This window comes from Oryx dammah, unplaced genomic scaffold (assembly GCF_014754425.2).
Source record: "Oryx dammah isolate SB20612 unplaced genomic scaffold, SCBI_Odam_1.1 HiC_scaffold_5, whole genome shotgun sequence".
NCBI classification, from domain to species: domain Eukaryota; kingdom Metazoa; phylum Chordata; class Mammalia; order Artiodactyla; family Bovidae; genus Oryx; species Oryx dammah.
Genome location: NW_024070189.1, coordinates 59375031 through 59447119, shown reverse-complemented (window position 1 = coordinate 59447119; position 72089 = coordinate 59375031). Strand labels below are relative to the sequence as shown.

At 39.4% G+C, this 72089-nt stretch overlaps 1 protein-coding gene and 1 non-coding gene across 22 annotated transcripts; both read left to right on the top strand.

Annotated features, from left to right (window-relative positions):
* Positions 1 to 30442: 30442 nt before the first annotated feature.
* On the top strand, positions 30443 to 69558 carry MATR3 (matrin 3). 21 transcript variants are annotated; one of them, XM_040239928.1, is made up of 18 exons: positions 30747 to 30835; positions 32043 to 32081; positions 33519 to 33604; positions 34350 to 34430; positions 52868 to 53957; positions 58753 to 58814; positions 59913 to 59954; positions 60282 to 60394; positions 60613 to 60665; positions 61104 to 61229; positions 61752 to 61877; positions 62061 to 62228; positions 62997 to 63128; positions 63758 to 63801; positions 63895 to 64270; positions 65845 to 66067; positions 66527 to 66648; positions 67723 to 68828. In XM_040239928.1, the coding sequence occupies exons 5-18, from the start codon at positions 53046 to 53048 to the stop codon at positions 67771 to 67773; spliced, it is 2550 nt and encodes an 849-aa protein (XP_040095862.1). In that variant the 5' UTR covers positions 30747 to 30835; positions 32043 to 32081; positions 33519 to 33604; positions 34350 to 34430; positions 52868 to 53045; the 3' UTR covers positions 67774 to 68828. The 21 variants fall into 21 exon arrangements, with proteins under 21 accessions (XP_040095869.1, XP_040095862.1, XP_040095859.1 ...); XM_040239925.1 differs by having other exon boundaries at positions 65701 to 66067; XM_040239935.1 differs by lacking the exons at positions 30747 to 30835; positions 52868 to 53957 and adding an exon at positions 30443 to 30557 and having other exon boundaries at positions 65701 to 66067.
* Positions 34082 to 34281, top strand: LOC120864926. Its single transcript, XR_005721271.1, has one exon. It is a non-coding gene; the product is annotated as a small nucleolar RNA SNORA74 (small nucleolar RNA).
* Positions 69559 to 72089: the final 2531 nt, after the last annotated feature.

Below are 72089 nucleotides of genomic sequence, written 5' to 3'. Positions count from 1 at the left end.
AAAACCATGAGCATGTTAGTGCCCAGAAAGCCAAGTGAAGAAAGTGTTCCAAAAGAACTGTGTCATGAACTAAATCAAATGTTAGTGAGACGTAGACTATATGACAACTGAAAATTAATAAGTAGATTTGGCAAGTGGCTTTAAGTTGCTTCTTATCCAAGAGAGAAACTAAGAAAAGTGAGGAAGAAAAGGGAGCACCTGTTACTCTGGGAAAAAAAATCCTTAGCCAAGATATGTGGGGGTGAGGTGGGGATAATTAGAAAGATTAAACCTACTCGATTGTCAACATCAAGTGCTTGCATTTCAGACCACCAGCCCAAATGGAGTATTTACTAAATCTTCAAGCTAGAAGGATCATCACTAAACACAAAAATCTCTCCTTGTCTTCCAGGGAACTACACCTAAACTTGCAAACAGAAGGGCTTGCTGGCTGAGGGACCACCCTAGGATTCTAGTCCTTTGTTCATGAAGTATTTATGGAGCCCCTATTATGTGCCAGGTAGTCTATAGGCTCTATGGAAACAGCAAAGAACAAAACAAACCAAACTCCTTGCCCTCAGGAGCTGACAGTCTCCTCCCTGTACTTTCCTATAGTCTCACCCTCTTTATTGGGCTTCCATGCTAGCTCAGCTGGTAAAGAATCTGCCTGCAATGCAGGAGACTCCAGTTTGATCCCTGGGTCAGGAAGATGTCCTAGAGGAGGGCATGGCTACCCACTCCAGTTGTTCTTGCCTGGAGAATCCCAATGGACGGAGGAGCCTGGCAGGCTACAGTCCATGGGGTCCCAAAGAGTTGGACACAACTGAGCAACTAAGCAAGTACCCTCTTAATTACAAGCCCAGAGAACCTGAGGCTATAGGGCAGAACTAGGCAGATCTAGCCATCACCCCATGAGCCCTGGTAAGACACAAAACTCTCCTTTTCAGAACTAAGTACAATGATCAGCCCCTTTGGTGGAGGGTGAATTTTCCCCAGGGGTACACCCAAGCTGGGAGCAAAGGCCCCACATCTGAAGTGCCATTAATTTGGGTGTCACTGCAATTTTCACGTTGGCTCCAGACAACAAAAATCACAACTGAGGATGGGATTTTAAATCATGACTTTCCAGAGTTTCATTAGGTAATTGATGCTGATCTCATTGCTTAATGGGGACCTATAAAATGCTTGCTATTTATATTACAATGGGCAGAGAAAAGTCCCAACTAACCAGATAATTGACTGATGATATGAGGGACTAGGGAGAAGGAGTGGGAAGAGGCATGGAAATGTGAAGTTTCCCTGCATCTGGCTTTTAGTGTCTTATTGGTGATGATTGTTTGACTGGATTCAGAGGAGACTGTGTGCCCTAGTCTTTACAAAGCCCAAAGCTGCTCTTCCCAGGAGCCATGGACTAAGATAAGGATTGTCATTTAATAGGATTTTCTACAGCAGGCTAAATCGCTTGCTAAATGAGCAATTTCAATCATCCTTTCCCATCCACTAGGAGGGAATTAAACTCACTTCTCGTCCACCTCTCACATCCTCATTCCCTCACCAGCAATTAGCAAGAAAGAAAGATGGTCTGGTTGGAGAATAGAAGGTACAGATTGTAGCAAGATGTTTGAGTTCACCAAATCAGGAAGCTGTAAGAGAGTTGCAGCCCCATTCCCCACCCCTGCACTCCCCAGACCACCATTGGAAATTCAGGCACACCCTCCATATGCTGGTCTCCCTAGAACAGAGACCCCAGGGAAGGCAAACTTCAAAACTCAGCAAGAAAGGGCTGTAACACTTACTTCTGCAAAAAGAGGGGTAGGATGAGATTAATTTATTTCCATTATTGAGACTTGGGCCTTTTCAACAAGAAGTTTTGATTAAATCCCACCAATCAAGACATATAAGGCATTCTCATAACTTCCAGGTATTTGGAAGAGAGGTTAGAGAAAAGGAATGAATGATCTTGGGAAGCAAGAAGCCATAACATCTTCCATCTATGCACTGAAATCAGATAAGTGGAACATGCATCTGGTAAGGAAGAATTCAGTATTCCCAAATTCTGCCTCTTAGGACCTCACCACATCTGGATTCATTTCTACTTGCTCCATGTGGATGACCATTTTCTCTCTTTCCTTCTCTCTCTCTTCTCTTCCTCTCTCCCTCCTCTTGTAGGTCTTTTTTGTCTCCTTTTGCATTGGGATTGATAGATGGCATGATGTCCTGGTTAAGAATGAGAGTTTTCTCCACAAATTGATCTTTGGATTCAACACAACGCTTACCAAAATCCCAGCTGATTTCTCTGCAGAAACTGACAAGCTGATCCTAAAAATCAAATGGAAATTCAAGGGACCCAGAAGAAAGAACAAAGTTGGAGTATAATAATCAAGACAGTGTGGCACTGGGATAAGAATAGACATATAGATCAATGGAATAAACTGGAGACCTCAGTATAAGCCCTCGCAATTATAATCAGTTGATTCTCAAAAAAGATGTCAAGACAATTCAAATTCAAGAATAATCTCTTAACAAATGAAGCTGGATATCCACCTGTGAAAAAATGAACTTTGACCCCTTTCTCATACTATATAAAAGTCGACCCAAAACAGGTAATAAATAGACTTAAATGTAAGAGCTAAAACTATAAAACTCCCCAAAGAAAATGTAAAAGTAAATCTTCATGACTTTGGGTTAAGCAAAGCCTTCTTAGGTGTGACAATAAAAGCACAGGCAATGGAAAACAAAAAACTAAGTGGATTTCACCAAGCTTAAAACTTTTCTGTGCTTCAAAGGATCCATCAAGAAACTGAAAAGGCAGCTCCCAGCATGGAAGAGAACATTTGCAAATCATAAATCTGATAAAGGACTTGAATCTAAAATATATAAAGAACACTTACAACTCAATAATAAAAAGACAAATAACCCAATTTTAAAATGTGCAAAGGATCTGAATATATCTTTTTCACTAAAGAAGATATGCAAATGGCCAATAAGCACCTAAAAAAGATGTTCAATATCATTAGTCATCAAAGAAATGAAAAGTAAAACCACTAGGATGGCTATAATTTAAAAAGAGAGATAATAGCAAGTACTGAACAGGATATGGATAAATTGGAACCCTCACACACTGCTGTTGAGATCATAAAGTGATGCAGCTGCTTTGGAAAACAGTCTGGCATTTCTCAAAAGGCTGAACATATAGTTAGCATATGTCTCACAAATTCCACTCCTAGATAAATGTATACCCAAGGGAGTTGAAAACAAGTGTTCATACAAAAATTTGTACACAAATGTTCATAGTAACATTATTCATAATAGCCATAAAGTGGAAGTAATCCAAATTTTCAACAACTGACAAGTGTATAAATACAATGTGGTATGTATGGTATAACCATACAATATGCATACAATGGAATATTATTATTCCATTCCATTAATATTAATGGAATATTATTCAGCAATGAAGATGCTAAAGACTTTGTGTGGATCACAACAATCTGTGGAAAATTCTTAAAGATATGGGAATACCAGACCACCTGACCTGCCTCCTGTGAAGCCTGTATGCAGGTCAAGAAGCAACAGTTAGAACCAGACATGGAACAACAGACTGGTTCAAACTTAGGAAAGGAGAACGTCAAAGCTAGATATTTTCACCCTGCTTATTTAATTTATATGCAGAGTACATCATGTGAAATGCTGGGCTGGATGAAGCATAGCTAGAATCAAGATTGCCAGGAGAGATATCAATAACCTCAGATATGCAGATGACATTACTCTTATGGCAGAATGCAAAGAGGAACTAAAGAGTCTCTTGATGAAAGTGAAAGAGGAGAGTGAAAAAGCTGGCTTAAAACTCAACATTCAAAAAATGAAGATCATGGCATCCTGTCCCATCACTTAATGGCAAATAGATGGGGAAACAATGGATACAGTGAGAGACTTTATTTTCTTGGGCTCCAAAATCACTACAGATGGTGGCTGCAGCCATGAAATTAAGAGACACTTGCTCCTTGAAAGAAAAGCTATGATAAACCAAGACAGCATATTAAAAAACAGAGACATTACTTTGCTGACAAAGATCTGTATAGTCAAATCTACAGTTTTTCTAGTAGTCATGTATGAATGTGAGGCTTGGACCATAAAGAAAGCTGAGCGCTGAAGAATTGATGCTGCTTTTGAACTGTGGTGTTGGTGAAGGCTCTTGAGAGTCTCTTGGAATCCAAGGAGACTAAACCAGTCAATCCTAAAGGAAATAAACCCTGAGTAGCCATTGGAGGCGGAGAAGGCAATGGCACCCCACTCCAGTACTCTTACCTGGAAAATCCCATGGATGGAGGAAACTGGTAGGCTGCAGTCTATGGGGTCGCTCAGGGTCAGACACAACTGAGTGACTTCACTTTCACTTTTCACTTTCATGCATTGGAGAAGGAAACGACAACCCTCTCTAGTGTTCTTGCTGGAGAATTCCAGGGACGGGGGAGCCTGGTGGGCTGCTGTCTATGGGGTCGCAGAGTCAGACACGACTGAAATGACTTAGCAGCAGCAGCAGCCATTGGAGGGACTGGTGCTGAAACTGAAGCTGCAATACTTTGGCCACCTGATGTGAAGAGCTGACTCGTTAGAAAAGACACTGATGCTGGGAAAGATTGAAGGCAGGAGAAGCGGATGACAGAGAATGAGATGGTTGGATGGCATCACTGACTCAATGGACATGAGTTTGAGAAAGCTCCAGGAGATGGTGAAGGACAGGGAAGCCTGGCATGCTGCAGTCCATGGAGTCACAAAGAGTCAGACATGACTGAGCAACTGATCAACAGAATTCAGCAATGAAAAAAAAATGAAGTACCGATAAATACTACATCATGGATGAATCTTGAGAACATTATGCTAAGTGAAAGAAGCCAGTCACAAAATACCACATAATACATGATTCCATTCATGTGAAATGTCCAGGCTAGGCAAATCTATAGAGACAGAAAGTACACTAGTGGTTGCTTAGGGCTGGCAGTTGTTGGGGGAAGTGGAAAATGACTCCAAATTGGGTACAGGGTTTCTTTTTGGAGTAATGAAAATGTTCTAGGGTAGACTGTGGTGATGGTTGCATGACTCTGTAAATATACTAAAACTACTGAATTGTGACTTTAAATGAATGGCATAGTACATAAATTATGCCTTGATAAAGATTTTGTATACACATACATACACATATATGTATGAAGAAAAGCAACAAGCAAGTCAAAAGTTAACTAAAAATTCTATATGAAATAGTTGCACTAAGAGGTCTGATCATTGCATTTAAAAAAATAATTTAAAAAGTTCTTAAACCAAATTCTGAGGGCTTTGCCGACCAATTTCAGTTCTGGCACCTGCTGACTTTGTGACCTTGGCTAGGTTATTTAACCTCCCTGAGCTATTATCTCATCTGTAAAATAAGCATGAGGTCATTATGAGGATTAAATGAATTAACATGTAAAGATACCTGGCACATAAGAGACGCTCAGTTAATGAAAACTATAAAAAGTCAAAGAATAGCAGTAACCAGAGAAGAAGAGAAGAAGAAAACATAGTATTTATGGGCCAAGACCACTTTCATACATTTTTGCCTATCCTATGGAAGGTCTCTAGGAACAAAGCAAAGTCTCTGGACTCTGAGGAGCTGGAAGGCTAAGAGATCAGGCATTCCTGAAAAAAAAAAAAAATCCAACAAAATAAAACCAGTGCTGCAATTGAGTTATAGACTAGATGCTCAGGGACAGAGGAAAAGGCTTTTAAATTGGAGGAGACTCTTTTTAAAAAGTGGGGGAGACTTCCTACAAACAGTAAATGCTGGAGAGAGTGTGGAGAAAAGTGAATCCTCCTACATTGTAAATTGTACAATGTAAATTGGTACAGCCACAATGGAGAACAGTATAGAGGTTCCTTAAAAAACTAAGCATTAAACTATCATGAAGTGAAAGTGTTAGTCGCTCAGTTGTGTCTAACTCTTCACGACTCTATGGACTATAGCCTGCCAGGCCCCTCTGTCTATAAGATTCTCCAGGCAAGAAAACTGGAGTGGGTAGTCATTCCCTTCTCCAGGGGATCTTCCCGACCCAGGGATCGAACCCAGGTCTCTGCATTGCAGGCAAGTTCTTTACATCTGATCCAACAGGGAAGCCCAAAACTACCATTCAACCCAGCAATCCAACTCCTGGGCATAGATCCAGAGAAAACCATGGTTCAAAAGGATATATGCACCTGAATGTTCACTGCAGTGCTGTTTACAATAGGCTAGACATGGAAGCAACCTAAATGTCCATCACAGATGAATAGATAAAGATGTAGTATGTATATACATTGGAATATTACTCAGCCATTACAAAGAATGAAACAATGCCATTTGCAGCAACATGGATGGACCTGGAGATTATCATACTAAGTGAAATAAATCAGACAAAGAAAGACAAATATCACATGATATCTCTTATATGTGGAACCTTAAAAAATGATACAAATGGACTTATCTTCAGAACAGAAACACAGACTTAGACAACAGACTTAAGGTTATGAAGGGAAAAGAGGAGAGGAATAGATTGGGAGTTTGGGATTGACATGTACACATGACTATATTTAAAATGGATAACCTACAATGGAATACTACTCAGACTTAAAAAGGAATACATCTGAGTCAGTTCTAATGAGGTGGACGAGCCTAGAGCCTATTATATAGAGTGAAGTAAGTCAGAAAGAGAAATATAAATATCGTATACTGATGCATATATATGGAATCTAAAAAGATGGTACTGATGAATTTGTTTTCAGGGAAGCAATGGAGAAACAGACATAGAGACCATAACTATGGGCATGGAGAGAGGGGAGGAGGGAGAAGGTGAGATGTATGGAGAGAGTAACACGGAAATTTACAATACCATATGTAAGACAGATAACAAATGGGAATTTGCTGTATGAATCAGAGAACTCGAACAGAGGCTCTGTGACAATCTAGAAGGGTGGGATGGGGAGGGAGATGGCAGGGAGGTTTAGGAGGGAGGGGACATGGGTGTACCTATGGCTGATTCTTGTTGATGTATGACAGAAAACCACAAAATACTGTAAAGCAATTATCCTTCAATTAAAAAATGAAAAAAACACAAAATTTTAAAAGTGGATAACCAACAAGGACCTCCTGTATAGCACAGGGAACTCAGATCAATATTCAGTTATAACCTAAGTGAGAACAGAATTTGAAAAAGAATGGCTACTTGTATGAATATAACTGATACAATCTCATATAATCTCTGTGCTATACACCTGTAACTAATACAGTATTGTTAATCAATTATGCTCCAGTACTCCAATATAAAATTAAAATTTGTTAAATAAATATAAATAAATAAAGCAGAGGAGACGTAAAGATTTGGCCAGGTGGGAAAGTGATGCATGTACCCCTGTCCCCCCACCACTGTGGGTGCCAAGAGGAGGTGAAGCACATCCTCCCCCACCCTCACCCAAGCCCTGTGGAGAAGGAAACTGGAGAGAGTCAAACTAACACAGACAGAGACTATTTGTGGCCAGCAGGGTCAATGAAGCTGGCACATGAGAGAGAAGGTGGCACCTGCCTTCCTGGACTTGTAAGAGGTAGGTGACCCTCAGGAGCTGCTCCTGTCTCCCCTGTTCCCAGCTCCTCTCAGCCCCTAAGCCTCTGAATCTCCTCCCTCCCACCAGCCCTCTTTTTCGGAACATCCCGATGCACTGTGGGCAGAGCGTGATGCCTCCATCACTCCTCCCCTCAGTGACTCATCCCCAAGACTGGGGGTGGCAGGAAGTGCCAGGGCCCTAGAGCTGCAGTCCCATCCGGATTCTGGCAGCTTAGAGACATCCTATCTTCTTCCCTCCTCCCCCAACCCCCGCCACCTCCTCTACTTTCAGCTCTGACTCTTGATGTTTCTGTGTAAGAGACACCCACCTCCCCCAAAACTCTTGCTGCCTTTACATTCCTCCTCTAGTCCCTAAACTCCAGCCCCCAGGGGTTGCTGGAGTTGGGGGGGGGGATGAAACAGCCTCTAGGGAAGCAAGTACAACTCAGACTTAGGGGCCTTTCATCAGGGGAAGTAGCCAAGTAAGAGCTATACCCCCACGAGAGCAGGCCTTTGAGGGGGCTTGCCCATGACATAGAAAGCATTCTGAGCAACACTTAAAACAACAACAAAATTATTTTACTACCTCCTAAGGACTTCATAAGTTTTCTCATTTATTCCTCGCAACAACCCTATGAGGCAGATACTATTATCATTTCCATTTTGCAAATGAGAGAAGTGAGGGGAACTAATTCGGCAAGTAGCAGACTGGGACTCAAATCCAGACTCTTAACCACCAGGCTTTTCTGCCTATTTTGGGAACAGAGGGCTGTGTAGGCCTCCTTGAGTGTGCTCTCAGTAATGTAGGGGAGCATACATAATCCTGAGCTTCTCAGTACAGCTGCCCTGAGGTCTGGCTGGGGCTAAGAGCTTTGACCTCAGCCTCCCTTCCTATTCCCATTGCCTCTGTGGACTTGCCCCACTCTCCACTGCTGAGCAGTGGGAATGTGGAGAGCTTATTCTAGGATTCTCTCTCCCTCAGGAGCTTATCTTCCTATTAAACCTCTAGGACAAACAAACATCAACATGTTTCAGGAGTGCCCAAGGGCTACTTAGAGAGCAAAGAAGGAGCATCACTTATAGGTGCAGCCAACAGAAGGAGACAACAGACACTCAAGCATGGGGTTATCCCAGGCTTGCAGACATTAGACACCTGTCACACTGAAAGAGTACAGAGATGGCCCACGTGACAAGAGAAATAATAACACCCTTGAATTATGCAGCACTTTATAATTTTTCAGGCACTTTACAAAGATTTGATTCTCCAGATGACCTCCAGATGAGGCAGGAAGCATTTTTTGTAAGCTCTTGCCACATGTCAAGTTTTCCCCCCAGAGGAGGAAAGGCAAGGAGGCAGGCAAGGCAGTGAGTGAGTTAACTAAACCCAAGCCCCAGTGGGTAATTGATAGTTTTAATGGTGACTTTATCCTCAGACTCCTCGGATATCATATTTCCACTGGATTACCACATTTACATAACAGTGCAGAGTGAGAGACCCTGATAAATCTTCTCTGCCTGGGGATGAATACAGTGCAAATGTACTTTGTTGACAGCGATTTGTTTTACTACACTCCTGCCCTTCAGTTTTGGGAGGAAAGAGCAAGGCTATTATGAAGAGAGGGGGGAAAGGAGGGGAAAATGGAAAGGGAGGGAGGAAGACTAGAGATCTGGAAAGAGAGGAATGAGTGAGAGGGTTAGGGATGGAGAGAAAGGGAGAGATCTGGGCAAGCTGGAAAAGGAAGCAAGAAAGGAAAGAAGGAAAGCCATCTCAGCAGTCAAGGGTTTTATGGCAAAAGGGATGGAATGATTCTGTGCCATGTGGCTGGCTGCTGGGGAGCAGTCCACAGTAGTGGGGTGAAAAAGACTCAGGGGTCTTTTGGGTGGCTCTCACCTTTGTCGCTAGCCAAGAGAGGCTGGAAGAAGGAGAGTCTCAGAGCACAGAACTCCTTTAAAGACCACTTACTTCTCTGAGCCTCTTCTTGCCACATTCCACCACTCTCCATCCCCCTGTATCAGAGAACAGGTGGGCTTCTAGGGGCATGAGGACTGGGCTCAAAGAATCTCTGGAGTCCTTCTGATCCAGAGGCTTGGATTTCAGGCCCTGCTCTGCCCCTAACTGAGGTGGGTGGTTTTAATCCCCTAAAATCTCAGCTTCAGTTTCTCTACTGGTAAAATGGGAATTTATCTTTCTATCCAACAAACATTGACTGATTGTACACCAGACATTTTCTACGGAGCAGAAAACAAGATAGATAATAGTCCTTTCCTTCAGGGAAAGACAATCCAACAAAGGTAACAATACTTCTGAGAAACAGGCCTGAGAAACAGGCCCTGCCCACAACAGGATAAGAGAGAGTTCATTCTGTGCCAGGCACTGTGCTCCATGCTCCGTGTATTAATTCCCTTACAGAAACCCAATGAAAACACTCCTATTATTATCTCCATTGCATCTTGGGTGCGATGACAGATGACAACAACTTAGTTGTCAACACACCCCATCTCCAACACACCCTGTCCTGCAATCCTGTTTCATCGTCTTCACAGCATTGACCACTATCTCCACTGAATGTACTAACTCGCTTGTGTGCTGACTGCCTTATTCACACCTGTATCCCAAACATTTTGAGCAGTTTCTGATGCTGCGCAGTAGGTTCTCATTGACTACACGTTGAAGGGATGAAGGAAGAAAGGATAGGGGCCTCCTGTAGAGTGAGTGCCTCCCTGCCCTCCATGCAGGGCGAGGATGACAAGGGGGATCTGAGGGCCGGTGCTCAAGACACTCTATCACTGCAGACAGGAAGGGGGCTATTATCAGCCAAACTTTCTTGAGGAAAGAGGCAGCGTGTGTTATTCTCTCTAGTCTTCAGCGGTCTTCTTCTTTGTAACTTCCCTCAGATGATCTGCCCCTTCCTGTCCCATGATTCATTCTACTTCCTCTAATTGTACCCTCTTCAATTTCTGTCTCACCCTCATTCTTATTCTTTTTGCTTCCATGCTTCTTTTTTTCTCTTTGAGAGAAAGCTCATCCAAAGAATTGCAAATTGGTGATTTCAAAGGCCAAGTGCAAGTTCAGTCTTGTGCCAAACCCTTCTTCCAATAGAGGGTACTTTTCTCCAACTTTAAAATGGGCAGAAACTTAAGAAAAAAAAAAAAGAGAGGCAGTTTTTTTAACAAGTGCTGGTGGACCTGTGGGAGAGGGGTCTCAGGATCACAGAACTGACCTTCCCACATCCTCATCCAGAGAAGCCTCATCAAAGCCTTAACCATAGGAGTCCCATAACAAACACATATCTATTTCCTCTCCCACATTGTGTGTTATTTAAGTGTTACTTGCAGTAAATATCAATCAAAGAATAATAAGCTTAGCTTTCCCTCCCTCTTTGGGTTTTGAAAACTCCTCAGCCCATTTCATAGCAGGTTCTGCCCAGGATGTAACCAGCAAGGCCATGGGTTAAGTTTAGGAGAACCATGTCACTACATGGCTGACAATATTGTTACCAAAAGTGGAATTCGGCTGCTCACCGCTCTAAAGCCAATGAAGAGGCAAGGCTGGTGGAAAAGAAAGTTTGCTTTATTTCAGAGGCTTCCAACCAAGGGAAGACTCCTGTTGTCCAAAGTCAAACTTACTTCACTGACAATCAGTGGGCAAGAGCTTTTTAGGCAGAGGGAGGGGGCTACATGCAGAAACAGTACAGTCAACTCTGTTAGGGTTAGGCATCCTGAAATTGGTCATGCAGTGGTCTGATTAGCATCATCTTGATTATTTTAAGTACAGTTAATCTTCAGTTCCAGAGTCCATTTGTTCCTTTTTTTTTTTTTTTGAGGGAAATTCTTGGAATCATGGAACCTTATGCCATGGCTACAGTCTGGTCATGATGGAGTTAACATCTTCCACCTTTTGGGGTTTCAATATCTACAAGACAGCTCAGAGGAATATGACTTGGAATATTATCTATAGCCCCTGAAGAGCAACTAAAGGTCCTTGACTTTGTTTAATGATTAAACTATTATTTGGTCTTGTTTGACTGTTTTTCTTCGCTTACACATTTTCTCATTTCTGTGTTTAAACTTATTCCTTGGCTAAAGTTTTTTCCAAGGACAATATGCCAGCAAAAGTCTTAAGGGGCACAAAAATAAACTCAAAATGGATTAAAGATCTAAACGTAAGACCAGAAACTATAAAACCCCTAGAAGGGAACATAGGCAAAACACTCTCCAACATAAATCACAGCAGGATCCTCTATGACCCACCTCCCAGAATATTGGAAATAAAAGCAAAAATAAACAAATGGGACCTAATTAAGATTAAAAGCTTCTGCACAACAAAGGAAACTATAAGCAAGGTACAAAGACAGTCTTCAGAATGGCAGAAAATAATAGCAAATGAAGCAACTGACAAAAAATTAATCTCAAAAATATACAAGCAACTTATGCAGCTCAATTCCAGAAAAATAAATGACCCAATCAAAAAATGGGCCAAAGAACTAAACAGACATTTCTCCAAAGAAGACATACAGATGGCTAACAAGCACATGAAAAGACGCTCAACATCACTCATTATCAGAGAAATGCAAATCAAAACCACAATGAGATACCATTTCATGCTAGTCAGAATGGCTGCTATCCAAAAGTCTACAAGCAATAAATGCTGAAGAGGGTGTGGAGAAAAGGGAACCCTCTTACACTGTTGGTGGGAATGCAAACTAGTACAGCCACTATGGAGAACAGTGTGGAGATTCCTTAAAAAACCTGGAAATAGAACTGCCTTATGACCCAGCAATCCCACTGCTGGGCATACACAGCGAGGAAACCAGAATTGAAAGAGACACGTGTACCCCAATGTTCATCACAGGACTGTTTATAATAGCCAGGACATGGAAGCAACCTAGATGTCCATCAGCAGATGAATGGATAAGAAAGCTGTGGTACATATACACAATGGAATATTACTCAGCCATTAAAAAGAATAGATTTGAATCAGTTCTAATGAGATGGATGAAACTGGAGCCGATTATACGAGTGAAGTGAAAGAAAAACACCAATACAGTATACTAACGCATATATATAGAATTTAGAAAGATTGTAATGATAACCGTGAATGCGAGACAGTAAAAGAGACACAGATGTATAGAACAGTCTTTTGGACTCTGTGAGAGAGAGTGAGGGTGGGATGATTTGGGAGAATGGCATTGAAACATGTATAATATCAAATGTGAAACAAATCGCCAGTCCAGGTTCCATGCATGACACAGGATGCTCCGGGCTGGTGCACTAGGATGACCCAGAGGGATGGGATGGGGAGGGAGGTGGGAGGGGGGTTCAGCATGGGGAACACATGTACACCTGTGGCAGATTCATGTTGATCTATGGCAAAACTAATACAATATTGTAAAGTAATTAGCTTCCAATTAAAATAAATAAATTTACATTTTTTAAAAAGTCTTAAGAGGAAGGACCACAGGGTCCTAATCCATTTCAGTATACTAGAGTTATTGGGAAAGGGGGCCTGAAGATTCCAACAGCCCTGAGTCTGAAGCCTGGCTTCTCAGTGAGTAGACTACAGATGACAGGGGCAGAAGTTGTGTCAGATGAGTCTTTGGGTACTTTCCTCAAATCAGGCATTCCCTGAAGGACCACCATAGCCCCCCCGTGTTAAGTCAGCTTGACGGTTCGAATTGTGGTTATCTCTTGCAGAAATGTCCAACACACAGGATTCTGAGTGCCTCAAAAACTCAGCTTTTTCTTCTTTGCACCCTAGAGTCAGGCTACATGCTAGACATACAAGAAGCACATTGTCCAGACCCGAAGATACTCATTTACTCCCTCTAGATACTGCTGTTCCTTGAGACTTTGTTATGCTTACCACCTACTGTGTGCCAAGCACCCTAAATATGTTATCTCACTTAATCCTATAATGGCCCTTGAGTTGAGGATTAAATGAGACAATAAGCATTATCTCTCACCTGGACTATGGAAAGAGCCTCCTTCTAGAACACTGAGTTCTTCCTCATATGTTACCTATAGTCTATTCACACAGCAGCCAGAGAGCCTTTTAAAATCATGTCACTCCTCTGCTCAAAACCTTTTAATGAATGTCCCCATTTCACTCAGCATAAAGTCCAAAATCCCTAGTATAGGATTCTGTAGTTCTGTAATTCCACAGGGCCCTCTATTACCTCCCTAACTCCAGGCCACAGTTTATGACCTCCTGCCCTACCATTATCCGCCTTGTTGTCTCTGATAAACCACACTGGCTTCCTGACATTCCTCAATTGCTGCATATACTCTTGCCTCAGGCCCTTTGCACTGGCTATCCTCTGTGCCTACAAAGTGCTTTTCATTTTTAATTTTTGGCTGTGCTGGGTCTTTGTTGCTGCTAAGGCCTTTCTCTAGTTGTGGCAAGTGGGAGCCGCTCTACTTGCTGTACATGAACTTTTTATCGTGGTGGCCTCTCTTGTTGCAGAGCACGGGCTCTAGCGTACAAGGGCTTCAGCAGTCGTAGCTCCCAGGCTCTAGAACACAGGCTCAGTAGTTGTGGCTGGCTTAGTTGACCCCTGGCATATGGGATTTTCCAGGATTAGGAGTCAAACCCGCATCTCCTGTATTGGCAGATGGATTCTTTACCACTGAGCCACCAGGGAAGCCCTATAAAGCTTTATCCTGATGTGTCCATGGTTTGCTCCCTTGCTTATTTCAAGTCTTTACTCAAGTGTCACTTTTTCACAGAGGCCTTCCCTGACTCCCGTGATTTTTTGTGTGTGGGGGTGGGAGGGGCTTGCCATGTGACATATGAGATCTTAGTTCCCCAACCAGGGATCGAACCCATGGCCCCTGTCTTGGGAGTGTGAAGCCTTAACCACTGGACCACCAGAGAAGTCCTCCCTACCCCATTCTTGTCGTAATTTTTAAATATGCCTACAAATCATCCAATACTCTTCCCTTCGAGAAGTAGAACTCAGTTCTCCTCCCCCTGAATGTTGGTCCAACTTAGTGACTGTTTCTAAAGAAGAGAATATGGCGTAACAGTGTGTGACTGCTAAAACAAAGTCATAACCGGCATTATGATTGCCCTAGTCTGATCAGGAGAAAACATCAGACAAACCCAAACTGAGGGACATTTCACAAAATACTTCATTAGTACTTTTGAAATTCTCAAGGCCATGAAAAACAAAGACTGAGAAACTGTCACTGATCAAAGGAGACTAAAGGAACATGATGACTAAATACAACGTGTCATCCTGGATTGAATCCTAGAACAGAAAAAAGGACATTGATGGAAAAACTGGTGATATCTGAATAGTCTATAGTTTAGCTAATAGTAGTGTACCAATGTTAATTTCTAAGTTTTGACAAATGTACCATGGTTATATAAGATATTAATGTTAGAGAAGCTTGGATAAAGTGTATATGGGAACTCTCTGTACTATCTTTGCAACGTGTCTCTAAATCTAAAATAATTGCAGCATAAAAAGTGACTTCCTCGTTGCTCTCTTTCTTGACTCACACACTGCCATGCCATGGGGATACTTAAACAATGAGGACCATGTGGCGAGCAACTGAGGCCTCCAGCCAAAGCCGTGTGAGAAGCCATCTTGGAAGATCCTCCAGTTCTAGTCAAGGCTTCATTCACTGCAGTCCTGACTGACCCCTTGAGTGCAGCTTCAAAAGAGATCCTGAGCCCACATTACCCAGCTTAGCCACTCTTGAACCTCAGAAATCGTGAGAGATAATAAATGTTTATTGTTGCTTTAAACCTCTAAGTTTCAGAGCAATTCATTATGCAACAACAGATAACTAATACATGCCCTAATCTAAAGGTCTCCTTATGGTCACACTCAACCCCCTTTCTGACCTTAATTTTCTTCATAGTACTTACTATAGAACAGCTTGTTTAACTTGTCTCCACACCAGAATATGAGTTACATGCAATTGAAAACTACGTCCCTAGCCCCTAGAATTGTGCCTGACACACAGCAAATGCTCAATGAAGTATAGTTGTTGTAGATATTACTATTGGATAATAAAGGGTTACGTAAAAATTCCTTCCCTTTGTCCTTACCTGGAAAAAAAAAAAAAAAAACCTTCCCCTGAGGTTCAGGGTGGAGGATCAGGGCAATATGGCATCAGGAAATGTGAGCAGAAATGAGTGTGAAACCCTGATTTCTAAGTCCAACTTCCTCATCCACTGAGATCCCTTAGATAAGCTCTTCTTCCCTTCTGGGTCTGTTTCCTCACCAAAAAATTCTAAAGACTGGGATGAACTACAAGTCACCAAGGTTTTTTTCTCTGGCTCTAACAACCAATGATTCTAAGAGTAGGCTGGAAGAAAGAAGTGCAAAAGTTCAATTCTGGAGCCAGAGGAAAGGGGAGGGATGAAGAATGTGTCTTCCACAGGGACCAGGCAGAAGCTTTGCCTACAACCTGGAAACCTTTTTGCATTTGATAACCTACTCCTTTGCCCCAGGCCCCTGTGCCCTGCTCCCCTCTTCTGCAAATGCTTCCTGGGGCCTGGGTTAGCTACCTGTGTCTCCAGGCTCCTATTTTCCTTCACATAAGTCTTTATAAGACACTTTTCAAATAGTACAGTAATGGAATCTTTGTGTCCTGGAGTCAAACAAGCAAGTCCCAGGAAATACTCCTAGTTCTTGCAATTCCCTCCATGGAATATGAATTCTAAAGGGGAAAAGGAAAGAGAAAAGGGAGAGGGAGGAAGACTAGGTCTGTGCTGGGACTCCCCTAAACCCTTACCCTTTCCCTTTTCTCCAGTCTTAGGCTCACTACCAAGTGAAGCATGCCTACCAGCCTGCCCGCCTCTGTCTCACCTATGTACATGGTCAAATGCCACTTATGTGAGCCATGTTATCTTTACCTGCTCCTCCCTCCCTTAGTGACCATGCCCCTCCCACAACAGACTTACCCTAGGTACCTTCCTAGGGTAAGTCTCCAGATCTCCAAAAACTTCCTGCTATTTGGTATGAAGTCATTTCTATCCAGAAGAACAGCTTATGTAAAAGTTTTTTAAAAAACCTGGTATGTTCTAGGAATCATAGGTAGCGTGTGTCATGTTTAATCATGTTAAGTGAGGTTGGAAATAGTGGAGATGGAGCAGGACAGGTAGGCAGGTAGTAGCACTGGTGGAGAATTTTGTCTCATAGGCCATGGAAGCCATTGAAGAATTCTGCATAGGTTGGAACTCACTCCTCTTCTTCTCAGCCCTCTTCACTCACATCCCTTCCTATCTTTTTCTGTACCCATCTTGCCCCTGGCATCCCATTTGGCTCATATCACAATCTTAATAACATCAAAAATGTATTGAGAACTTTCACTATGCAAGCCTTCTGTTCATACTACCTCATTTCAACCTTTTAGTATACATGAGATAGACGTTATTATTGTCCCCATGTAACAGGTGAGAAAACTGGTTCCAGTGATTTGTCCAAAATTGCAAATCAAGGAAGAAGCAGAGCCCAGTTTTTTAAGCATACATTGATTGGTCCATGCTCTCTGCCCTTTTCCAAAATCTCTCCTTTGGGGGAAAAATTAGAGATGTCCATAGGAGGTTGTGAAGTCTGGAGACAGAACAGGAAAGAATCCAGAGACTAAATAATTCTGGAAGAGAGATTTCCAGGCTCTGATGGAACCTATCTCACCCAGTTGTACTGCCTGGCTATGCTTACTAGGCAGTCTTTTTTCCGTTTTCCCACTCCCTGTCTTGGCCCACTTGCTTCCTCCAGTTCCCATATTTTCCTTCACCTCCTTGGATTCTGCTTGCCCTTGTCCTTCAGATTCTGGGTAATGCATTTGTTCTGAACATACCTAGATGGACCAGGACCTTCTGGAAGCCTCCAGATAATTCAAGTATCTGGAGAGGTTAGCCATACCTCTTCCCTCTTCCCCAAACTCTAACAAAAGGGGGCTGGCCTCATCCAGGGATCCCAAGGCTCTTCAGCAAAGGCTAGTTCCTCTCTATCTCATCTCCTACACTAGTGCCCTCTTACAAGCTAAAAACACATAACCACAAGAGCTTCTCAGAACATGCCAAGTTCCTGAAATCTTTGCACATGTCTTTTCTCTCTCTGGAATGCCAACATCCCCTCCACACCAAGTTTGTCACCAGGAAAACTCCTAAGTATCTTCAGTCTTGACTCAAACCTTGAACTTTATCCCCACCAACATCACCGTTCAGGCCAGCATTCCTTGCATGGACTATTCCTTCACTGGTCTATAGGTTGCTACTCTGACCCCACACCATCTATTTCCCACACTGTAACCAGAGTAATCATCCTAGAATGTAAACTTAATCTTATCACCTCCTTTCTTAAAGCTTTTAAAGGTTTCCATGTCCTCAAAGTAAAGACATAATCCTTAACCTGGTTTGGAGCCTCTTCTACCCAACTCCTACTCATTTCTCTAAAAGGTGTGTCTTCCAACTGAGTCAACCACCATACTGGGACTCCAGCCAGATTTCCGGACCCTTTTACTCAGTTCCTTGAAACTTGCTATTCTCTCCTGACCCTACATGATGTTCCCTTTGCTTGGAATTCTCTTTCCCTTCTCCTTCCCCAGCTGACTTCCACCAACCTTTCAGGCAGGTCTCAGCCTGAACTCCCTTCACACTGAACCTTCCAGAACTCCCTAAAATAGGCAAGCTGCTTCTGCTTTTTGCCCCCAGTCCCATTATTTCCCCTAAGACAGCAATTATCCTGTTTGTTATTACCTATGTATTTATTCATATTCTCCCAACTCAATTGGGAGCCTACCTTATCACCTGCTATAACCCAGAGTCTAGTACTAATGGGCTCTCCATGGATAACTGTTGCAGTGGTTAGTGAACAAAGCCTTCTCTGTCTTCACAGTGCAAACTCAGACACCCACTGCAGCTTCTACCACCATTATCCACAAAGTTACTCCTATGGATTACTGCTTCTCCAGGTGTTCCTCTCTCTTTATGGACTGGCATGGCACCTTTCATGTTAGGACTCCAACCCTTAATTCAGAGCACAGCATTCATCCTTCCATCCATTTTCTCATTATTGTTTTTTTTTTTTTAAATATTTATTATCAGGACTTCCCTGGTAATTCAGTGGTTAAGACTCCACACTGCCAATGCAAGGGGCCCAGATTTAATCCCTGTTCGGGAAACTAGATCTGGGCATTCCACATCTAAGACCTGGTGCAGTCAAATAAAGTGAAACAAATTATATATATATATATATATATATATATATATATATATACACTAGACACTTTGGATACAGCAGTGAACAAGATAGACAGGCCCTACTGTCAAGTTTATATTCTAGTGGCATATATGGGTAACTAGTGAACAGGAGGTTGAGTGGATCCCAGTCCTACTGGGAAGCCCCTGAGGACTTTCCTTTCTACAGTTACAAAGCACGGAGCATAGCCTCTGAGGGAGGGGAATATGTTCTCTTGGTGACCTCTGGATCTCCCTTTTTCCAGGTTTCCTTGGGATCAGCCATGAAGCATCAGCAGCAGAAGCCAGGAGGAAGGGAATGAGGGAATTTGGGCCCAGTGGAGAGGGTCCCAGTATCTAAAGACAGGCAATGGTGTTGCAGCCCCATGCTCACAAGCACTCTGCCAGAGCAGTTTGGTAACTGGCTTTCCTCCCTATCTTGGAGCAGAGAAAGAAAGAGATCCGCTGAGGGAAAGACATCAATAGACAGAAATGACAGAGGAAAAAGGAAGGACAGAAAAAGTGGAACAGAGAGGTGGAGGAGGAGGAGTCAGAAATACAGGGAGAGGGAAGGAGTCTAAAGCATAAACAGAAGGCCTGCATGCAGGGCTGAGCCCTCCCTGTGTTGCTAGGAGAAAGCTTAGCTTCTCATTCAGGTCACTGGGGGAGAAAAGATGCAATTTTGAACCCCTGGGATTCCTGAGATGCTTTCCCGAGACCTCTGATCCCTCAATTGTCTTTGGCCCCATCTGATCATCCCAGGAACCTTCTGCCAAGGACCCATTAGCCCCCAAACCAAGATATACTCTGTGCAGATCCTGACATGCAAAAGATACGCGGTGATGGAAAAACACAGTTGCTCTGAGCACAGCAATCTCTGATTTTCATCTTTTTCAGAAAAGATCATAGAAAAGATCCTACATTCACCATCTGTTTCCTAACTAGGGGCTTCAGGCTCTGCTCACTGAGATACCAGCCTGACCATATCCTAATCTGCAGGCACAGAGCAGAAACTTCCTGAGCTGAGAGCTGGGAAGGCATAGGCCCCCACTCCAGGAACTCCCAGATGCCAAGCAGGAGTCTGAGTTCTTAATTGTGCTGCTGCTCTTGCCAGCAGTCTGGGCTGCTTGCTCCTGAGGCTGTGATGCCATCTGCTGCTCAACTGAGGAAACTGGCTGGAACTCTGACTACACAGCCAAAGCTGAACCTGGCAGGAGTCAGCAGGGAACCCGCCTGGGTCTCAGGAGAGCCCTGTCTTTGTCTCTGAACAGACTCAATACTGGGCCTCAGGGACTGAGCAAATACTCTCTCCACTGTCATCAGTCTTTTTAGACCAGGCAGGAAGACTTCACATGAAGGTACAGGAGGATGTGGCAGGGTAGGTGTGTCTTCATGAAAGTCCAGTGTCATCTCAAGGTTAAATTGCCCAGAGAGGTCCTAGCCTGCCTTTGAAGTTCTACTGCTTTCCCTAAAGCATTTTTTTTTTTTTCTCTGCAGGTTTAACTAAGATTAGTCCATGTTCTGTTAATTAGGTGAATGAAATAATGAGGCCAGGCCTAGAGGAAGTGGGGCTTTGATGAAAAGAAACATCCTCCTACAGGAGGATGAAGTAAGATCTTCAGACTCACAGTGGGTTTCTGAAGCTCTGGCCCTGTTCAGGCCTCAACCCAGATAGGGTTGTGAGCACCAGTATTTTAGGGGCCACATGCTAATATCTAACACATATTTGTTGACGTAATGGTTATTTTAAGGACGTTTTCTTCCTCAAACTAGTTATAGTAGCCAGCCTCCAAGGTGATCCCCAAAGACCCCCATCTCTTGATATTCATATATTCGCAGTCCTCTCCCACATAGTACCAGGTCTGTGCGACCAACACATATAACAGAAGTAATGATATATAACTTTAAGGATTAGATCATAAAAGATACTGTGTCTTCCCCCTAGGTTACTTTCTCTCTGGTGGGAGCCAATCACTACACAGTGAACAGCCCTATGGAGAGGTTCATGGGAGGGAACTTGGGGCTTCTTGTCAGCAGCCCCATTGCTGAGCTTGGAAGCAGATCCTCCAGCCTCAGGCAAGCCTTAAGATGACAGAAGCACTAGTGCACAGCCTGACTATAGGCTCATGGGTGACTCTGAGCCAGTTCAACTAAGCTGTTCCCAGTTCAGAAACTGTGTGAGATTAACTTTTACTGTATGAAATTCCTAAAGTTTGGGGGTAATTTTTTATGTAGGCCTGGCGTGCTGCGATTCATGGGGTCGCAAAGAGTTGGACACGACTGAGCGACTGAACTGAACTGAACAAAACAAACCTGTCATATGGTATAATATACCTGTCATATGACATATCATTTGCATTATATCACTTCATTTCCTTGTAAGAGTTGGCATTAGGACCCCAACCCTTCAGTTTCTCTAACCTGATCTCCTACCACCCCATTCTCTCCACTCACCCTCACCCTAGGCTCACTCCTGCCTGAGGCTCTTTGAACTTGCTTTCAAATCTGCTGGAAACCCTTCCTAAACCATGCTAAATCTCTGGATGGTCACTTCTTTATCTCTTTCAGGTATTTATTCAGATGTGAAGTTTTCAGTATAGCCTTCCTTGACCCCCTGCACCCCTTATTGGCAACTCTCACATTTGTCTATCCTTTATTCCACTTTATCTTTATTCTTAGCCTTTATGATTAAAATCCCATGGATGGAGAAGCCTGATAGCCTACAATCCATGGGGTCGCAAACAGTCGGATATAACAGTGACTTCACTTTCACTTTTTCTTTCTTTATGATTATAAGGCACGTATATATGTATTATGTAACATAGATAATAAAATATATTTTACATATTTATAACTTCCATCTCCCCCACTAGAATGTAAGCTCCACGAAGGCAAGAATTTATGTTTTTGTCTTTTTGGTCACTGCTCTGTCCCCAGCAACTGAAATAGTGATAAACACATTGTAGTAGTTGTACAATACATATCTAGTTGAATGGGGAAAATGAATGCCGTAATTAACCAATTATAGTATGTATGTCTTTTAGATATTATATCATATGTTACATGCCATATGTTGATGTCATATATATATTATATTTAAACACAGTACAGGAAATGGCAAACTACTCCAGCATTCTTGCCTGCAAAATCCCATGGACAGAGGAGACTTGGTGGACTACGGGGTCACAAAAGAGTTGGACATGCTAAACAGCAACAACCATGACATCTTGATGTTCTCTTCTTATTCTTTCGGTAACCTATTTAACTTCATACTTTGTGTATTTGTAAATCCCCAATGGCTCAGTGGGTGAAGAATTTACCTGCAATGTAGGAGACACAGAAGAAGTATGTTTGATCCCTGGGTCAGGAAGATCCCCTGGAGAAGGAAATAGCAACTCACTCTAGTATTCCTGCATGAAAAAATGCCATGGACAGAGGAACCCAGTAAGCTACAGTTCAAAGGGTCGAAAAGAGTCAGACACAACTGAGCAACTAAGCATCCACAAGGCAGTGCAGAGAGAGTATGCCCATAAATAAGAAGACCTAGCTTTTTGTTGCTTGCTGGTTAGCTATGTTACTATGAGCCAGGCATGTAATCTTTCTGAGCCTCAGTTTTACTTATCTATAAAATAAGTCTATTGTAATTTCCCTGTCCTATCATAGGATAGTTGTAAAAATCAAATGATAATGAATGTTACAGCATTTAAAAAAAAATCTAACACATAAGTGTCTCTGAAATGTATTCCAAAGACCACCTGACCCAGGATATGCTCTGTGGAGAAAAAAAAGATCAAGAGGTTTGGGAAAATGAATTCCAGTATTCTAAGCCCCCCCAATTCCCCAACCTTATGGACACTCACAATTTATTAGCACATGAAAGGCTCTGAAAACCCTTCTGCCTGAAAGGTTTTCCCCGAGTGCACCTGACTACACTTGGGGTGAACCCTGCTCTCTAAATATAGAGAGTATCGCCTTTGTTAGCATCATAACAGTGTTACTTTAGACCAAGAAGGAATTCTAAAGTATTTGGAATCGAAATCCGAGCAGGGCAGGCAACGAGATCCAACAGCTGATATGGAGACTTGGGGGAGGAGGAATGAAGAAAACGAAATGGAGGAGGCACCAGAGAGGAGGGAAGCAAAGCAGCGAGAATAAGGAAAAGAAGAAAGAAGAAAAATGGTGGTAAAGGGAGGAAAGGACAACTAAAATAATCTCCTTTGAAAAGAACTCAGCAGAACAAAGGCAACCTGAAATTTCCTGTGGGTGGGGGTGGGGGAGCGAATCCAGGAATCCTGGTGCTGCCTGCTGAGCCAGGCTTATTCCTTTGAGCGCTGCCTCTGCCAATTTCCGCAGTTAGAGCTCTGGCTTCCTTTTCAGTTTCAAAGAACCTCTGATTGAAGAGATTTCTTCTTTATCAGGGAGGAGGAATCAGGTAAACCAAATCAACAGCTTCTCAATTTGGTGTACTTATTAAGTGCCTGAAATGGCAGCTGCCATTTTTCCTTTCCTTGTGAGCAATAAGCCTTCTGGCAGCATTCATCTCCCCAGAGCATGTCTGGCTTGGAAAAGGAAGAAGAACTGCAATTTCTCTTGAAAAGATTCCCTAGGCTAAATGGGACATGAAGAGGTTAGCAGGTTTACCTCTGGATCAGCCTTCCCCAGCCCAGTCTAAACAGATATTTTTAGAAAAAAATTCTGTAGCTGTCCCAGGCATCCACTTATATTTCCAGCCCTCACAGTCAAGAAATTCTTTGTTACACCTTATTTCCATCTTTTTGTATAATTTCATTATTTTTACTGCCTTTTCTTTACTCCAGAATAAGGAAGTAATCTGTCGTAAATTGTATGTATAGTGCAATTGGTAGTAACCGATTTCTCTGGGTATACAACTGGTTGCTGCTGCTGCTAAGCCGCTTCAGTCGTGTCCGACTCTGTGCCACCCCATAGGCGGCAGTCCACCAGGCTCCTCTGTCCCTGGGATTCTCCAGGCAAGAACACTGGAGTGGGTTATACAAGTGGTTAATACCAACTAAAGAATCTCATTTCCCACCAAATGAGAGACTGGACTTTTTTTTTTTGTAATTGTGAGATTAGAAGATGGGATAAGGAGGTAATGAGAAAGGAAGCAAATATGTTGGGCACCTGCCTGGTCCCTTATATATGCTCTCTTATTTAATCATCACAACAATCTAAAATGCAGAGATTACAATTTGCATTTTATAAGTGAGGAAACTGAAATCCAGAAATCAAACCGCTAATATGTAAGTGGTGGTGGTGTAGCCACGCGTTCCGGAAAACAAACTCACTCAGAAGGACAATGCAGATAGTGGAGTGCAGTTTATTATACCGGCGGGCCCAAGGCAGAGTCTCCTCTTAGCCAAGGACCCCAACCAGCATTTGTGAAAATCTTTTATACCCCATGTCCAAACCCACCACTTCAAATTCCTTGAGACTTACATAAACCAAGGAAAATACAATCCCAATAACCCCATCATTCATGTGCTATGTGCTCATGTGCTCAAATAGTCAAACAATTAGCCAATAATCAATAAACCCGAGGTTATGCTCCAATAGATACAGAAAAATGTATGGCCTGGCTGGAGGAAGGGGTGATAGTGCATGTTTTCTCTTAGGCGATGAGTAACCTAGATATGATCTTCAAGGTTCCCCTGTCTTGAGGGGGTCTTATCCTTCTGTTGTTGTTTTCATAGGCACTAAACACAGAGTTCAGAGTCCATTGGAAAGGTGGCTGAGCATGATCAGCATGAACAGGCCTAAGATGGAGTCCAGGCCCTATGAATTCCTTCTTCAGTGGAGTCAGAATCAGATCCACATTTGACTGTGAACTTCATGTTCTTTCTACCCCAAGGGCTTGTATATAACACTGAGAAACCTGGGTCTTTGATTGTCTTGCATTCCTTATAATAAATTTGGTGTATTCTTTAACCCCACAAACATGCTGGGATCTGGCCTGTTTTCACAGGCCCATTTACTGCAGGTTAAACTTAGCATCAGAAAGGTGTTAATAACTCCCTGAAGGTTTTTCTGTGACCCAGACTGAACTCAATCTACCTGATGTCATCTGCCTCATTAGACTGTAATCTCCACAATGGTAAGGACCATGTCTGTCTTATTCACCTCTGTATTCTTCTAGTGCCTAGCACAGGACCTGGTATATGGTAGATATTCAATATTTGTTGAATGAATGAATAAATGCATGACAAAGACAGACAAAAGACTCCATGATGCAAGATAAGAGAAACTAAGATGAAGATTAAAAAGGCCAACATTTATTTTAGAAGAGCAAGGAAGAGTAGAGATAGCCAGGAAGAGAATGAGAGACAGCAAGATAAGAAAACTCAGCACAAACAAGCAAGATAAAAATAGCCTCTTGCCACTGTCCTTTTAAAATTACTTTCTATATTTGAGTCTAAGTGACAAGTGAAATCTCCTCTGTAATTTCCCATGTGTTCAGCTTAATGAATTTCCGGCACATGGTTTCAGTATTGGAGGGCCAATTTGGACACTGTAGGGGTGGGGTTGGTGAGAAAATGAGGGGTATGGAAATAGACTAACTAATTGAGTCTAGAAACCAAATGAAGGGGGTGATTGGAAGCATGTGAGGAGGGAGCCAAGTCTTGGAACTTGCTCAAAATTAAGAAGGACTTGGAATTAGTCTTGCTCTAGCTGATGTCACCGTGATATTTCCCTACATGCCACAGAGGGAGCCTCGAATCCCAGAATGCCTTGCAACCATTCTTTGTACCACATTGCCTATTTTCTAAAGACCTTTATCTGTTTAAATACAGGATATTCTATTAAAAATTTAATTTCAGCCACTGGAAAGAATAAAGAGACTCCAGCTCGTTCAGGTCCATATACCTTCTATGCAGTAGGTACACTATAAATGTTAAACCAAAACAGTATGAGGGAGTCAAACTAGGGAGTGGAATTTGTTCAGTTTTGTCCTACTCTTTGTGACACCATGGACTATACAGTTCATGGAATTCTCCAGCCCAGAATCCTGGAGTGCGGAGTCTTTCCCTTCTCCAGGGGATCTTCCCAACCCAGGAATTGAACTGGGGTCTCCTGCACTGCAGGCAGATTCTTTACCAGCTGAGCTATCAGAGAAGCAGGCTAGGGAGGGGGAATATAAGAATGCACAGTCTACCCGTCTCCATCTGTTTGTGCTGCCAACCCTAATGCATTTTCTCTGTATATTGAGGAAAGAATTCTGAAAGGCCACAGGGCCCAGAATAAAAAGTCCTTTCTAGACCTTAAAATTGGCAATGAGAAGGAAATGGCAACCCACTCCAGTGTTCTTGCCTGGAGAATCCCAGGGAGAGGGGAGCCTGGTGGGCTGTCATCTCTGGGGTCGCACAGAGTGGGACACGACTGAAGCGACTTAGCAGCAGCAGCAGCAGCATGAGGTCCACTATTTCAATCAGAATTGCAGCTCTTTTAGGTCCCCAGGTATGCTTTCTACTGGTGTTTTAACCGCTTGATTGAGATAGAATTCACATTCCATACAACTCACTCATTTAAAATATACAATTCAATGGTTTCTATTATATTCACAGATATGTGCAACCATCACCACAATTTTAGGACATTTTCATCACCTCAAAAAGAAATCTCATAACTTTTAGCTATCCTACAGCCCTCCCCCTTGATCTAAGCAACCTCTGATTTTCTTTCTGTCTTTATAGATTTTCATATCCTGGACTTTCATATGTATGGAATTAAGCAATATGTGGTGAAAGTGTTAGCTGCTCAGTTGTGTCCGACTCTTTGTGACCCCATGGACTGTAGCTCACCAGGCTTCTCTGTCCATGGAATTCTCTAGGGAAGAATACTGAAATGGGTAGCCATTCCCTCCTCTAGGGGCTCTTTCCAACCCAGGGTTCAAACCCTGGTCTCCTGCATTGCAGGTAGATTCTTTACTGTTTCAGCTACCAGGGAAGCCCAGCAATTTGTGGTTTTGTAACCAAAAGTGAGATCTGCTTGCTGTTCAAAAGCCAATAAAGAGGCCATGTTGGTGGAAACTTGCTTTATTTGGGATGCTAGTAACCAGGAAGATGGGGAGCAGAGGAACACCTCTCCAGAGGCCAATTTCCCTCTACCTCCAACAATCAGCAAACAAGAACTTTTTTATAGTGGGAGGGAGGGGGCCACATGTAGAAACAGTATAGTCAGCTCTGACAGTTATCTTGAAATTGGTCATTGGTGGTCTGACCAGCAACATCTTGTTTTAAGTACAGTTAATCTTCAGTTCTATGGTCGTCGTCGTCTGCTGCTGCTGCTAAGTTGCTTCAGTCGTGTCCGACTCTATGCGACCCCATAGATGGCAGCCAACGAGGCTCTGCCATCCCTGGGACTCTCCAGGCAAGAACACTGGAGTGAGTTGCCACTTCCTTCTCCAATGCATGAAAGTGAAAGGTGAAAGTGAAGTTACTCAGTTGTGTCTGACTCTTTGCGACCCCATGGACTGCAGCCCACCAGGCCCCTCTGTCCATGGGATTTTCCAGGCAAGAGTACTAGAGTGGGGTGCCATTGCCTTCTCTGGTTCTATGGTCAGGTTGCCACATTTCCTTGAGGCCAGTTCTCAGAGTTGTGACAGCTTATGTCATGGCTATAATCTGGTCATCATGTAGTTAACGTTTTCCACCTGGTGGGGGTTTCAGTATCTACAAGACAGCTCACAGGATATGGCCCAGAATATTATCTATGCCCTTGAGAAGGAACTAAAGTCCTTAACTGTGCTAAGGACTAAACTATTATTTAATCTTGTTAGACTGTTTTCCTTTGTTTTTACATTTCTCTGATTAAATGGCAACCCACTCCAATGGGTTCCATGGACAGAGGAGCCTGGCAGGCTACAGTCCACAGGGTCACAAAAGAGTCAGACACAAGTTAGGGAGTAAACAACAACAAAAGTTTTTCCACAGACTAAAGGCAGGTGGAGGACATGGGGAGCAATGACCATAGGGTCCTACTCCATTTCAGCCTGGCTTCTTTAACATAATGTTTTCAAGGTTCATTTAGGTTGTATCACGTGAATTAGTATTCATTTCTTGTTATGGCCAAAATATATTTCACTGTATAGATATACCACATTTTGTTTATTTGTTGGTTAAATGACATTTGTTTCAACTTCTTAACTCTAACAAATAATGCTATGAACATGTGTGTGCAAATTTTTGTGTAGATTTGCACTTTCACTTTCTTGGGTATATACCTAGGTGTGGAATGGTTGAGCCTTAAAGTAACTCTATGTCTAATACTATGAGGAACTGCCAGGCTGTTTTCCAAAGCACCTGTACCATTTCACGTTCCCATCAGCAGTGTATGAGGGTTCTAATTTCTCTATATCCTTGCCAATCCCTGTATGCTTTTGGGAAATAAGGACTACTACAGGACCCCACTCTAACTTGGGTAGCTATTATAGAGCAGCACCAAGGGGTACAGGAACGCAGCAGGGATCCTTCTTCTACTCTAAGCCTTTACGGTCAGCCAGAGGGAATACTGATACCTTTAGTACTCTCCTTGATTCCGCAGGCAAGGTTATCTGCCCCCTGACATATGCCCAAGGATACTTATTTTACTTATCTTTCTTCCCCACTAGATTGTAAGCTTTAGGTAGGCTGGAATTTTCACTCCTCTGACTTTAACACAGTACCTGATCAGGATCTGGGAAACGGTAGATGTTCAGTAAATGTTGATTGGCTGACTGACTAATTGAACAAGTGATTAAATATTTCTCTACTGGTGATTCTTGTCCAGAGAAGCGAGGAAAAGAGCAGTCTCAAGGGCAAAACACATCCAGTAAGGAAGCAAGATGGAAAGGATAAATGAAGGAGAAAGGGAAAGGCAGTCAAGAAGCTTGGAAACAAAACAAAACAAAACAAAAAAAAAAAGAAGAAGCTTGGAAACCTAGTGTCTTTTGGGGCCAGCTTTTCAATTATGAGGTCAAACTCGGGGCTAATGGACCTATTCTAATCCTTTGCATCTGGCTGCTTTTTTTCTCTCTAAAATTTTCCCTTTTCTTTTTCATTATTATTCCTAACAATTTTGTCTTTATAAGAATAAGAAACAAACAAACAGGTAAAAAAGTAGTTGATACTATAAGTAAAAGACCACATAATACAACTCACCAAAATGAATTCAGAACTTGAAAGGATGGAGATTAAGACTATAAAGGATTTTTTAACTGGAAAATGAAGAAATCATAATCTAGGTTTTCCTCAAAAGGACACTGAATGGCCTATACCTTAAAAAGGTGACTCCATTTTCAATACCACATGAGAACATGGCCCATCTCTCAGCCTTACTTACTTACTTCCCTCTACACAAATTCTGCCTTCTCCTTGGACTGATCTGTGAATTCAGGTGACTCCAAGTCATTTGGTCCCTCTATCCCCAAAGGCCCTGTATCTCTCTGTTCTCAATTACTTCCTGTCTCTGCTCTGAAAGCACACATGCACACTTTCACACAAACTTCATCTTTCCTTTTCATGAATCCTCAGGGTAGCTGTGTCTTCTCCATTTTGTGTGTATGGAACAAAAGAAAGCAAAATACATGAGATGCCAATGCAATTTCTCCTTTAGCAGAGCTCTGCAGGACAATTACCCACCCAATCGGCCCAGTTTTACAGCTCTCATAACCATCTTTTATGAACACACTATGATAGCTGGATGTGGGCACTGATTAGGGAAGCAGTCTTCAGCCACATTCCTATTTAACTGCAAAGCAGATCTCCTGTCTACCAGCCCAGCACTGATCATGTGATGTTTTTAAATACTGTATTTATGTAAGCCTTTTTCCTACCAGAGACTGTGTCCAGCTCCATCCATACTGGGGGAGGGGGGGCGGTTTGTGTTTGCCACTTCAGGGCTCTCTATCCTTAGAGCCTGAAATTTTTTCCTGGAATCAATGTAGGACTCTGGGCTTTCTCAGCAGAGGTCTGGGAGGGTTGGGTTTATAGGAAGCACATTTTTTTCCCATTATGAAATACCTGAGGAAATTCAGATAATAAGACATGCTGGTAGATGACAAGGACTTTGGCTACTCCCAAGGGTTCACCTGACAAAGGTGCCAGGTGCAACAGATGGGCAGAGCCAACCAGATGCTGGGGGTTGGGGGCAGGGAGATGCTAGGAACAAAGTGGCTTTAGAATTTGGAAAATTATAGAATGGATTTAGGAAGTACTGCTACTGGACCTTGCCTTTCTCATCCTCAGCTTCACTAAAATGTTCAGTAGGAGAGAATCATATTGACTTCAAGTAATGAGGGGAGGATTAGTGTTCAAAAGAAATGCTGATAACCTGGTGGGCAACCCGTCCAGACCAAAGATGTGGCCTCTTTGGCGGACTGTGCCACGGTGGAAGGCAAGTTTGGCAGAGAAAGCCAGTACTCTTTAGCTGCTGCAGCTCAGCTCAAGATCCCACTGCAGGGCCCCAGGGATGTGGTCCCGCTGTAGGAGCGACTAGCATAATCCGGGCGAAAACCTCCTGGAAAGATCCCCAAAACCAAGGTGACCTGTGTGCGTGGGCGATCCGTTGGCTGAGTGACAGAAATGCTGAAGAAAGCCAGGAAGAGGATCTGCGTGGGAGGTGGAAAAAGCGTGGGCTGAGCTTGCAGCAACCAAAAGGCGCCACATACGTGTACGAGGAACCCGCGGCGCTCGGTGTGGGCTGACAGGAAGCACCGCCCCACTAGGACACATCAAGATTTCTCTTAAGCAGTTTCAAACCCAGCGCGCTTTCCACGCGTAAGTACAAATGAGATGGCTGTCAAATAACCGTAGCGCTTGTTCGGATTTCTATCTTTTCTCTTCTTGGGTCTAGCTCCTATGTAGAGTATGCCCATCTCTACCAGAGCGCTCCCATTTTCCTAACGCTTTCCTGGGCGGGGTTTCTGGGCCCCGCCCACCTAGGGCCCGCCCAGTAGCCGCCCCGGGGCGGGGCTCCCCTCGGCTCCCGACTGCCCTTTCCCCCGGCGGTCTCTGACCCGGCTGCTGTGTCCCTACCGAGCTCCGGACACGTGCCGGTGAGTAAGGGCAAAGTGGGGAGAAGCCTTGGAGGTTTACCAGCCAGGGGCGAGAGACAGTGGTTTGAAGGCTTCTTCCGAGGCATGGGACGAAACTGGGGCTCATTCCCTAGTGACCCCAGGTTTGGCGGGCATCTTGAAGAAATGCTGAGGGATCGCGCCCCTAGAGTCACCCCGTTTTCTACCATCCCTGCTGTCCCTGGAGAGTTGCCGAGAGTCGGTCTCGGGGAGCCTTGCTCCCCAGGCATTAGGGCCAGGGACTTGGGAAGGTTCATGAGGAACACGTGGTCGGGTGGAGCTCCGTCAGTCCCTTCAACCCGAGCGCCGAAAGGGACAGGCTATTTTTAGATTCGTTTTTAGACCTGGACAATGAGCCCTCTAGTTTCCTTTTCCTCTAATTGTTTGGAAACGTTTTGGAGTGAAATTAGAAGAAGGCTGGGAAAAAGTATTGTCTTAGATACTCTCACCTTATACAAACAAGGTAAATCGTGAGGGTGAATGGGTAGGAATGTTTATTAACATTTTTGCAAACATTTTGTTTATTGTTTTCAACCAGTAGTTGGGGTCGTTGGCAGGAATGGCAACCTAACTGTCGCTAGTTTCTTTAACATCTGTTACTGCATCCAGTTATTTTTTAAAATGCTGCTTTTATGGTTCAATAGATCACATAATTGAGACCCTTTTCAATCTAGTTTCAACCAGCCTTTCCAGTTTTTAGTGCCCATTGCTTTCCAAGGGTAAGTTCCCCTTCTGCTCACCAGTATTCATCATTTCTTTGCTTAGAGTAAGTTCCTGACAATAGCGAATGTTTAGTGCCCAGTCTATAGCAGATATTATCTTATGCACTTAATTTATATTCCATTTAAACCTTCCGAACACCCGGTGTACAACACCCCCATTCTACAAATGAGACAGGTACAGAGGTTAAGTTATTTGCCCACTGTCACTTGGCTGTTAAGTGACAGCCAAGCTTCCTGATACTTGCTGATGAGACCATTAATTTGCTACTGTTGAACTGCTGTGGTATGCAAGTAAGAATGATGAAAATAAAGCTAACCAAAGGAAAGCTGTTTGTTTTATTGTTGATTATCGTTTCTGTGGTTCAGGCCTCACTAAGTTAAGGGAGTTTTGAGGGTAGGGGTCTTAAACACCACACAAATGTTCACTAACTGTTGGCTGTCTCTAACCTGGAGTGCTTTGATTGCAGAGCATCCGGCTGTGAACTTTTGAGCAGATGCAGCCCCAGGTAAGTGCAGCCCCATTAACCTACCTTTGGCCCCAGCTGTAGGCAGCTGCCTAGGTTTCCGTGTACCTAGGCAAGTGTTACACTGCTGGGAGAACAGCAGCCGATAGCTGGTTGGCATTCTGGGCCTGGTTCATGTCTACTCTGTTGTTAACTAAACCAGGATGCCAGCACAGTTGTTTTTCCATTGAGGTTAAATCTGCAGGCATGTGCCTTTGCAGGGAGAAACCTAACGCGGAGAACGGTTCTGGTCTGACAGGTTTGACTAGTATGAAGTTCTTTGAATCATACCTTGGAAACAGAAGAAATAGAGGGATATATAAATAGAAAAAGTTGAGGGTTTTTTTTTTTTTTTTTTTTTGAGTCTACTGAGTGCTCAAAGGGGGCCATGGGATTTTTGCAGATTTCAATTAAAGCAAAGTTCATAGCTCCCACTCCTCTACCAACACAGAGCTACTCAGGATAATCCCTTTGTAGAAAGGTTTTATAACTGTAGTCACTTGTGAGAATGCCATACCTTACAAGGAATGTAAATGTGAATTTGCTTTAAAATGATGAGCATTCTTTAATCTCATTAATAGAATATAAAAATAGCAATTAATTGAGGGGCTCCAAATACTAGGTCTAGCTACAGCAATACTAATTTCTGCTTCAGGTTGACAGATTTCTACTTTTTGTTGGTATCTTCCCTTGTGGCTCAGCTGGTAAAGAATCTGCCTGCAATGCGGGAGACCTGGGTTCAATCCCTGGGTTGGGAAGATCCCCTGGAAGAAGGCAAAGGCTACCCACTCCAGTATTCTGGCCTGGATAATTCCATGGACTGTATAGACCATGGGGTTGGAGAGAGTCAGACACAACTGAGTGACTTTCACTGTACTGGTTTTCAGGAGTAAGCTGAGTTTTTGATTCTTCTGAAGCAGTAATTGAGTCCCCTTTGTAGTGATTTTGTTTTGGAATGCTAATTTTCTGAGAAGAGATGCTTCTCAGTTCTAGGCAAGAGTGATGCTGCAGGTTATCCAATGGGGCAGACTTAATTGCTGCTTTCAGTGAAAAGTAACATCTTAGTTTCTACAGAAGGACTTGATGAGGATGTTGGGAGGCAGAGGTGTTATTTGTCAAAGCTAGTTTTGCTCTATCGATTGGCTTTCCCTTAAAAGAATTCTCTTAAATTCTCTTAAAAGAATTCTTTTTTGGGGTGCTTTGTGTGAATACCTCAGATGTTCGTTGTGAATAGCCTTTTACATATGGGTCCATAATACAAGTGATAATCTAGAGAGCTTTAGTGGTAACAGGCAAGAAAAAAAGGCAAGTAATGGGAAATAATTGATGAGGATATAAAACTTTGGTAAATCATAAATGGCAGACAGCATTGTTTCCATCTCTACAGAAAAGCAGCCTCAGAAGCTAGGATGTTGAACACTGAAATCTTTTTCTTTTTAGGATGACTCAAAAGTAGGGCATCCTTGGCCCTCCTGAAGAGATGAAATTAGTGGCAAGTGGACCATCTATCTGTATGGTGTTATCAGGTAAATGTCCTTACTCATTTCGATGCTGACCATGTGCCAGGCCTGTTAGTTGGAGCCCATGAGAAAACAACTGGAAGGCAGAAACAATTGTATTTGTCCCTAACAAATTCAGCCTCTGGGCAGAAAAAGGCTGAATAGGATTTTGGTGATTATGGTCTGAAGGTTTTTGAGATTATCTGTATTATTACCTCTGAGAAGACTGAGGGGAGATTGTAAATTTCATGACGGAAAGGATAGTGTATCTTACCTTGTTCACAGATCCCAGTCCCTAGATCCCAAGCACAGTGCCCAGCACATGGCAAGAACTCAGTGTTGGATAAAATGACTGAAGGCATGGGAAAGGGTTTCCTGTTTCCTATTTGTTTCAAGGTTTTGACAGCAGGGTCTGCAATCAGTGCTTCCAGGCCTGTTTTGCAGTCAATGTTCAATTCATGGGGATACCTTCTGAAACAAGTAAGAAAACTGTTTTAGGAATCATCCAGCAGTTGTCAGCTATCCAGGCTAGCGTGATGCCTCGGATGGTGTTACACTGTTGGAAGAGCAAGCACTGCCTTTACTGAGGTCTGACTTCAGCACTGTTTTGGTGTTGTGGCCGAGTACCTCTGGGCAGCGTTTTGCACCTCTGAGAGTGGAGTAACTCCTCCTGTGGAGTTGGTCCTAGTCTGGGTGCAAACAGTTTTTTTCTATTAGAAAAAAGACCCTGTCTTATGGACAGCCTGTCATTCGTTTCCTCTTTGAATCCTAGATGCCTTTGCCTGAGTGATAAACCTTCCTCCACTGGGATCCTGGAGGTCTGATGGCCCTTTGTGACATCCAAATAAGTAATGTATGTAGTCCTTTTGTCCTGAAGGTCCAGGAACATCTTTTGTTCTAATACTTGGTCTTTGAATCTGGTTCCTGACAGTGAGTTCCTAAATCCCTTAGAACTTCCTAGGTGATAGTAGTCTTTGTTCTAATGGGACTGGGATTTTTACACACACTCTAGGCACACACTCATTCTCCAGAGAGGGGAGAGGGGTTGGAAATGATCACGATGAAGCCTCCATAAAAATTCCATTAGTATAGGGTTCAGAGAACTTCCAGGTTAGCTAACATGTTGAAGTGCTGGGAGAGTGATGCCCCTTCCTATATACCTTCTCTTATGCATCTCTTCCATCCGGATGTTCATTTGTATCATTTATCATATCCTTTTGAAGTAAACCAGTAAATAGTAAACTGTTTTCCTGAGCTCTTTTGAGCCCATCTAGCAAAAATTAGTCAAACCCAAGGAGAAAGTTGTGGCAATCTCTGACTTACAGCCTTTCTGTCAGAAGCACAGGTTAACAACCCGGACTTGGGTTTGTCATCTGAAGTGGAGGAGGGGCAGTCTTGTGGGACTGTGCCCTTAGCCGCTGAGATCTGAAGTTATTTCTAGGTGTAGATGTTGTTGAAATTGAGTTACATTGCAGGACATCCAACTGGTGACAAGACCCACACATCTGGTGTCAAAAATACTGAGAGTATGGCCAGAGTTTGAGACTGTAGGAAAAATAGGAGGAGGCATGAGGTTTTCTTAAAAGGTAGAAATACTTATCGTTCGAAAAAACTGTAGTGAGAACTAGAATTTTAGAGGAGAATGCTTGAAGTCTAAGACGAGAATTCCCTGGCAGTACCGTGGTTAGGACTCTGCGCTTCCACTGCTGGGGGCCTGACTTTGATCCCTACTCAGGGAATTAAGGTGCAGAACAGCTAAAAATAAGTCAACCCAAGACTTAAGCTAAGTCTTCATATTCTAGAGCTCTGCTGCATAGTACATGTAGATTTAAAACTGACAAAATCCATTTCTTCATCTCAGTACTTAGTGACTACCTATTGGAGAGCTCAGAAGACATTTACCAATACAGAAAGTTTTATTATACGCTGCTGTTCTAGAGCAGGGGCTGGCAAACTTCATGTAAAGAGGCTGATAATACTTTAGGATTGTGTACCATATAAACTTTTTATCTGTTGCAGCTACTCAACTCTGCAGTTGCAGTGTACAAGCAGCCATAGATAATATGTCAACAAATGAGCACTACTGTGCTCCAATACAACTTAATTTAGGAACACTGAAATAAAAATTTCATAAACTTTTCAGTGAAGGAAAATAATTTCCCTCAACCATTCTAAGCTTGAGGGCCTTTCAAAAACAGATGGCAGACCAGAATTACCAACCCCTGTCTTGGGGAATGAAATTCAGGCCTTGGGAGTTTACAGCTCATTAGTAACAGATTTAGGGCCAGTACCAACATGTGTCCGTGAAAAATTAGATGTTATCAATACCTTGGCCTTATAACAAGCTTTTACTATATGGTATTAAACTCTTCAGCTTTTAGAGTACTAGGGTGACTTTAGTAAACTATCCAGTAGTAGGATAGTCCTTATTTCTTATGTTTGGGGTTTGTTGTATGTGCTTTTTTGAATGGGTTACTTATAAAATGCTTCTCTTTTTCAAATGTACACCTAAGGAAGAGGTCCTAAGAAAGAACAGCAGTGTTTGGTTTCCAGCAGAACCTGATCACAAACCCAATCCTAGTAGTGAAGTAGAAATGGTCCCTAAGGAAAGAGGAAATTTTTATATATCAACAACAGCCAGAAGAAAGATAAATATCGTATTCTAATGCATATATATGGAATCCAGAAAAATGGTACTGAAGAATTTATTTACAGGGCAGCAATGGAGAAACAGACATAGAGAATAGACTTATGGACATGGGGAGAGGGGAGGAGAGGGTGAGATGTATGGAAAGAATAACATGGAAGCTCATATTACCATATTTAAGATAGCCAATGGGAATTTGCTGTATGGCTAAGGAAACCCAAACTGGGCTCTGTATCAACCTAGAGGAGTGGAATGGGAGGGAGGCTCAAGAGAGAGGAGATATATGTATACCTATGACTGATTCATGTTGAAGTTTGAAAGAAAACAATTCTTTCAAAACAAAATTCTGTAAAGCAATTATCCTTCAATTAAAACCTAGCTTTGAATTAAAAAGAATAATTATATCATAAAAACAAGAAAAAAGAATAGCCAGGAAAAAAAAAAATCCAGGTTTTAAAATCTGGAATCTCAAGTTATTAGAATATAGATGGCTTTCCTGAGCATGATAAAGCTACCCAGGTTCAGGGAGAGGTCCCTATGTTGCTACTTGAAAAAGGAAAATTCATTTGGTGTTTATGCCTGTATTCAGTACCCCCAGAGGTTTCAGTGGCTTAATCATGCACATTAAAATAATTTAATGGGATTTCCTACTTGATAAGTGAAGTTAATTAGTCACCTACTACTCCCTGTCGGCTTGAGTTTTTTTTTTTCCTGGTAAGTCTAAGATGAAGTAACACATTTCAGCTTTAAATCCATGCCTTCTCTTTCTCCATCACCCTTTTCCCATGCTGCAGTGAAAACTGAAATTGAACTGGCAGATATTGGACTGTAAATATCCAAGCTGCCACCTCCTGCCATAGCTAGCAATTAGTAAACACAAGTGCCCCTTTTCATTGAGATGCTCAAGTTCAGGACCTATACCATATTAAGAAAGGAAAATTAAAGCAGTATGAGTAGGGGGCCCCAAATATTGAGTCTGTCACCTGTCAATGATTTATTTCCTTTCATTCAAAGTTGGAAAAAACTATCGTCAGTGAGCTTTTGCAATGAAAGTTTGGATTACATTTCAAATTTTAATCAGGGAAACAAAACCCCAGAGAAATAAATTCTGCAGGCCCCAAAGAGACACAAAAAGGTGGCTTAGGGCCTAGGAATTCACATTAAGGAAGACAACCTGGTTAGAGCAACTAATTAAGAACCTAAAAGAGTAACAATGGCTCCTCTGAATCTTTTTGCTTAATTAGGGCTTTATGAACAGCTCCAGTTAATAGACCTGTCAATATTCTCTTGGAAAACAATTTCACTGAATTAACAATTCAACTCTAATATTTACAATGTCTGTTTAGCAACACCTTGCTCTTTACAGTTATTTAGAAACACTTAATGAACCCACTTGCTAGGTCATAGATTTGTCAATTTTGGATCCTAAGGCCTGTGTCAAAGGAGCCCCCAGTTACTTTGGCTCTCCCTATTCTCCATTACAAGCCCTTTAGGGTGTAAGAACATTTTATACTGCTTTTTAAGGGTAACTTTACTAGCTGGGAAGAGGTGATAAAATGGACCTTGAAATTTATTTCATTTTAGAATAGTTGTATATTTACAGAAAAGCTATGAAGATAGTACAAAGAAATCCCATGTACCCTGCACCCAGTTTCTCCTAATAGTAATATATTAGTATAGTACATTTGTTATTAATTGACTAAAGTTCATGCTTTATTCATATTTCCTTATTTTTCACCTAATGTCCTTTATCTGTTCCAGCATCCCATTGAGGATATTATATTTAGTCATCATGTCTCTTTAGACTTCTCTTGGCTGTGACAGCTTCTTAGACTTCCTTGATCTTCTGCCCATTTTTTTATTATTATTTTAATACTGAGTTGTTTGACCTGTTTGTTTTACAAACTAAGCTCTTGTCCATAGCATCATTTGCAAATATCTTCTTCCATTCTGTAGGTTGTCTTTAATACTCAAAATGCCTTAGTTATAGCCTTTATTCTTTCATTTAGAATAGTGGTCGAGCCTGTTGTCTTTTACAGTGGATGCTGTAGTCCCCAAATGACTGATTATTTTTACCTTATGAGCTCACAGTAGAGGATGGAATTTTGTATCAGCTGGTGGGAGAAGGGAGGAGCCAAGCCCAGGCCCTAGTGTAGGCCCAACTTTAATGAGTTGAAGAAAAGTAGACAAATCGCCAAGGCACACAGCCTGTGAGTTAGATAGAACCTAGACTTCATCAGAATGGCAGATGGTAGAACTTATTCTCAGTTGTAATTCTCTAGATGAGGACTCCAGGAGCTAATGGTTACAATATGCTGGCCACTCCAGGAGAGTTTTCTGTGTTGACTGACCTATGCTGCCCCTACTCCAATGGCACTATACTACTACACTGGGCTTACATTTCTCGCCCCTGTATAGTAGAGCCCAATCATGATCTGTTCATCCAGGGAACTCTTCATATTTAGTTTCTTGGAGCCCTAACCTCCCTCTTACTTGTACGTATAATATATCCAGGGCTGAGGAAGTGATAATAATCTATGCTATTTGCTTATCTTGTCAGAAGACTAGTTATTTAACTCATACCCTTTTTATGGTTTTACAGCTTTTATTAACTGAATGCTATGCTAGACATTGGTGATATGTGATGAACACAACACGGTCATGTTTACCACTTTCAGATTTCTTTCTGACCACGTTGGTTTCTTTCAGTCCTTTTGTGTCTAGGTCTCTGCATATGCTGTTTCCCTTTCTGATTCCATCTTCCATTTCCACTTTGTATACTTTTATATCTCAGCTCAGATAGCACCTTCCCTGACTGACCACCCATTTTATGTGTCATTGTGCTATATTCAACCACAGAGCTAGATAGCCAGATGCCATGTTAACAGTCCTTTGAAAAGGTATTATTCACCAGTTTTTAAATGTTTATCTTACTCCCATATAGCCAAGCAGCCTCAATTATACCAATAGCTGACTAAAGAGCTTCAACTGGTAAATATTAGTAGTATCAGTATATCATTATGTACCCAATATAAAGTAAGGTCATAGGTGTATCCTACTTTTTAACAATACCCTGGTAAGTAAGGATAACAATAGTGCTGGTTTGGTTTTGTTAAATTTTGAAAAAAACATGGAAACAAATATGTTGGTTTCCAAATCATTTGCTAGTGGACTCTTTATAAAGATATAACATGTATGTGTGTTAAGTCGCTCAGTCGTGTCCGACCTTGCGACCCCACAGACTGAAGCTGTCCATTGGATTCTACAGGCAAGAATATGGGAGTGGATTACTGTTCCCTTCTCCAGAGGATCTTTTCAACCCAAGGATTAAACTCGCATCTCCTGCACTGCAGGCAGATTCTTTACCATTTGAGCTACAGGGAAGTCTTGAAGATGTAACAGTGCCTAACTATTTGAAATCCTTAAAATATACATGGTTGATCGTGGTTGCCTTTAAGGGAACAGCAGTTGGGGAAAACTTCTGTGTGTGTTTTGAATTTTATTATATGTATTCCTTATTCAAAAACTCCCCCCAATTTTTAAATTTATTTTTGGCCGTGTTGCATGGCTTGAGGTATTTCCCTGACCAGGGATCAAACCCAGGACCCCTGCAGTGGAAGCATAGAGTTCTCTAACTACTGGCCCACCAGGAAATTCCCCAAAATTTTAAGCCCATTTCCCCTCCCTTGCAACTGCTAAAAGAGCTGCTGGTTAACAATTTTCTGTTTTTTAAATTGCCTAAAGTTTTGAAATGACCTGCTGATGCTTAGTCACTTCGGTCATGTCCAACTCTGTGCAGCCCTATGGACTGTAGCCCACCAGGCTCCTCTGTCCATGAATTCTCCAGGCAAGAGTACTGGAGTGGGTTGCCATTACCTTCTCCAGGGGATCTTCCCAACCCAGGTATCGAACCCTGGTCACCTGCATTGCAAGCAGATTCTTCACCACTGAGCCACCAGGGAAGCCCCTCCAGGACATTATATCTATTTAAAAAGTAGATGGTGAACTGCCAAAAGACCACAGCCTTGCTGAAGGTAGTCCAATATAATGCTCAAACGCTCTGGGTTTGGATTTATTTAGAACTGACTTCAAATCCTAGCTAGTCAAGCTTCTTAATCTCTTATGTAAAAATAAGAGAAAAAGGTACTTTACTCTTCAAATTATATTATCAGCTGCTTAGTGATTGTGTGGTGTGAAAATATATGTCCTCAAACCAATATGACTCCTCTGCTCAAAACTTTAGAAAGATTAGCTTTATGGAGATTGTATCCTGGTGTTTAAAGTTTTATTCCAAATTTGTCACTTAGACCTTTCAAAGTCTCAGCAGAAATTCTTGCTTTGTAGCCTCTGTCATTACTGGTGTACCACGCCCACTCCTAAGAAACCCAAATGTGAATAGAACTCTTGATCCATCTCTTCTCATAGCCAGGCCCATCTTGAGGCCAGCCTTCCTGTCCAGTCTTCATCAGACTGGGATTCTCAAAAGCTGATAATCTGTCTTATCCATCATTGTATGTGTGCATGTGTGCTCAACCGCTTCAGTCATGTCTGACTCTGTAACCCTGTGGACTGTAGCCTGCCAGGCTCCTCTGTCCATGGGATTCTCCAGGCAAAGATACTGGAATGGGCTGCCATGCCCTTCTCCAGGGGATTTTCCCGACCCAGGGATCAAACCATCCATCATGAAACAGACATTTGACAACTGAAATCTTGTATTACCTTTGGTTTCCAGTGTGTCTTTTTGCTGTTGACCTACTAAGCAGATCCTCAATAAATAATTACTCAACTGAAAAAGTCTGCCTTTCCTTCTTTGTACAATCACCAAATTGCATTAATAGTCTGTACAAAAGCATGGTAAGTGTATATCTGAAATAAGCATGCATTCATGTTTCTGAATCCAGAAAAGCAGAGCTGCTTTCATCTAAGATCTGGGGAGAACATAAAGTGAAGTCTTAGCCAAAATCAGTTGGAATCAAAGACTCATAGAGGAGAAGTGAAGGAGGACCCTATATTCACTGAAAAAATTTCATTCCAAAGTTAACTATGTGGTGGCCTTAGGGATGCCCCAGTTCTTGATGTATTCTACCAAATGCCTTCTCAAAGCCTGTAGAAAATCATGCAACATAATGGAGATGTGGGATTACAGTTCCACTCTTCACAACGGCTATTTAAAATTTTTCTTTCGTGTAACTCTAGCCCTTTCCATAGATGGCTTAGTCGCAGAAAACTTAAGTCACCTGACTAATTCCTAATGAAAATATAGCACCATCCTCTCCGTACCTATTACAGGAAAGGAATGTCTCTAGATCTCATCCTTTGAGTAATATGAATCTTTCCTTCTCTTGCTGCCTTTGCCAACCAATCCTTTCCTAATATAACTTCTGCAAACATTTTAATGGCCCAAAATTCTGTAGTAAATCAAATCTTGCCCAACCCTGCTTTCTTATCATAGCCAGTTATTCTGCATTTGGTAGTTTATTTTACACTTTTCATATACTAAGCACCTCCCATCTGACATCCTCTCCCACTGAACTGGAAGTCCCTATTGCCAAATCTTGTAGATGTTTTTAGTCCTAGGCTTGACCTCTTGGTAGCATTAGACCCTGTTGATCCTTTAGTCCTTTGAGTACTTTGGCTGTCAAGGCAGTACAATATCTGTGCCTTCCCCTCTACTTTTTTTCCCTATCATCATGGTCTCTTGCCATTTAACTACCAGATTAGTTTCTCAAGGCTTGGTCCTAAGGTTTCTCTTTTTACCATAGGTTTACCTAAGGTTTCTCTCTTTATCTCCAGTTCATCTCTTAACTCTCCTTCATTTATATAAACTCGAATTTGTCACTAACCCACACCCTTTTCTCCTGAGATCAAGGTCAATAAATATAATTCCTTTAAAGCTGATGCCAAACTGAAGCCTTACTGCCCCCACCTCCCATTCTCAATAGCACTGTTAAACAGTTGTCATTCTTATATAATACTTCTCCATCTTCCATATCCAAGCAAGTCTTGCTTTTTGTCGTAAATGATTTTGAAAATTTTATACAGGTCTGCTGTTCATTTCTGCCCTGTTCACTATCTTCACAGTGGACCCAGAATGGTTCAGCATACTAAAGATTTAAAAGTTTTGAGGGCTATTAATCTGACTTGTATTCACTAACTTACCTCAGACGTCAGGTGCCTGCCTGTCCCTCTGCATTTAAAATTCAAACCCCAGGGAAGTGGCCCTTTTCTCCATCCTGTACAATTTCTCAGGATTTTCACATGTGCTATATTTGTTTGCTCATGGGGTACTTGAAGAGTGTTCTATATTCAAATTCAATTTCACCAAATGGCGGCGACGGCCTTTTCAGTGGAATGAGTTTTCGCTATCTTCCTCAATGACCTGCATAAAATTTCTGAAATTGAAACCACTCAAAATAGTGTCTCCACTTCCCGCCCCGACCTGCCACTTCTCCGCAGTTTATCAGAGAATACCAGAGAGGGTCGAAGCTAGGGAATCCTGCGACGCACTTCTAACGCATACCTTATTTAAATTCTGCACCAAACAATATGGAAGAGTCGGGGAAAAAAATTCTTTGTGGGGAGTGGGACTCGAACTCTATTAGCTATGGCTCTCCATTTCCCGCCCATAGGCGAGCTACAAGATCAGAAAACGATTGCCGCTGAGGGCGCGAGCGGCGTGCGCGCGCCGGGCCGGGGGAGGGGCCTGGCGCGCGCAGAAATGGGACCCGAGGTGGGTTGGGGCGAGTTCTCGCGAGAGTGGGTTTGTTCTTGGGCTGCTGCCTCTGCTGCCACCTCTTACCAGCGCCGTTGCTGCGGGGGATTGTGGGAGCCACCGCGTCCCGCTCGCTTGGAGAGAGGTACCTCTCGTTTTCCCTCTTCCTTTCTTCAAGGTAGGCGTGAAGCGGGTAAGAATCGGGGTGGGGTGGCCGGGGGCTCTCCGCGTCCGCCGGGAGGAGGTAGCGACGGCAACAGGGGCCGCGGGGAGCCGGCGGCGCGCCTTTCTTGCTCGCTCCCGCTCGCCTGCTCTGCCTCCCTCCGCGCTGCGTATGTGAGCCGCCTGATCGGCGGCCGCCATGTTAGGAGCTCAGTGGCGGCGCAACCAGCCTTCTCGGGTGGCGGAGGTGAGCGGTCCCGGAGGGAGACCTGCGGCCAGCCAAGGGCCCAGGGTGCGGAGGCAGAGTCGGGGCGCGCCGAGGGCAGCTGATCAGCCGAGCTTCCTGCGTTCCGGGCTGGCTGTGGGCGGGGGCGGGACGACGAGCCCGTTACACGCGGGCTGCCGCTCTGAGGGAAAGGGAGGAGCGCTCGAGGCCTGAGGGACCGACTAACCATGAGGAGGGTGGCCTGCCGTTTGGGGAGGATAGTTAAGCTAACATCAGCCCCAGATATATTTGCCCCCCACCCTTTTGCGCCTGAAAACGTTCCCCAAAATGGAGGATTTCGTAGACTCCGAAAAGCTTAGCCGTTTGAGCAGCGTTTCTTGGTGTCGCGGCCTTCGCTCCTTTCCTCGCCCATCGTTTCATAGCGCCCCCTAACACTCCCCGGTCCCCCGCCCACACACAGGCGCGCGCGATTTTAGCCGGGCCTCAGAAACAATTCCCCCCTCCCCCCGCCATCGCGTAAAAATGGCCGAAAAATGAAACGTTAACGCTTGTTCATCGTGTTGCGTCGTGGATAAAGCCTTCTGCAGTACGCTGCGAAGGAGATTTGTTCTTGTTTAGAGAGTCACCTCACATTCCTTTTCCTCTATATTAAAATACTATCAGTCTGAAGAGGATGGTGTGGTGTGGGGACCTTCCGGTTTCCAGACAAAGGGTTTATAGTAGCCTGGTGTAGTCGCGGCTTCGTTGTTCTTTCGTCGCCGGCGCTGTGCCACGTTGTGTGTTATACAAAGACTTTTCCCATATACAGTGGAGTAGTATCTCCTAGGTATTTATCCTGCTCTGTGGCGCTATTCTGTGTAATAGTCCTATTGGATCAGTTACAGTTTTCCAGCCAGATATTTCTAGAACGGTTATGGCGATTCCAGAATTCTGGTCTTTCACGAGCGCTGTAAAGTGTGCGAGTTGTTGATTTCCCAGGCCGTAGTGATGAGATTTTGCCTTGATGCTGCGTTCTGCGCGTTGAACAGACCTTAGTTTAAGATTTTTAGATAGTCGACGAAACAGTTTTCTCCCAGGTAAATTTAAAGAGTTGTACTCTGCGGGCAAAAACTATATTTCAGGCTATTTTCATACGTGTTCAAAATTACCTTTTAAAAACTAAACGACTCGATCGTCGGAGTCTAGCGACATAATTGTTTAGTATTGTTTTGGAAATCAAGAATTCGGATCTCTTAGCTGTGTGTAAGTGGAGTTGCTTTTATGTAACATTTTGAACTAATTAATTCGAAAGTATTTACCCTTGACCTAAACATTCTGTATGTTAAAGAAGTCTTTAAACATACTAATTTTACTAATGCTTTTAGGGAAATGTAAACCGCAAATATTATTACAAGTCAGTGATATATGACATTTTAACAACTGAAGAATGCAAAGAAAAAAATCTTCCATGATTTTAGAAATAACAAGTAGCTCAAATTCCCAATTTTATAGAAAGAATTGAAGTCCAAGGAAGTGCTTGTTATGTAGGTAACCAATGGCAATGAAGCCAGTGTGTTTAGAACGCTTACATTTTGATTAGATACTTGGTTCAGGCTCTGCATGTTACAATAGATAGGCTTAAAATGGAAGAACTACGCTTATAGGAATTTATCCTGTAAAGAAGGGAATAGTGTGTCAAATGTATGTGTACATAAATGTTAATGTTGGTTACTAAGCATATTAAAAATCCAAAGGATTCAGCATTTGGAGATCTGCTAATTATAGTGTGGCCGTCAAGTGATAATCTGTACAGCTATTTAGAAGTATTTTAAGAGTAATGATGGGAAAATTATAGTGGAATATAGTACTAATTGGGGAGAAAGTAATAAAACTCTGCTGATACCAAATTTGATGACTTTTGTTTTTTGAAGGAACATGTAAATAAGCGTAAAAAATATCCCTGAGTGTCGGCTTTATGGGTTATTTGTATTTCCCTTTTTTTTTTTTTTTTCTTGAAATTTCCACAAGACGTTACACTTACTTTTGTAATGAGAAAAGTGAAACATTTTTTGTAAATGCTAGAACTGCTGAGAAGGAAATGGCAACCCACTCCAGTACTCTTGGCTGGAAACTCCCATGGACGGAGGAGCCTGGTGGGCTGCAGTCCTTGGGGTCGCTGAGGGTCCGGACACGACTGAGCGACTTCACTTTCACTTTTCACTTTCATGCATTGGAGAAGGAAGCGACAACCCACTCCAGTGTTCTTGCCTGGAGAATCCCAGGGACGGGGGAGCCTGGTGGGCTGCCTTCTCTGGGGTGGTACAGAGTTGGACACGACTGAAATGACTTAGCAACAGCAGCAGTAGAATTGCTGAAAAGATACCTTGTTTTTTTTAGGATCTCACCTCTGTTTAAAGGGAATTGAGATGAAAAGGAGCCAGCTCCTTGAAATCTGAAGTGCAGTTTTCAAATGTGACAAAAAGAAGTGCTTGTGTAAGATATTCTTGTTGTTATGTGTAGGCACATAGGAATCTGAAGGCATTCTCACATAAAATTAATATTGATAGGACTAATAATTAAGATATGAATTGCACCCATTAGCTGTTTATAAATGATTGAAATCAAATAATTGTTAAGTGGTGTTCTTAGCAAATCTTCTAGTTAAAAGTCCATGTTTTGTTTTTATATACTTCTTTTAGTTAGAATTGCATTAAAATTGTCCCATACTGTGGCAGTAGGGTCTCAGTATACCTGACTGACCGAAGGTTTGGGGTGGACATTACCAAATGCATATTTAGTGAGGTGGAAGGGTTGTGGACAGTGTAGTTTTGCATTTTTTTATATATTAGGTTTTTCCAAGGTTAACACTGTCCATGAAATTGCTTTAATTTAAAATTCATAACTATGTAGTTGGTCTTTTCATTTGAGCATTAAGTTAAGAGTTCTGAAATGTTTGATAAAAGGTTTTTAAATAGAGAAACTGTTTTAGTGGATAGTAAAAGGTAGAGCATAGAAGCTCAGTGGATTGAGAAAACTGTGAATATGAAGCCCTCTGAAGTACTTGAGCTTTTGGTTTGTTGCAGATCATATTGACTATAAGCTACAATAGAAGTTACATGATGAAATGCTGTGTTCTCTCTCCTGACCCGAATATAATTTATTAGGTGGCAGGTCTGAATGGATGCAGTATCTTCGATGTGTTGCAACCTCGATGTGAAAGTTTTTTAATTGATAAATCTCTGCTTTTCTTTTATAGAGTACCAATAGCCTGTGGTTATTGATGCCTGTCTAAGGCAGAAACAGGTTAATAGAACAGAGGGTTGCCATGGTGGGGGGTGGGATCATAGGTCTTCCAAGCTGTTGCCATTGGAATAGCTGCTGGATAAGAAGAGCAAAGAGGAGGAAAATGTCTATAAAAGATGTCATGGTAAGCAGTAAATGGAAGTTGGAAAGGAGTCTGTGGATAATAGAATCTCAGTAGGATCTTTGATTTCTGAGTGAACTCCTGGAGTTGGTGATGGACAGGGAGGCCTGGCGTGCTGCGATTCATGGGGTTGCAAAGAGTCGGACACGACTGAGCAACTGAATTGAACTAGTGTTAGTCACTCAGTCATGTCCGACTCTTGGCAGCCCCTTGGACTGTAGCCTGCCTCTGTGGGCTACAGAATCTTCTGTCCATGGGATTCTCCAGGCAAGAATACTGGAGTGGATTGCCATTACCTTCTCCAGGGGATCTTTCCAACCCAAGGATTTAACCCAGGTCTCCTGCATTGCTACAGATTCTTTACTGTCTGAGCTACAGGGAAGATCCATTGATTTGTAGTATCATTGGTTGTTAATGAAATAGATACTTTTCTGGTCTTTAAAGATGATCTGTACGTTTTTTCCCCTTTGGAAATTACTAGGATATTAAATATCTCTCTTTGGTACAGTCACTGGTAGGAGAAGAGCTTTTATAGCATATGTGAAAGTGTTTGAACACCTGACTCACACAGTAGTTGGGAAAGGAACAGTAATAGCAAAGAAATACAAACATTTGTACTTAAAACATTCTTGCTGTGAAAAGGTGTGAAGCAACAGAACAATTTTAATGCTTAACTATGTATCCTTGTGTGGGTTATGATATCCTTGAGAACCACAGTGGAGGAGGGAATTTTATACTGAAGCATCAGGAGACCAAGAAATACTCATAACAGCATTCTTGGCAATGACAGGAAATTAGAACAGTCTAAATGTTCATCTTCTGAAAGATAAGTATGTATGCCATAATGGTATCTATATAACAGTGAAAATGTAGTTTTAATTCATGTGTAAATTAGTTTTAAACAAGAGCAATATATATATATTAAGCCAATCTGTGTAAAATTAACACTGAAAAGATACATGTCTGTTAAGTGGTAGGACTTAAAAACAAGAGACTCCATAAGGGAAGGAAGAATCATTGGAAATAGTTACGTAAGGTTTTATGGATGTTGTTTCTGACCTTTGGCATTTATATACACTGATTTGTAAAACACATGATGTGAAGGCCGTGTGGGGTGGGGTGGGTGTTGGACCTTAAGAGAATTACTAGTATTAAATGGGGAAAGGAGAGACACGTTCTAGCTAATAATGACGTTTGAACAAGTACTAAGCAGTCTACATAATGGCTCATAAGATAAACTTTTTCTTAAGGTGTTGGCATGTGCCAGAAAATAGGTTTAGAGAAGTAGGATGCAACCAATATGAAGGCATTGAAAACCATACTGTGGACTTCATGTGGTAAATAGTAGGGAATAGTATGTTTTTGAGTAGAGTAGAATGATGAGTGATGTTTTAGGTTTGTAGTCTTTTAAAGCTGACTTCTGACTTGGTAACAACCTTCAGGTTTTAAATGTGGCTTTGAATAGAATTGGATGAGACATTATAAGTTGATACATGAAATAGTCCAGTACAAGTGAAAGGTGTTTATGTCTCTAGGTTAGTCCTTTTACTTCTAGTTTGTTTTCTCATTGGTTGTGAGGATCAGAGTGCATACAGTAGATGATCACTGTGGTGCTTACAATATGCCAAGCCCTGTGAAATGGATGTTATTTTTATTCCCATTTTACGTATGAGGGAATAAACCCAGATGGTAAGTAATTTGCCCAGGTTCATGCAGCTATTTTGCAGAAGAGCTGGTTTTCAAATCCAGGCATTTGGGCTCTTAAAAAAAAAATCTCAATTTATATCAAAGAGTTTTACAAATGTTTTCGGAAACCAAGAGAGCATGAAGCAGAGGGGAGTATCATAAGGGTGCAGAATGGTGCCTTTGAGGAAAACCACAGATTGGCTTTTAAATAGGAGAGTTAGCCAAGTAGTGTCATAGGTCAGATCAAGAGTCAAAATTGTCAGTTAAATGGAGTAACTTTCTTTCCTGTAGTATGAATTTACTTAAAGTCACTAGGGAAAAAACTTAGAAGAAAAATGTTTCAAGTCTGAATAATAGGAATCTTTTCTATGGATTACCATGAAGATTTTTTAGCAACTGAATCTGCTGTTAACCTAAGGATTAAGAAGTGGGTTAGAAGTTTAATCCAGATCAGTAATATATATGAATTGACACCAGTAGTTTTAAAACACTTCAGAATATTATTTTTTTTCAGCCTTCTTGGGTACTGCACTTTATAGTTTTTCTTTGTTGTGTGGTGAGGCACATTGGTGTATACAAAGTTAATAGAGCTGGATAAGCAACAGGAAATAATAGTTGTTATCTTGCATTATCTTACAATGGAGTGTACTGTGCAAAAATACTGAATCCTGTGTTGTACACGTGAAGCTCATATAGTATTATAAATCAGTTATACTTCAGTTTTTTTTTAAACCCTTAAATGAAATACAAGTTATAAAATATAGTAGAAAAAGATATAGTGATGTAAACTAACGTTAAGATGAAAATTTATTTAAATAATCTCTAAAATGGAAGCTATGTTGAAGTTATTTATAAAGCCATTATAAGGTTAATAGGTAAGAAAATCTAAGGAATATTTACTTCAATTGAAAAACCTTGTACTTCAGTTGGAGATTGATTAGTCAATTACTTCTTTAAATTAGTGAACTATCCCTGCCATCTGTTGGTGACATGATTAGGACATTTTTAATGTATTTGTATTGTTGGTTGCTGTGTATATTTGGCATATTTTCGCATGAATAAGTTAAATCACAAAGGTGTTTGACCTTGATAGAGATGGGAAAATCTCAAAATTTCTTTGACCCACTTTTGTTACAATTCAGAAGCTGTTTTCTAGCTGTTGTGTGTTAAATTTTTATGTGAGGTTAAAAGGTTGTTATGTCAACCTGTGGCTATTTCTTTCCTACGTATCTCTACATGCCTTTATGATTATACTATCTTAAAATCGGTTGTTTCTAAAAAGTGATTATTTCACACAGTCAAAAAGTATAAAGATCCATATGGTGGTATTAGATACCTTTGAAACAGTGTTTTTAAGTTCAGAAGCTGAAGGTTTCTTCTATGTCATGTTTTAAAGAACTCTGAAGTATGCTTATGCTCATTTTACTTTCTGCTAAGTAACCCTCTGAAATAATAAATATATAATAGACTAATAGATAGTCTTTATTTTACACAGGATATTTGGATACAGAACACTGTGTTTGTTCTCTGTTAACTTTGTGTGTGTTTAGCTTTCATTTGTTTTCTAAAATGTTTTAGTATTCCATTTCTTCTAATTATTGAAGAAAATAAATAAAAGGGTATCAGATTTATGGAATGTGGGGGTTGAATGTTATTAACTGAAGCTTATTTCTTAACCATACATATTTGTTCAGATGTTGAATGTGAAGCTAACATCTTTAATAGAATTTATATCGTGAACTTTGTTCATTGAGAATTTGAATATCAGAGTATAGTTAAATGGCATTTGTGAAGCCTACTTAGTTGTTTCTTTTCTAATGTTTTCTGATGGGGCAGGGTGGAGGCACTTTTTTTTTGGAAGTGAAAGATTCTATATTGTATAAAGTTAAGAGTAAATCAGGTTTTAACATTACATTTTAGATGAGTTATCTCAAAGGAACTATTTTCAAACTTTATTAACCTCTGAAAACGTAGCTTTATGGAGAAAAAACATGCAGTAAAAGAAGGTAATCTTTTTTTTTTTTTTAAGCACTTCAGTAACTTGGTAAACCTTTCAGTATTGTGATGGTTTCATAGGCAGTAGGTCTCACTTAGAGCCTTTAAAGTGCCTTGTACATCTTATGTTCATTGACCAAAGATAAGATACTAAAGGAACTTCTTCATAAACGTTCTTACATCAGTGCTATCTTGTCGGATTTCTCTTAATTTCTTTGTTCTAATAGAAATTTTTAAAGAAATTTGTTAGATTCAAAAGTTTGACTTAAGTTCTTTTTCAGTACTGCTACTCTCGTGTCTTTGTGTGGGACTGACTCACAAAAATATGAAAGTTATTCTTAAATTACAAGTTGTCATGGGATTTACATGGTTGTCTTTCTCTTTTTCTTAGTTTTCTGACATCCATTTTCTGTTTTGTCTTAAGGTTATCACCTTTTACCTTTACTTCTCTTAACCTTTTTGCAGCTCCACCATTCATATATGTTGCAAAGAAAAGTAATTGAGATCTCTGTAGTTCAACAATCATTTCCTTAAAATATCAATGTTAAAAATTTACACATGGTCATAATGCCATTAGTATAATTTCCCTAAAGGGAAAGAATAGTTCTTTTGAAAGGCTGGCTTTTCGGTGTACGAAGCTTTGACTCCCAAATGAAGGGCAAAGCTGCAATTAATAGTAACTTAGATACTTTGAAATTTTGATTTCAAAAAAACCCTCTTAATGGTTTTTTTGTTTTTTTTTTTTTTTTAAACAATGTATGAAAACATAAGAGGGTACTACAAATGTTTCAGTAGTATTTTAACCGCCATTCTGTATGGTATTTAAAAGTCGTATCAGAGAAACTTTCATCCAATGATGTTTACTTACTCTTGTCTTTATTTTATTAATCTTAAAGTCTAAGTAGTTTACATAATGGATCTCATCTGGAACTAGTTTCTTTGGTGTCTTTTCTCAAGTTCATCTTTCTTGGTGTGCAAAAACATCTGTAATTCCAGTCACCTCTGATAGCATTTCTATGTCTTTTTAACTTTGTTACATCTTTTTTGTAAAATCTAACTTAAGTCTTGCCTGCAACTTTTTTTTATACTTCTTCTACCACTGTTTTCGTCCAGTGTTTCCTTAATCTGTCATTGGTGGAATTGGTCCCATAATTGACTTGTAACTATTAAATATTGCCTGGTTTCTATGTTGATAAAGTTTTCTATTTTAAACTAAGTGTTTAGGTATATGGGTGATCAAACTTATGAGTTAACTGAGCAGCGTCTCTACATAGTAGAATTATGTAGCAAACAATTTAAGACTTATTAAACCTCTGTGTGTAATTGTGATTATAAAATTGTTTCACCAGGGACAGTTATGTACATCATTTAATACTTTATGAGATTTTTGGTAAATGCTTTGTGAATTCTTATGTAAAAATTTTTGAGGTAAAATAAAAATGAAAGTAGTTTCGTCACTATCACATCTTTGAGGAAACACATCTTGAGGGATTGTGTTCACAATTTGAATTTTCTGGATGATGGGGCTATTCTTGTGAAAGAATCTGTGTTTACAGAAATCTATGTAAGCAAGATCTCGTTTTCATTTTCACCTGTTTTGAGCTCTCGAGGTGTTATAGCTCTGAGCATTAAATGAATGTTCACAGCTACTACCTTGGGGAGTTTCACTTCTTTAAATCACCTATACTTCCTATACTTGTGGTGGTTCTTGGGGAGTCTCCTACTTCTGTACTGACCATATTTGATTCTCCTTACCTTTTAAGATTAGAAATGAAGTAAGCAACTGCCTGATAGAGGATGGAGAATAAGGCAGTTAATTATTTGGCTTAAATTTGTGCAGAAATCTGTAAACTGTAGGAAGTCACTTATTTTTCTTCACATCTGTCTTTACCTCAATTTGATTTTGCTGCATAAAGATCTCAACTATAGTGTTTGGTCTTAGATCTTATGCTAGGTACTTGACACTGAAGCTTCGTTACTAGTGATTTTACTTGGTTCTTTCTGATAGTGTTAATAGGTCTCATTTTCTAAACAGTACAACTGATTCATCTTTGACTTGCTGACCTTGATTTTTTTTTTGTTTGTTTTGTTTTTAGTCTTCTGGAACTTAAGCATCATATTATAGGGTGTATTTTTCTTCTAAAAGAAGAGACCCATCTATATTTTTATTGAAATTTTGATATATTCAGACATCTGACCCTTCAATTGAAATGTTTTTAAATTCCGTATGAAATTCCCTTTAATAGTTAAACTTTAGCATGAAAGACTACTTTTTAAGTATATGCAAGTTCTGCATACATCTGAAATCTGTTTAAGTTATGTAATTCCTTGTAAGTTTGAGATCTTAAATGTTTTTTTTTAATCAACATGATGCGTAAGTTTTTTTTTTTTTTTTTTCTAAAAAAAAAACGGCATCTACTTAAAGGGATTTATGACTAAAATTGCTTATTTTTCTACAGAGTTGTCTGCTGGTTCTCAGCTTGAAGAAGATTCTACAGTCCTTATTGATCCTTTTTCTTGGCGTTACCATTTTTTGAAGCAAAGTTAACCTAGTTTTCTAGTTGAGCTTTCTTTTTGGCCATCTTTAAAAAAAATTTTTTTTTTTAATCTATAAACTAGACAAGAGATAGTTCTACAATGTCCAAGTCATTCCAGCAGTCATCTCTCGGTAGGGACTCACAGGGTCATGGGCGTGACCTGTCTGCAGCAGGAATAGGCCTTCTTGCTGCTGCTACCCAGTCTTTAAGTATGCCAGCATCTCTTGGAAGGATGAACCAGGGTACTGCACGCCTTGCTAGTTTAATGAATCTTGGAATGAGTTCTTCATTGAATCAACAAGGAGCTCATAGTGCACTGTCTTCTGCTAGTACTTCTTCCCATAATTTGCAGTCTATATTTAACATTGGAAGTAGAGGTCCGCTCCCTTTGTCTTCTCAACACCGTGGAGATGCAGACCAGGCCAGTAACATTTTGGCCAGCTTTGGTCTGTCTGCTAGAGACTTAGATGAACTGAGTCGTTATCCAGAGGACAAGATTACTCCTGAGAATTTGCCCCAAATCCTTCTGCAGCTTAAAAGGAGGAGAACTGAAGAAGGCCCTACATTGAGTTATGGTAGAGATGGCAGATCTGCTACACGGGAGCCACCATACAGAGTACCTAGGGACGATTGGGAAGAAAAAAGGCACTTTAGAAGAGATAGTTTTGATGATCGTGGTCCTAGTCTCAACCCAGTGCTTGATTATGACCATGGAAGTCGTTCTCAAGAATCTGGTTATTATGACAGAATGGATTATGAAGATGACAGATTAAGAGATGGAGAAAGGTGTAGGGATGATTCTTTTTTTGGTGAGACCTCGCATAACTATCATAAATTTGACAGTGAGTATGAGAGAATGGGACGTGGTCCTGGCCCCTTACAAGAGAGATCTCTCTTTGAGAAAAAGAGGGGCGCTCCTCCAAGTAGCAATATTGAAGACTTCCATGGACTCTTACCGAAGGGTTATCCCCATCTGTGCTCTATATGTGATTTGCCAGTTCATTCTAATAAGGTGAGTTAATGCAACAGATACTTCTAATTTCTTTTACGTTGTAGTGCCTATTCTGTATTTACCTATATCTTGTACTCTGAATCTGTAGTCTGATGACATTGAGTTGATCAAGAATTTTTATACTTTTGAGAACACTTACTTTATTTGGAAGGTAATTGTTTTTGAGCATTTTAAACCAGGGCTTTACATTAATATAATCTGCATAGATTACTTCTAGCCACAAAGCTATCATCCACTGGAATTATCTTGTTGGTTTTTGGCATCAATATGTTCTTCTTAATCATATATTTAAGCAGGTTTTTTTTTGTCTGCTTTGTTGAATTGTTTTAAGTATTTTTTCTGTTTTTTTGCAGTCAATGTACTCTGCATTCAGGATGCTAGATAATCAGCTCTCCATCTGTCTTAATTACTGATTCGTATGTAGTAAAGATACATTCTTGAACAATTCTCTTTTTTTCCTTATCTGTGGCTACAGGGAAAGAGTTAATGTAGAGCCCTGGTGTTTGTTTCAGTATATTTCATATTTTAGATTAGTTTATTCTTCTTTTTAATTTCCCTTTAACACAAACTCTCATGCTGTAACTGAAATTTTTCATCATTTTTTTTCTCCTTTTCCACAACTTTCTTAAACATACTTCAGAACTCACTTTTTATTATCCCATATTGCATCTATCCCTTTAGAGACTTGGGAAAATCACTTACTGCAGTATCCTGCTCTGTGTTCCTCATAAGCATATTCTTTTTCTGACTTAGACTTCTGGTATACTCATTTGAAGAAAAAAAAAATCTGATTCTCCTTTGCTTTAATTATCACATCTGGCAAAATGGGAACTTTTTCAAGATGCCCTTTTAAATATATTGTCCTTTCTCTTTCAACGTTTTCAGTACTAATCATTCGCACTGTTTTTTCCCCAAAACAAAATACAGTGCAGTTGACTTAAAGTCAGCATTGTAGCAGTCCACTAGCTTGATCTGTAATCTGACCATCCATTTTTCCTGATGTGCTGTACTTAATTGGACATGTTACTGCCATGAAACTGATTTGATGGTTGCTGTTACAGGGTTTTTTCTTCACAGTAACATCTGGAAGGGTCATTTTCTTTTCATATCTATCCCTTTAAATGCATTTTTAAGTGAGTTGATTTTTGAGTAAACTAAACCATGTAAGTTATTAGAGATTTTGTTTTTAATCTTTTTAAATGTCTTACCAATCAACCCCTTTTCTGTGTTTAGATCTCAGTATTTTTGTCTTGGATAATTAAGAGACTTCTTCTATTGTTTAAATTTAGAGTATTTTGAAAAATATCTTTTTAAGAGTGATTTCTAGCTAAAAATACATGTATATATAATACAAAAATCTTCTAAAGTAATAGTTTTAGGTACACAAGGAATATTTTATTCTTCAATCCATGTCAAAATAACTTCAAATGGTAAATTTACATTCATAAATTAATTTTAAGACATGGAACCACAAACTCATAAAAGTTAGGGAATTGTATTTAGTAGATATTTTGGTATTTTCTATTTTTCAAATTTGTTGGATACACTTAGTATATCATGGAATTTAGTTTTTGTTCAGTATTCAACTTGAAGGTTTAGATCTGGTATGAATTGATTTAATGAAAAGATCCATTAAACTCTGGTGACTCCAGATATTTTCTGTTACTTCTTGTCTGCTTGCAGAAATGACAGTATGAGAAATATTCTCAGATAGGTTCTCTATAAATTCCAAGGAAGATAGCTAGTTACAGTGTCTCAAATGAAAATGATTGTAAGGGACTTAATCTTTGCTACTGGAGTCATCATAAATTAAAAGCCACTGTTGGAAGTCTCTTCATCCTGACTTTGAGCAGTAACTTAATGTTGCCACTTACATACAGGAAGAGAATTCAGTAAAGGAACACAAAAAGAAATCAAGAAGGACTTGAATCAGAAAAAGTTCCTATTTTTGTGTATTATTATTTTCTGTCCAGATGTTACTATCTTCTAGTTCCTGAACAGTTAATAAATAATGATAATAAATGGATCTAAATTGGCCAAAGAACATTTTTGAATATTTGAAACTTTGGATTCAAGAGTAAGGTATCTTATTTAGTAAAGAGATACTTTTACTCTGCAAAACTGCATGTACTCTAACAAATTTAGAAACAGTTACTTTAGAGGCCCTTTGATTTTCAAAATTTGTGGTATTTGTAAATTGTACCGATTTTAAGAAGTTTTAACACCTGGATTCTCTTAATATAGTTTCCTTAACATAGCTAATGTTTTCTAGGTATCTTCATTATTGAAAAAATAAATGTTCACTTTGGTAGGGATCTTTTTAATTTATAGCTGATACAGAATCACTGAGTTTAGAGAAAATTCTTGTGAAAGTAGATAATGAAAAATTTTAAAACATTTAATCCTGCTCTCTGGTATTGCTGCATAACTTGGAAAATCTGTTCTTTTCACTTAGTGGTAACATTAAATAACTTACATGATCAAAACTTCTTCTTAGTATGAATAGTCTTTTTAGGGGAAAAACATCTGTCATTATTTTTGATTATTTTAAGTAACTTTCAGTGATGATGTTGCTTTTATTTCTTTCTAGGTCATTTTAGAACATCAAGTTGCTTTTCTGCACAGCCTCAAACTTGCCTCAAAATTCCTTTCACTTAAAGAAAACTGGCCACTACAGCCCTTCCGCTGTCTTGTCACTTGGGTTCATGTTTTTCTTTTTAGTTTTCTAGAAGCCCTTAAGTTATTCTTAACTTCATTTTGCCATTCCACATGTGCTTCTCCAAATTATCCTTTCTTTATATAATTTAGGTATCTCAATGACATTAAAGTGAATGTAGTTTTTCCTGCAGAACTTCTGAATTCAAAAAGTGAATCCTTATTCTTTATTAACCTGAGTGTTGCCTCAATGTAGAATCCAAGGATACAGATTTTTTTAAAAAACCCATTATGGTAGAGCAGATTAGTAAGTGGGTGGGTTTGGGAGGTATAACTGATTCTTTGATCTTGATTTTCCTTCTAGTACTTTATAAGACCAGCCACTTTCAAAAGTTTGAACCCTTAAAGATCATGGGGGATTGGATATAAATAACTTCTGCTCTACTAGATAGTTTTACCATCTCCTATTAATTAGAAGCATGCCTAATAGGGTAACTTTTACTCCTCTCTGAACACACTGTTTCTCAAGGTTATTTTAAATCTGAATAGTTTTCATTAAGAAAATTCTTGGTTAACATATTTGTTTAATCCCGCTTCTGAATTTTGTGAACTTTGCCTATGGTACCTCTTGATTACAGCCATTTTTAAAGTGGCTTCCAACAAGTCAGTGGTCTGTTGCTTTGCAAATAGAAAGTTTTTATACCCCAAACATTTGGTTATAGAGGCAGCCTGACAGATCTCTTCCAGTTCCTTAACTGTTAGCCATAAAGACAATCTAACTTTGAAAGATAGCTCCCCAAGTTCTTAGAAGTACCATTCTGTTGAAATGTTCCATTTTACCTCATTCGCAGAATTTTAATTTAGGGCAAAGAAATGTGTGTAAACATTCAGGCTGTAAGTTTTTAAAAATTAGATTCCATTTATAAATTAACTTTTTAAAACTTCAGAATGGTATCTCTTGTAATTTGATTCCTTTAGTTCAGCTCTAAGTGAGACTCCCTTTTAAGGACTTTCTAATGTTTCAGGTAGTATGAGTCTTGGAAAAGTTGCCTTATTTTGTGAGGATTTGTGAAACAATAATACTTGTAAAGTGGGGATTGTAAAACAAGATAGCTTTATAAGCAGTGTAATAATAGTTGCCTTTCTTCCTTTTTAATTACAAAGTTTTTTATTATTAGCACTTCTTATGTGCCTGGTAGTGTTCCAATAAACAGGTTACCTTATCATTTACTTTCCACAAAACCCTAGAAAGATATTGAACCACAGTGTTTTTAAATAATTTGTACCAAGGATTCACATCTAGTAAGTGGTACCTTGGGAATTGAACCTAAGCAGTCTGGCAGCAAAGCCTACTTTTCCTAACTCTTCTTTTTATATTGCCTAAAATGCTAAACATTTACATGTGGATTTTTAAAGAAAGGATAGTTTATTTGAACAAATTAAAGGAAAAAGTAATCCCTTCAACATTTAAAATCATAAAGCAAATATTGAAGAAATAAAATGTTTTCCTTCCTAAAATTTAGAAATGGACATTCCTGAAATTTACTTCTCTAATTTGGGGAAATATAATGGGAGCTTAGGTTTTTGTTAAATTGGGGAGTGTTCCCTAGAAAAGTCACTCCTGTTGAATTAACTTAGCTTTCTGTGGCTATAGTACACTTGCAACATACCTCAAAGGCTGGATGAAATTAAAGATGATATTTTAACTAATTATTCATACTTACAGTATATGTTTTCTTAAAAAGTGATATAAGCATGGATATTTTATCAGTTCTGTGAAAGCAATTCTAATAATATGTGAATACTTCAGTTTTATCTACAGCAGAAATTAATATACCTACTGATCTCAAAGTCAGTTACTACTCTTCATCTTTATTAACTCTATCTTTTCCCTGTCAGGTCTGTTAGTTTGTTAACCAAGTTACCAGTTTTTCCAAGAATGTGCATGGCGTATTTGAGGGCAGGATAAAGCTACAAGGATTCAGAGAAATGGTTTTAAATAAGTGTGATTAGTGAATGGTCAGGTGTTCAGTTTATGATAATTGCATATAGACATATAGATGAACATCCTAGAGTTTGAATGGTTGCAAAGAAATCTTAGTTTTAGTTTTGTTAATTCTACTAATTTACTTTGCTGCAGGAGTGGAGTCAACATATCAATGGAGCAAGTCACAGTCGTCGATGCCAGCTTCTTCTTGAAATGTAGGAGTTTGAAATACCTTTAAAGCATCAGTTAACTGTGTCAGAAACAGCCATTGATTGGTTTCGGGGAATTCATCATTTACTTGTAATATCCACATTGTTATTACTGAATAGTTGACACTGTCTAGACAATGCCAGTTACAAAAAATGTTTAGGTGTGGAATTGTATATGGAATATTAAGATGGAGTGATAGTGATACTTTGTTATTTAAAATGGAAAGAATTTTTAAGAGACCTAAAGATAGCCATTGATACAATAGAATAGATTCATAAGAGCATTTTCAATAACAATAATATGTGCTCTAAGAATAAAGAAAATATTTATTTTCCTTGAAGAAAAGGGGGAAGTTATACTAGAAGTAACAAGTTTTAAAGCAAAACCCTTCAGGATATATTTTTTGCTTTTGAGACACGTGATGGAGTTTTAAGCTGCTAGGATAGAATTTGTAAAGAATCTCCCTACCTAAACAGCATGAAACCCACCCATTGTTCACTGGGGTAGCCATTTTCACATGCACCGTCCTATGGCTATCCTTTCTGTCTAGTGCCAGAACTCAGCTCAGCTCTTCGTTTTTAATGTTGGAGGGAAAAAAATATCTGTGGTCAATCTTTGTTTCCCTATATAACCCACATTTCCAGTCCCTCATATAGCACTTCTTCTCTTTGTGAATTAACAAATACAGGGAATTCCTGGTGGCTCAGTGGTTATGACTCCATGCACTTTTTCAGTGCCATGGGCCAGGCAGGGTTCAATCTCTGGTCAGGGCACTAAGATCCCATAAGTCCTGTGATCCTTCCTGAACTGCTGCCCGCCGCCCGCCCCCCACCCCCCAAGAAAAAACAGATAAGGGACTATTTTAATTGTAACATACATTACTTAACATTTTTAAGCAGTACAGAGCAAGTCAATTCTCCTTTATTTGGATTAACTTGAAGTTTTCCTTTGAAAGTATCTATATGACATGTTTTAAACAGTAATATTTCTAACACTTATACTGCCGTATAACTTTACTAATAAATCTATTTTAAAGGCCAAACAAGGCTACTTTGTGAAAAGAGCAGTTTTATTTTAAAGTTAATTTTCTGGTCTTTTTAAAGCTACCCAGAATGGAATCCTGACACTGATACAGGACACACAATGTAAGTTAAATTTTTTAAGCTGTTGTTTGTAAAGGAGATCAATGTAAGGAATTCAGGTTAAATTTTTCACATTTCATAAACAATATTTTCTTAATTTCTTTATTTAATATGGTTTTTTAAAAGTCACCATGGGTGAAAGAATTTTTAGAAACTATTTTATGTAGTAGTTTTTATTTTTTATCGTAGATTTTCCCCTAGTTACTTCATGCATAAATGCCCCCAAATATTGGAAACATAGTCATACAAGGAGTGTTTTAGCAGTAAATTTTAGTTATTTTTGATGGACTTCTTTATCATGCTTTGTATTTTATGTTTTCACATTCCCAGGGGTGATCCATTCATGTTGCAGCAGTCTACAAACCCAGCACCAGGAATTCTGGGACCTCCACCCCCATCATTTCATCTTGGGGGACCAGCAGTTGGACCAAGAGGAAATCTGGGTGATTATAAAATTCTTGTTACCTTTCCCTAAGAGCTTTAGGCAAAAGAAGTGTCATTGAAATGTAACTCAAAGATGACATTTCATGAGAATACATGATACTCATGTTACTTGTGATGTCCTTTTGCTGTTGGAGAGATGTCTGTTTGTCAATTAAAATAGTCTGGTAGGGCAAGTATACTTAATTTAAGACTGAAAATATACTTTTCCCCCATAAAGGTGCTGGAAATGGAAACCTGCAAGGACCAAGACACATGCAGAAAGGCAGAGTGGTCAGTAATAAAGCTGTTGCTTTTACTATATTGGCTGCATTAACTTTATTAGCTCTTTGGGGAAATATGGTTTGACTTGAATCATTGCTAATTGAATGTGTTGTAGTCCTTATTACAGAAAGATTGTTTAGTTTGAAAACCAACAGGCTTTTATATGTGACTCTGATAAGAGCTAAAACTTAGTTTTCATATGTCCACAGCCTAGAGATTTCACCTTGATTCAAAGTTAAGTTTGCCATCTAATTATATAACAGTAGTTGATTTAAATATCAGTGCCGACACTGTTTTCTGAAACTATGAGGCTTGTCCCAGTGACATTTTAAATACTTGCTTAATTTGTTCTGATTGATTATAGATTATAAAATATTTAATATTTTATTGTTTCATATTGCTTCTGAAGAAATTTATTTACTAATTTGGTTTTTTCCTAACGAATAGGAAACTAGCCGAGTTGTTCACATCATGGATTTCCAGCGAGGGAAAAACTTGAGATATCAACTATTACAGCTGGTGGAACCATTTGGAGTTATTTCAAATCATCTTATTCTAAATAAAATTAATGAGGTATGAGTTAACTGTGTAGTATTTATTCATCACTAAAGTATATCCTAAAGAGAATATATCATTTTGTATTATAAAAAAGAATGTTAGCTTAAATCATCAATGTGGAATGTAATGACAGAAAGGGCCAATAGTTGAACTAATCAGTAATAAATTCTAGTACTGATAGATTGTTAGTAACTTTATAAATTGTGTTTCTTAAGCAGTTACATTGTCTTTATTATACTACTGCTATAGTAAGGACTATATAAACGTAATTATTTGGAAAAACATTTCAAACTTTTACCTGAATGGTGCCAAATTATTGTTTCAAATTCAGTACATAATAAATGATAGTGTTAGTGTCATGAAAGTAATAAAGTCTGAGATGATCTTTAATAAAATAGGAAATTAGAGATTTTTTTTTTCTCTCAGGTTCTTGAAAATGCTTTCTATGTAATGATTAAATATTTTTGGAAAGACTTTGGACAGTGTGGAATTGGGTTGGTTTTTTGAAATGTAAATATATATTATTTTCAATTTTAGGCATTTATTGAAATGGCAACCACAGAAGATGCACAGGCTGCAGTGGATTATTATACAACCACCCCAGCATTAGTATTTGGCAAGCCAGTGAGAGTTCATTTATCCCAGAAGTATAAGAGAATAAAGGTAAATAATCTCTATTTCTCCAGATTTGTATCACCAGTTAGTGTATCATTTTAATATTTACTAACTTACAGCTATTTAAAATTGTTGCTAATATCTAGGATAATCTTGACTAACAATTATGGCATACTTAACTAACATTTGATTTCCTCTGTTTTTTGTTTTTTTCCTTCCTGTGTATTAAAGAAACCTGAGGGGAAGCCAGACCAGAAGTTTGATCAAAAACAAGAGCTTGGACGGGTGATACATCTCAGCAACTTACCTCATTCTGGCTATTCTGACAGTGCTGTCCTCAAGCTTGCTGAGCCTTATGGGAAAATAAAGAATTATATACTGATGAGGATGAAAAGTCAGGTAATATACATGTAGAAGTTTTGAAAAAGATTATTTCCCAAAGTGTTTTAAGTTTTTGTTTTTTAACATCCTCGTTTTTAGTGAAGAGGTGGGGGAGTAATTTGGCGGCCAAAGGGGATTGGTTCTTTCTTATCATAAAGTCATGGTAGATATTTAAGAATATTGAGTAAATAAAGTGAAAAGTAAAGATCTTTTTCTCTAGTTTGGCTAGTATTATTTCTGAAATTTGCCTCCAAAGATCTTCCTTTGTGTATATAAGTATACTTTCCCCCTTTACTTCAAATGGGATTATATTAAAATGTTACTTTCCACTTTACACATGATTCCATTGAGTAAACTGTGATGAATTTAATTTCTTTAATTAATGGTTATTAGAGATGCTAGTTCTTTGGCTGTGCCATTAATGCTGCTGTGGATTTTGTGGCATGTGAATTTATGCATATAATTGAAGGATACAATTTCAGAATTGAAGTTGTGGATCCTGATACTTGCTTTCTTTTCTTTGATGGTGCCAAATGCTCTTCAAAAAATAATGCTCATATACAATCATACTAGCATTCTAAGAGCTTTATAAACACTGGATATTAGACTTCAAATTATGTGAATTTAATTAATTGATGGATTAATTTATTTCATACTTATATTTCATTTTTAAAATTGTAAGTAGGGCATCTTTTCTTTTTGTAGCTTCATGAGTTTATATCCTTCTAGACTTTTACTTTCTAATTAATGTTTTGTTCTTTTTTTTGTTTGTTTTTCTTGCCCTAGGCCTTTATTGAGATGGAGACCAGAGAAGATGCAATGGCAATGGTTGACCACTGTTTGAAAAAGGCCCTTTGGTTTCAAGGGAGATGTGTAAAAGTTGACCTGTCCGAAAAATACAAAAAATTGGTACTCAGGGTATGTAGTGTTTGATTCAGGTTCTTTTAAAGCTTATTTTCATGCTTTTCAAGGCATCACATTTTTATAAATTTTTACATACTAAGAATGTAGGATTTAGGAGGTGTGGGGGACACAGGTTCAATCCTTGATCTGGGAAGATCCCTTCTGTGCACAACTACTGAGCTGTGCTCTAGCCATGCTCTGTAACAGTGAGAGGTCCAAGCACTTCAACGAAGAGTAGCCCCACTCACTGCAACTGGAGAAAGCCAGAGCACAGCATCATGACCAGAAATAAGTAAATAATTAATACATATATAGGATTTAGTTATTGAAAGAGAGTAATCTTTTCTCTTTTTCTTGTCTTCATTAATGCAAAAGTTTTTAAACTGATGTCTGTATAAAGCATCTTTATTTTTTTATCTGTTTTACTTAAGGTTTTATTTGTAAAGCTTTAACAAAATTGTTATTCACTGCTCTTGAAATGTTGGTTGTAATGAATTAATAATGTTAGGGCAGCTTACATTCTTAGTTATGGTTTAAATAAGGTTAGTTGATATATAAAGGATGGTCATCATTTATTAGTTAATTGGGATAATTAAGTACAAAATCTAATACATTTATGTAACTGGTGAAATTTTGTCTTTTAGATTCCCAACAGAGGGATTGACTTACTCAAAAAAGATAAATCCCGGTAATTTCTTTGTGTGTGTGTGTATACACTAGTATATTAAACCTTCGTTGTCCAACTCGGTAGAATTAATTCAGATGTATGTTTCGGTTTCAGGAAAAGATCTTACTCTCCAGATGGCAAAGAATCTCCAAGTGATAAGAAATCCAAAACTGATGGTTCTCAGAAGACTGAAAGTACTGCTGAAGGTAAAGAACAAGAAGAGAAGTCAGGTGAAGATGGTGAAAAAGATACGAAGGATGACCAGGCAGAACAAGAGCCTAACATGCTTCTTGAGTCTGAAGATGAGCTACTTGTAGATGAAGAAGAAGCAGCAGCACTGCTAGAAAGTGGCAGTTCAGTGGGAGATGAAACAGATCTTGCTAATTTAGGGGATGTGGCATCTGATGGGAAAAAAGAACCTTCAGACAAAGCTGTGAAAAAAGATGCAAATGCCAGTGCTTCTGGAGCTGCAAAGAAAAAGCTTAAAAAGGTAAATGAAGGTTTTATGTTGACTTGTTACAGTAGAAAACTAGATCAGTTTTTCAAATTATTTATCTTAGGGTCACACTTAATAGAATCAGTCACACATTAGGAAGAAATAGAAAGGAATCACTAAAAAAATTGAAATCTAAACTCTGCAATACATAGATTGAATAGGACTAAACTGCAGTAGAAAAATGTCAATTCACAAAGAGAACTTTTTAGTAACAAAGGAGAAAGACTTAAAGCTATATTTGATTCTGTTTGGTAGTGTGTAAATAGTAGTAGACAGCCTTTATGTATAGTCCAGCTTGTTTTTTTAAACATGGGGTATGGATTTTACAGTAAGTTAACTGACCTGACCCAGGGGTAACTGACCCAGGACACTTAAAATGTTGTGTCAAAAATGGTAGAACTTGAAGAATTTTCCTATTATAGAAATGTAACCTTGATTAGATACTTCAATAGGTTTTAAAACATTTTTTCTTAGAACACATGTCACATATTAAAGTAAGGCAAATAGCAATATAAAAATATATACGTGGTAGAAAAATAGTAAATCAGAAGACCAATGGTATAATTGACTATCTCCATTAAAGATTAGAGCATTACAATGCCTTTAGAACTCCATAAGATAAATGAATCTTGAAATGAGATTATTATCATCCTCTTTCATTCATTCCAAGATATACTCAACTACCAGAAAACTTACTATTTACCTCCAGATTTTGATGGCTTGATTAAATAAGTTATCCTTGAGGTTCTTTTTCTGGCTGAAATAGATAATATGTAGTACTATGTTTGTGCTCTTAAGAGCTGATAATTATTGAGCATTTATTATGTGCCATCAATTTTCCTAATCTCTTTTTGTGTGCTAATTAACTGATTCTTAGAATAACCTTATGCCACAGATGCTTGTTATCCATATTTCATGAATGAGGAAATTGAGTCATGTTAAAATTCAGTAGATTGTGATCATACTGCTTTTATAAATGGCAGAGCCAAGAATTAAACCTAAGCAGTTGTTTTCCAGAGCTTGATTTTTAAACCACAGTGGTATTTTAGACTGTTCTGTAACAAAAAGAGTTGTACCATAAGATACCTTCTTTGAAGGACATCATTCAACTTATCGATACTTCATGAAATCAGCTCTCTGATTACCTTGCAGCATAATAAGTCTCAAAGTATAGAATATTAATGTCCTCATATTTATTTTCTGCTCTTTGTATAAGGGAAGCCTTTAATTACTTAGTTTTAAAACAAGCTAAGGTTTTTTTTTTTTTTAGACTAGTAAATTTGGGGGGAGAGAAAGAAAAGTCCCTTTTTTTTTTTTTTTGGAGAAAATGAAGGCAAAGACGCTATCCCTTTCCCTTCAAGTAAAGCAAATGGAAGGGATACTGCAGGATAATTGTTGCAGAGTAAATTTGTCTTTCTTAACAGCGTCGTTTCCCAGGGAATATGGAAGGTTTTGTCACTCTAGATGAGGTTGGTGATGAGGAAGATTCGGAACTTCAGAAACTTCGTAAATCGGGCATGGCATTTAAATCTGGTGACAAAAATGATGATGGTTTGGTTGAAATTAAGGTGGACAAGATCGAGGAACTTGACCAAGAAAATGAAGCAGCGTTGGAAAATGGAATTAAAAATGAGGAAAATACAGAGCCAGGTGCTGAATCTGCTGAGAATGCCGATGATCCCAACAAAGATACAAGTGAAAATGCAGATGGCCAAAGTGATGAAAACAAGGAGGACTATACAATCCCAGATGAGTATAGAATTGGACCATATCAACCCAATGTTCCTGTTGGTGAGATTTAAGGCTTTGTTGTTCCCCTTCACCCTCCCCAAACTCTTCCTATAAGATTTTTTAAAATTGGTCTTACATAAACTCTGATAACATGAAGTTCTACGCAGAACAATTTGTAAATCTTACTTGAAGCATTCTTTTTTCCTCTTTTTGTTACCATTCCATAATATGTTCTTTTTTCTCCTCATAAAATTTTCTGAGAATTTCACATTGCTTTTTGTTTTGTTCACCGTTCTATTTCAACATTTTTAAGAGAACAATTAGGTGTGGGCCCTTAAACATCAATTAAATACAAGCTATTAACGATGTCATGGTTTTTGCTTTGTTTTAGCGTAGGCTATATTGGACATGTCACAACTGTTAACTCATTCAAATTATATTGACAGGAAAAAAAGATTTGAGAACACTATTAAAACCTTCAGTTTACTGAATTTGTAAGAATGTATGTTTGTGTTCTAGGTATAGACTATGTGATACCTAAAACAGGGTTTTACTGTAAGCTGTGTTCACTCTTTTATACAAATGAAGAAGTTGCAAAGAATACTCATTGCAGCAGCCTTCCTCATTATCAGAAATTAAAGGTAAGGCTGAATCTAAAAGAGGAGAGTTCTTTTGTGAAAACTAACAAGTCACGTAAGTTTATGGACCAGTACCATCTGTGGACCCAGCACGCTTTATCCTGATAACATTCTTTATTGATGGGCCTTGAGCAGTTTGATGAACTCTGGAAGCATCTGCTAAACCTCTTTCTAGAATACACTATTAACTAAATGATAATTCAGTAATTTCTAAATTTATAGATTTAAACGTTACAAATTCTGTTGTATAATTTAAGAGTTATTTGAGTATTCTCAAATGATTATTAGACTGTAATTTCTCTAATTTGAAAGATACTGGAGGCCTGAAAGTCAAGTGAAATACTATAAAGCCTTTTTCAACTTTATAAAGTGCCATATCCCTTTATATTTAATGATTTTTACATTGACTTTAAATTATTATTTTATTAATAATGACACTTCAGTGAAGTTTTATGACCAAAAGGATATACAGGTAAAAGGAAAAATTAATAAAGCACAACATAATAAAGAATAACAAATTTCTGTTTGGATATTTCGAAGTTTGGTGTTTTAGTTAGTGGCTTAAGGACCAAGTATTGAAATAGATGAGGGAAAACTTGAAAGTAGGAGTTAAAAAAGATAATACTGATTTATAATATAAAGCTGCTAGAGTATTAAGGACAGTGGTTATTTTCAGTGGTAGCAGAAATTTAATAATATTTTGTCCTTTTGTCTTAGAAGAAGGGGCATTGAATAAATACATGTCATTTAACTAATCTTAAGTTCTTGGGGTAGCAGCAGTTATTCTATGTGCGTATTTTGGTCTTTGTTTTCTCATCTCTGTAAGTTAGTCTTAATTGCACATTGAAGTAACTTTTTCATATTTTACTGTTTCTTTTCCCATGCCTTACTGTGGTGTCCAGTTTAGTTTTATACCTGCTTGATAAGAATAACTGGATCTTATAAATATTGACAAGGTTATAGTTAAATTAGACTCAGGTCCCTAAACTTCAATAGAATATTTTATTTTGTAGTTAATCCATTTGTTATGTTTCACTAAGGTGACTTAATCCTTGTAACTTTTTCTTTTCTTTTCAGAAATTTCTGAATAAATTGGCAGAGGAACGCAGGCAGAAGAAGGAAGCTTGAGATGTGCAAGAAGCTTAATGATTTCAAAGAAAATAATGGTTCTTTGTTTTTAAATGTTAACCTTTTTTAAATACAGTACTGATAGTTAGAAGAAAACTATTGTATTCTTTTGTTTAGTGGAAAATAATAGATAATAGATGTCTGTTCATGTGTTAAGTGTTATAGCAAAAATACATATACGGTTAAGTTAATGAAGAATTGTTTTTGTTTTATCAAAATAGTAACAGACAGAAATACTTTGTAGAGACTGACTTCGTATGCTAAAGATACTTGCACCACTAAGAAAGATATGTAGAAGCATTCAGAGAAATGAAATTTAGTAGTTCCAAGCTTCAGAGATATGTCAAAACTTTTGATTCCATTCAATAAAGAACAAAACCAATTGTATTTTTATTACTTTCATCTGAAACATTCCACATTTTAATCTGAGCCTTGCAGACTTTTCATTTGGAGTTTGAAGCATTTTTGGTTTTGTTTCATTTATGAAGAACTTCACTAATGTGAGATTGGTAATTAAAATGCAGGTGCAGTTTTCTTTCAATGTCATGTTGTTTAGATAATAAGAAATATTAAGTAATTGGCTTTAGATTTTGTAATTTTTTCCCCTAAGTTCCTGCTAGATTTCGTATTCTAGAAGTCAATGTATTTTCAGTGAAATGTAAAAATATTCCCCTTCTCTTTGACCAGTATTAATTTCTTGAGATCTTATTGCTTGTCACTTGAATCCTGTAGCTGTCATACATCATCTGGTATAAGCAACATTTGATTTTTGAAGTGTGTAGACCATCTCTTTGTATTTTCAAGATGTAATTTTACATTTCTGCATTTTAAAAACAGTTTGGCCATAATCTTAGACGCACGCTTCTAATTCATATACTTGCATATGTGACCTTTGTGAACAGAAATTTGCATGTATAATCTGTGTTTACTTGTAACTTTCTGGTTATATTATATACTGCTTATATCTGTGGATTCAAGTTTCTTAAGTGAGTACCAATAAAAAAGAAAAACCTAGGCCATGTTCATTGGTTATACATGTTTGAGGCGTTAACCAATATACTTGTCACAGTTGCGGTTTTTATTTACTGTTACACTTTCTTGCATGCTTTAACAAATTATTCCATTTTTAATCTAGAGTGTTCTAAAAACTGCTACTAAAAATCTGAGTTTTAAAGCTTTTGGTGCTGGTGGATTTCTTGTTCCTGTTACATAACTAAAAATTGGACTATTCATAGTTCAAAATGCTAAGGGTGACAAATGACAAAAGCTCATGTTTAGACATGTCTAAGTGTTAACAATAAACTTGGAAATAACATGGAATAACAAGAATTAGTTGTATCAGCCTTTCAAAATATGTTGGGATAATTGGTTTAAGAGATTATTGTCAAGCAGATTTTTAATTTAAAAAAGAATTTAAGAGATTCTCTTTGAACCACTTAGATCTATTAAAGGATGTATCAAATGGAAGAAATTTTATGATCTACCACTGAGGGGAAAATGACACTTTAATGTAACATGCACAAAAAATCCTTGCCAGTTTACTTCAGTTTAATTTGGCCTTTACTCATTACCAGCTTTTAATTCCAGCTGTTAACTAACAGTAGCTATATACAAAGCATTTTGTGTACAATGGCATCCCTTGTTTTCTGTCAACTTTTTTTCATAGGTCCTACTTTGTTAGATATACCAAGGTGTAGAAAAGAATGTTTAATATCTTCATTTGCTAGGGTTTGGAAAGTATAAATTCTCATAAATTGCTAATGATGAATAAACCTGTAATAGCTATCTCCCAGATTATGACAAACCTTTAATAGGAATGTTTTTCATTTAACCAACTATAAAGTAGAAAATTTTCCCACCCCCATTTTAGTTTTTAGTTTAATATAGATGTTAATCCTGAGTGAAGGAAACTTGATGTTTGTTTTACAATTTTATTTTATCATTGCTAATAAATATGGCCTACGAGAATTACTCTGGTAAGGCTTAAGTTGGCTAGCTGTAGTAGTGTGTATCCTAAAAACACTTGGTTGACCAAAAAGTTCGTTCAGGTTTTTCCATAAGATCTTACCAACCCAATACTTTTATTTAGAGTTGTAAATGAGGAATGTGGATTTCTGGCTATTGAGTATTGAATAAGTACTTCTAGAGATTTTTATATAGTATAGATTATAAGGAACTTTTAAAGCTTATATCCAGCCTCTGAATTCTTTTACCCCTTTTTCTTAGGGTAAAGGGCTTCCATGATAGCTCAGCTGGTAAAGAAACACCTGCAGTGGGATTCGATTCCTGGGTCAGGAAGATCCACTGGAGAAGGGATAGGCTACCCACTCCAGTATTCTTGGGCTTCCCTGGTGACTCAGCTGAAGAATCGGCCTGCAATGTGGAAGACCTGGGTTGGGAACATCCTCTGGAGAAGGGAACAGCTCTACCCACTGCAGTATTCTGGCCTGGAGAATTCCATGGATGTATAGTCCATGGGGTCACAACATGGACTGAGTCGGACATGACTGAGTGACTCTCACTTTAGGGTGAAAAGGACATACATACTATTAAGTAGTATGGTAGTGTTAGGTTATAAAAGTGGAAGAATACACATTTTTTTTTGCCTGACTTTGTTCACAGTGTACTTTTAGTGCCTTTGAACTGGAAAATAACATGAGGAAAAATTGTGACGTAAGAGACTTGTATATAGTGGAAATCTGTAGGAATGCTGCATATTATATTTCTAAATCAGACAAAATTGGTATACACAGTTTGGTTAGGATAATACAAGCTAAGGCTAGGAGTTAGCAGCTCTGTACTGCTGTATTGTCCATAGAATATGGCCTTGATGGAGAAGGAAATGGCAACCCACTCCAGTATCCTTGCCTGGAAAATCTCATGGACAGAGGAGCCTGGAGGGTTGCAGTTCATGGGGTCGCAAAGAGTCGGGCACGACTAAGCGACTAACACTTACTTACACAAGTACAAAACAATAAAAATTCCATTAAAAAAAAAAAAGAATATGGCCTTGGATAGCCTAAAGATCAACTGTTGAGGGCAGTGCATTTGAGGTATTCTCCAACCAGGACCCTGAGCTGAGCTGTTCATTAAGCTGGAGTTAAAGTGCCTCTCCAAACTGATGCACGTCCTTTGCATTCAGGTATGAGACATGGTATACAAACAAAATGCTTCTGTGAATTAAGACTGCTGCTGCTGCTGCTAAGTTGCTTCAGTCGTGTCCAACACTCTGCAACCCCATAGACGGCAGCCCACCAGGCTCTCCCGTCCCTGGGATTCTCCAGGCAAGAACACTGGATTGGGTTGCCATTTTCTTCTCCAGTGCATGAAAGTGAAAAGAAAGTAAAGTCACCTAGTTATGTCCAACTTCTAGTGATCCCATGAACTGCAGCCTACCAGGCTCCTCCGTCCATGGGATTTTCCGGGCGAGACTACTGGAGTGGGGTGCCATTGCCTTCTCCACTAGTGGTTCTCAAATGTTAGCATGTATCAGAATTACCTGCAAGCTTCATTTTAAACATTACTGGGCCCTGTTCATAGAATTTCTGATTTACTGGGTGTAGGGTTGATTTTAATAATTTTCGTTTTTCCATAATTACCCAGGTGATGGCGATGTCAAGAATAGAGGCCACGCTTTAGAGAATGATTGATTTACCTATAGCTGAAGTATACTACTAGGCACTTGTGGTCAGATGCCTGATTTAGATATTGTTGTTTGAAGGTTTTGCTACTGTTACTAAATGTAAGGGAAATGTTGGAAAAGAATATTTGGGATCCCTCATGAAGCATTTTTTAAAGTTAAAAGTGGGAGACACCCAAGAGCCCTCAATACTGCTTTCCCTGGTGAACCCTTTATCTTTTGCTTGGGACATTAATAAAATGAGCAGCTAATTTACTGAAGTTTTAAGTGAATGGAAAAATGGAAGTAGATACTTTCACTCCAGATATAATTTGCTGAATTATTAACTATAGTTGATAGAAGCTAGGGCTCAGTTAAGGTACTTTACTAGTTATTAGGAAAAAATGTGAAGATAACAAGAGATAATAGCTTGAAAATTCCATGTGAGAACTGTTAGATAATATATGATTAATTTTTTAAAGGCTGTATTGACATTTATTAAAGCCTTTATCTTTAGCCCTGGCCTTAGATTTATAATTTCCATACATTTAAAGAATTCTGTAAAGCCAAATGTACAATAGGGAACATGAAAATTAAGAGAAAGGAGGGGCAGTCTTTTATGTGTAGTAGAGAAAAAATATGGTGTTCATATCAATAACTTATAGTAAAAATCGTAGCCATTAAATACAGGTTTAAT

Excerpts from the sequence above, each read along its gene's own strand:
- MATR3 (XM_040239924.1), top strand. The coding sequence starts at position 53,046 with ATGTCCAAGTCATTCCAGCAGTCATCTCTCGGTAGGGACTCACAGGGT. Across the intron at positions 63,129-63,757 it reads ACAAAAAATTGGTACTCAGG|ATTCCCAACAGAGGGATTGA; the intron begins GTATGTAGTGTT and ends TTTGTCTTTTAG. Across the intron at positions 66,068-66,526 it reads TCAACCCAATGTTCCTGTTG|GTATAGACTATGTGATACCT; the intron begins GTGAGATTTAAG and ends TTTGTGTTCTAG.